At 41.7% G+C, this 72,089-nt stretch overlaps 1 protein-coding gene across 2 annotated transcripts; it reads left to right on the top strand.

The window, feature by feature from the left end:
- The first annotated feature begins 14,249 nt into the window (after positions 1 to 14,249).
- Positions 14,250 to 50,671, top strand: SNX10 (sorting nexin 10). Of its 2 annotated transcripts, none has more exons than XM_063410186.1 (7): positions 14,250 to 14,316; positions 30,283 to 30,339; positions 35,689 to 35,775; positions 38,172 to 38,272; positions 38,858 to 38,956; positions 46,665 to 46,880; positions 47,323 to 50,671. In XM_063410186.1, exons 2-7 carry the CDS (start codon positions 30,316 to 30,318, stop codon positions 47,399 to 47,401), a joined length of 606 nt encoding a protein of 201 aa, XP_063266256.1. In that variant the 5' UTR covers positions 14,250 to 14,316; positions 30,283 to 30,315; the 3' UTR covers positions 47,402 to 50,671. The 2 variants fall into 2 exon arrangements, with proteins under 2 accessions (XP_063266256.1, XP_063266246.1); XM_063410176.1 differs by lacking the exon at positions 14,250 to 14,316 and adding an exon at positions 20,027 to 20,365.
- Positions 50,672 to 72,089: the final 21,418 nt, after the last annotated feature.

The following is a 72,089-nucleotide window of genomic DNA, read 5'->3' as shown; positions in this document are numbered from 1 at the left end:
TGGTCGATGTTCTAGTAAATGCATTTCTCTGAATTCAGGATTTTATATTTGGCAACTGCCACATTTCTCTCACTGCAGTGTAAAATCTGACAAAGAAATAGGTCAGTGCAACTCTCTGGATGCAGAAATTTAAGGCAAGAGATACTACAAATATATATCTGAGATGTATGTAAAGGTGAATAAAAACTACCTGCTTTCTTAACAAATTAGGAATTAGAAATTTTGATTTTCACTATAATTCTCAGTGATGTTGGCCCTAATAGGCTGAGTTGCAAATTTTCAAGTATTCTGTAAATGATGTTAGAAAGTCAGATTTTCTTTTCCATTAATGACAGGATAAAGCTAGTTTAAACTAGATAACTACAAATAAAACAGGAAAATACTGAGAAATACATAAAAGCAGTTTTCAGCTACAGAGAACAATAACTTACTCCTACAATATTGATTTGTATTGTCTCTGCTGTCCCATAGGCAATAACAATTTCTCCTTAGCGTGCACATGCTATGGTCAGCAAGCTAAAAATATCTCTCATTTTTGCGGACAATCTGTTTCAAAAGAAGCCAAGAGAATGTCACCAGTCAAGATAAATACAGTTATGGAGGCTATTATACAGGAGCCAATATGTTCACACAAGATGGACAGCAGAAGGCTGCTAAATGCATTTTATTCTTCCACTGTCTGCAATTCAAAGGCTGCTTGAACTCCTTTACTCCACATTTTAAATCACCGATCAAAAAGCAGGCAATGAATTGTGACTTTGGCTTTCCCAGAACCACCAAATGTTCTTTGTACTAAATGTATTGGGAAGGTGAAGAACTGAAAACCTATTTACTCCTTCAATCATCAAGCACCACAAGAAGCCTGGACAGGACACAACATTTCTGTGGAACAAAAGGCAGGTGAAACAGCGTGCAGGCAGCACGTTTCCAGTCAGCTGAAAAATGCTTGTGTCCTGACAGTGTTTATAACCATTGTATTAACGATCCAGTGGAAGCGCTTAAAACTTTTGCTTTTACAGAATAACAGTCTTTCTTCTGTTAGTTCTTAGATAAATAGCAGAATTCATGTACTTCCCACTGAAATTCTGCTGTTTCTCTAAACTGTCACTGATGTACAAGTGGCATGTCTCAGTATTCTGCACGTCACTGCTTAGGAAACGTATGCTATCCCCTCAATTTAGAAAAGAACCTAGTTAAATCTATCTTTTTTTTTGAATGGGTTGTTGACTTACAGCTGATTTTACTCCTTCAGGGACAATGGAGAACATAATTATTAAGTCTAAGCATTTAAACGTGTGGTTAGATATAAGACATAATTTAAATTTCTCAGGTGTGGCTGTTCATATTTCAGTTTCCGCGGCTAAATCAGCGGATTGCCATGGGCAGCAGCGGTGGTGATTCAGCAGGTGGCACTCCAGCCTGGAGTCCCGTTGTCGCCTGCACCCAGCCCTGCCGGTCCCCAGCAGGCGGAGCGACCGTGCCCGCACTGCCCAGGGATGGGGAGCCCCGGGGCGCCTCGGAAAACACCCGGCTGTGCACGGTGCCAACGGCGTCGGGTTGTGCAGGGAGTCAGCCATCCTTGTGCCGCCCTGCTGTTGACTCTCCCACGAGTTTCATGGCTAAAGGGACCCTAAGCTGTTGTGCTTTAACAGCAGATTGCTGCAGTCTCTTCCTCCCCTTTCAGAAAGGTGCTGCTGCAGGGGTGATGTTTGGGTTTCCCCGCATAACTGCAAAGAATTCGTAGCCTGTGTGCTATTCTGCAATGAAATACCTTTTGTCTGCCATATGCAATGTGTTTTACAACCTATCAGAATACTAAGGATTGGGGTCAAACAATGTACCCATTTTTCCATGTTCAGTGCTCCAGGGTAAATTTGCTGCTAACATTCTGGGTGCCATATTCAAAATAATGTGCACCATTTTTCAGACAAATACTGAACTGTTCTTCAGCCGTTTTGGCCCTTGTCTTGGTGGATGACTTTGTGATAAACGCCAATCACTCGCTTTTTGAAATTTATGAAAATTTAATAAAGAATAAAATTGGTTACAAAAAAATTAATACAATAATAAAAGTTTAAAAAGTTTTCAGAGACAGGACAAATAATGAGGCAAATAAGAGCAAAGTAGGTAGCCCGGGTCTACCGTCCCCCCTCCCTCCCAGACAAAGGCTGAGAAGGAGAAGGGCCCTCTTTGGGAGGAATGCCCCCTTTTTGAAGACCAAAATTTCACGATTGTGCAATCTTTATCTTAAGACAGACCCGTTTGCCCAGAGTCCCTCTTCTAATCTTTGGCGTCCAGGTGTCTGGCTCGATCAGGTGGCCCTTGTGGATTCAGTCTGGTTTGACCAGGTGGCTTCTGTGGATGCAGGGAGATATGCCTCTTGTCTTCTGAAAGTCCTAAGGGGGGGGTTCTCTTCTTCTTGTTGTAACTGTTATCTCTGTTGAGAAACACCTCTGGGCCTCTCCCTTTTTTTTTTTCCTTCTTGAGCTAAAGAAAATATCTTACACACAATTCTTTTATTACTAAAACTTAATGCTAAAAATTACATTTACTATATTATTCAAATGTCAATACAGCATAACTTTTCTACCTAGCATTACTGTATATAGTAAATATCTGCATAGAGCCACACACACAACAAGCCTTTTTCACAACTTCAAAGAGTTGGAAGATGGGGCTTTGAGCAATGTGGTCTAATGGAAAGTGTCCCTGCCCACGGCAGGGAGGGTGAATTAGGTGATCCTTGAGGTCCCTTCCAGACCAAACCATTCTGTGATTCTGTGATTCCATGCCACTGTGACATAACATGTGTGGAAGGGGGACCATGAAAGCAGCTGTTTCTGTATGGCCATCTCCTTGTGGACGTCCACTCAGGATGTGCTCGTTCCAAGAATGGAATGGCAAGCAGTGGCCAAAGAATTTCAGAGTGAATGGTGACTTCCCTCGAGATGGCTCCAGATACTGACATCTCGTCCAGGAACCTAATTATGCTCATTGCTTTCTAGTGAGTGATCTATTTGCTGCCAGGAGATCCGCAGTCAGAGCTCCTGTCATGAAGATTAGTGCCTCCATTAAGAGGATGTTGTGATCATTTAGAGGGAAGTAAGTGAACCAGGGGAATAAAGAGAGTAATGTAAATCTTCGATATTAACTGCTTAAGTATGGGTCAAGGCTTGAACAATGAGATTTTGATTTTCTTTATCTCATGACAGATACGCAAGATCCATGCTGAAGTTTGTAAATGCATTTTTAGGATGAATGTCAACTACATATTAAACTTAAATTTAATATATATGAAGATCTAATCCATTAAGACATGGATTAGAACATTAAAATCCCTTACAAAAGACATTGTAAAGGACTATTTTAAACTACCAACAATTCTGATGAAAAAGAACAGCTTCTCAAGTTCATTTTGGGGGAGTCGTGGTTCCCTTCCTGCTAGTGATTTCATTGCTGTATGTCATACTGGTGGTGGTGTGATGTCCTAAATATACAACTTACTATTTGCCATTTGCTTCTGGCTTACAGATGGCCTTATTGAACATTTGGGCAGGAGGCAGAAATTGTTTAACTTCATCCAGGACAGGTGTGGAGTGGCAGGAGAGAGCAGATACAGAGGAATGCAGACCAGCTGTACATAGAGATGTGCAGTTTGCCTGCTGTGCATATGTGCAAGAGCAACAGAAGGACCAGAGCAAATGGTGATAAACAGAGAGTTGGGAAACTTCTCAACAGTTGGAAGTGTTCCCTCTGCAAAGTGGAGATATTTCAAATTGGTTAAAAGATTATGCATGGGTAAATCACTATCTTTCCAAGAAAGCTGTAGTGCTAGCCCTTGAAGCAGCACCTTCAAACATTCCTGTTCCTTTTGCACGCTCACACCCTAGAATGTGTAAATGCTGGACTAGGCTCACAGAGCTGGCCTGCCAGTGCAAGGCTGAGGATGCAGCAAAGCACCTGAAGAAGAACATTGAAAACAAATGAAAGCACTTTACCCATATAGATAGAATGATTGAGTATACACTGAGGATGTTATGTGAAAACAAGAGATGTGGAGCTTTTTTTTTACACAATTGCAAGAAACCTGTAACGCTAATGCTATCACAGGTTTGATTCCTAGTTCTTCACTCTTTCCCATGACTAATATACACTTTTCTCAAAATAAGTAATGCTGTATTTTTTAAAAAGCAGCAAATTTATTTGAGAGTGCTTTAAAAAAGCAAAATTGAAGTTTAAGGCAATACTGAAACTTTAATTAGCAGAAGACGATGTATGTACCTAAAGACATCAGCACTGAAGTAGATTTTGAAGGCAGTTACAATCTTAAGAGATACTCTCTCTTAGTGGAGAAATGAGGTTCAAACATTTGAACCAAAACTGAGGTTCAAACATCTTTCTCTTGCTTATCACCCCTCATATTCCTTGCTATCTGAAGCTGCTCAAATAGAATGGCTACAGACAGTCCACTGCTTGTGTCTATTTTGAATAAGCACAAAATCAGATCCAATTTCATCTTTTTTGTGTCTGACCCAGCCACATGTCATTCTTACGACAATTTGGCAGGGCCTCACTTGGAATTTGCATGCCTCTTTCCTATACTTAGTGAGAAATTAATTCTGTAGTTGCTAAGGCTGGTCTGAGTAGTCATCACTATATCAAGGCCTGGACACTGCAGATATGAATGAATACATGCTCTGCAAAGGCTTCAGGTAGAGAAGAGTTGCTTATGTAGTCCCTTGAAATCTCAGTTCTCCCTGTTCCCCAGATATGTTTCTGTAATCAGAGGATAATCACTGCAATGGCAACAGCAAGCCCAACTACCATGCTAACCACTCACACAGGCAAAATGCTTCTTTATGATTTTGTTTTGGTTTGGCTTATTAATACAAAAATTTTCTGGGAAAAGAAAGAAATAATTGCAAAAATGCTTCTGGTTTCCTGCTTAACTGTGCTAATGAAGTGAGAGAATGCAGCACAGTACAGCATGGAAATATTTACTTGAAATTACAGCAACTGTGTAGTAGAGTCCCACGCCCCAAACTGAGATGAGACAGGAGGCATTACAAACCTCCCTAGGAATATTGCAATGTCAACAAATCTGAAGGTTTCTGACTTCAGATTTTGAATTTTGTAAAAATTTACTGAGAAATTCTTGCCACTCTTTCCACATTGTTATTATCGAACACTGGTAATTTACAAGGTAGTTAAAAAACAAACCCAAGTGTTTTGAGATTTGGAATCAGAAAGAGGAAATCAAGCCACAGGTGGAAAGCAGAGTCAATCAAACGCCTAAAGCCATGTCTAATTAAGTAACACATTTCAGATAGATCTTGGCATTAGCTTTTTTTTGGCCATGTAATATAATTTAAAAAACTCACACGAGGACATTAAGGGCAAACAAAGCAATGATCTACATCACAGGACTTGTCTACACAGGAAAGAGCTAAGAATAACCACTGCAGAGTATCTGTTCTGCAACAGCTTTCCATGGGGACATTTTTTTCCACTAAGTATGCATTTGTGTGGTTTAGCTGACCATGAGAAGTGAGGTGTGTTAAAAGCAAACAAAAGCATCCATCACGGAAAATAAGAACATCTTTAGGAACTGGTACATGACAGCTTCTGGGCTCTCAGTTTTACACTTCAGATTGTTTCCCAGTAACCACTTTACATGGATCAATCCAAAGTGCACTACTCCTTCACTGTAAATGTAAAAAATGAGGGAAATGGAACAATAGACCACATGGATTCATGATGAGGTAATAGTCAGAAGCTGCTTGTGGTGCTGAGCTACTGCTGCAAATCACACGTTGTCTCACAAAGCCCAGGCTGCCAACAGCAAAGAACCAACAGCACTACTCACACCCTACGACATGTTTCTTTGGCTGTAAACGGCATTACAGATGTTTCTCAGACAATCGAGAAGCTGTTTCAAATATACTAGTGCATACAGTATAATTCATATTGTAAGTTCAAATATTACACAGATGTGACTGTCTATTCCATGTAGATTTTAGACTGAGTATGAAAAAAGGAGCAGGTTTTCTTCACTGTAATAACTTTAAGACAACGGACACAGTCTTCTGAAAGGAAGGGAATACATGGGATACAGGGAGGTCAAAACCTGTCTGATGTGCCAGGCACCAGGAGGCATCTGATGCATCTGAAGCATCTGACTTACTATTAAAAGAATTAAGCAAAACATCCTAAAATACAAGAGGTGATTCTGAACAACTGGTAGTTTTGCTTGCCCATGTCCTTTGATGAACAAACCAGTTGGTTCAGTAGATTTCAATCACATGTGCTTGTAAAATTTATTCACAGCAATGAGGTATTGATAGAACTAAAATGAACCAATAGGTAGATAGAATAGATAGAACCAATGACAGCCATGGACATGTTAAATGCTGTAGGTACAGGTTGCCTATGGGAATCTTATCACCACACGAGAGTAGTCTCAGTCTAATTACGCAGGTTTGCCTAAAAAAAATAAAGCCTTTAAGAAGAGTTTACTAAATTGGCATTCGGAGGGTATATGCTTATGCCTGGGCTGAGGCAGAGACTAAGTTACACTGGGGTAATGTAGCTTTAAATCAACTTAATACATTAATACTAGGAATTGTACCAGTGTATTTATTCTGGTGGAAAAAATCCCACCCATAATGGCTCCTACACCAGCACAAACCCTGCATGTAACCAGGCTACGCGGCCAAGGCTGGGTAATGGCAGGAGGAGTCCACCACAGGAGCAAGCTCCCATCTCTCCTCAGCCTGGTGGGATCTATCCACAGGCAGCATCTCAGAGCACTGGGAGAGCAAGGTGACAGCCTTTGCCTTAAATTTCTCTTGTTTCCTGCTAAATGAGATTGGACAATGTGGCACTTACAGGACCCAAGAGCAGAGTCATTGAAACTCAGCTGGTGCACAGTAACTCATTCGGCTGCCACATCTTCAGCAGAGGTGTAAGCCCTGAGATGACAGGAGAGGCTTGTTCTGGGTTTGACTGGGATGTTAGGATATCTTTGGATGTCAGGAAAAGGGGTCTGTTCCCAGTACCCTAACCACTGTCAGTAATGCCAGGCCCTGTAAACCTTCTTGTTTCCAAGCCTGCTTCTCCTAATTGCATCTCTGCTCCATTGGTAGCCACCTGGCTGCAGCTTGTCTTAAAATATTCACCATTAACTTGACCCCTCCCATTCATGCTCATCTCAGACAAAAACTGTCAGTCTAAATACCTTCGAAAATTACTAATTCCTTCCAGCCTCTTTATTGTAACACCTGGTTCCCATTGCTGGTACTCCAACTTCCTTCTGCCTAAGGGGAACAAAAAGTTACCTTACCAAGCCATTGCACAGACACTGTCTAGAAGTCAACTGCAGAAGTCTCACTCACCTCACCAGTCAAGACCCACTTGCCCCTCAGGTTTGGGGTCCCATCAGCAGAGGAAGCAAGTTTCCAAGGATTCAGGAGTGTGGTGAGAATTGTGGGGTAATCTGCAAAAGAAAATAGATGCTCATTTGGTAATACATATGTGCAACCTCCTAAAAGCAGAGCTCCATCTAAAGTTTATGAAGAATGGCTAATTTTTTAAGTTGTATTTCATTTTTTTCAGATGTGGAATAAATGGCACATGACAGTTTATTACTGGTTTCTTCTTGTCAAAAGAAAAACCAGAAAGATTTGTATCAACTGAGAGTATTTGATCTGAAAATAGCACAGGCCTCTTCTCATTCTACCTCTTTTTATGACTGTATCAGGACAACAGTACACAGTAATCCACACAGGCACTGCCTTTCATATGACATGCACATTTTCTGTGCTAACCAAATGGCAGCTCCAGCCAAGCCTCTGGAAACTCAAAGAAAAAGCTACCATTTTACAGCCAGCCTGACCCAGACATCTCTCACTTGAGATACAGAATTGCCATTGGCTGCCGCTCTGGGCCTGGGGACACAGGTGTTTTTGGAGGACCAGTTAAATCCTGGGCAATCTGAATTGTCTGAACGAGATGTTTGTGTCTGCCTTGACAACAAACATCTAAGTATGCTATATAAGCAGGGAAAATAGGGCAGCCAGCTGCTTGGCTTTTGTGCCTTGCATCCCAGTAGAAAGGGACACAAATAGAAAGGTGTCTTGGATTGCAATATGTAATCAAAAATGTGTATTCTATTTGCCATCTGTTGAAACCAGTTGTGGAGGGGTTTTTTTCTTTCTCTCTCATATGACCCATTCCTCATAACTCCAGGGGGGAGGGGATGGGTGCCTTCTGATAATGGGCCAGCTGTTAAAACCAGGTGGGGCAGTGTTGCTTATCTCTTTCATCAACTTTGTCCACCTTTTGAGGGATATCTTCTGTTAATGGGCCATTAAGGCTCACCACATGACTGATACAATTACATCATCCCATTGTGAGATGCTCCACCCAGTGGGAGGAGCCAAGCCTTCCTACCTGGATAAAAGCTGAGATTCAGAACAGCAGAGCAGCCTGTTTTCCACTGGATTACCAGAGGAAGACCAGATCCATCTCACCACCACTGGACCCTTTCTACAGGATCCTCTCTACTCCCACAGAACCATGGCTGTCACTCCAGAAGGACTTATTTGGACTGCTTCCAACACCCTGACCACCAGGGTGTCAGCTCATATTCTGACTCTGTCAGTGTTTCTAGGATATTTTGTTTGTTTTTTGTGCTACTACATTTGTATTTTTAATATTCCTAATAAAGAACCGTTATTCCTAGTCCCATATCTCTGAAAGCCCTTAATTTCAAAATTATAACAATTTGGAGGGACAGGGTTTACATTGTTCATTCCAAGGGTAACTTCAGCTTTCCCTGACAGACACCTATCTTTCTAAACCAAGACAAAAGGGAAGATGGGAAAGATGGAAAAAAACCACTTATCTGGAGTGTCCTTCAAGAACAAGATTGTTCTGGTTTCACATTGTGCAAGAAACCAGCACGCAGCCAATAAGAAACTGCAGGTTGAAAACCAGTGTATGAGGCTCTTCCAGTCAACCACTGCTTTACACTATTACAACCTTCTCTGAAATAGTCATAAATATCAAGCCAAATTTTAGGGCTGTGTCTTTTGTTACTTTTGCATTTACCCTAGATGTTGATTTTAATTGGTCAGTTTGGTGTATTCATGCAAATAAACAGTGGCTCTATGCTATTTTATTAAACTTGATTTTGAGAAACAAAACTCAGCAGAAATAAATTGCCTAAAAAGAAAGGAAGGAAACAATAAAAACCTCGTGTAAGAAGCAAATGTAGGAGAGAAAAAGGAAAAGAAAGTCTGTATTAATTTGCTTCAATCAAGCATGTAAAAGAGAAGTCCCTTAAAAAATATTCATGTTTCTTTAATCCTTGTTTATTTTCTTCTTGCAGAGTATCGTGCAAGTCCAGCAGGTTGACTAGACAACGCTATGCAAAATCAAGTTTGTTGCAACGAACCACAGCTCTTTCTGATGGTTTTCAGTTTTTAATAAGGCTCTTGGCTTCAGCTCAAGTTGAAAAGATGGCAAAGGAATTTCACTAATAATCCTTTTCTTGTCAGTTGATAATTTTCTTCTTCACACTAAAAACATCAAGGCCTTCCATTTGGCCTTGTCTTCAGATCAGATATAATATGGAAAATTGGAATTACTTATTGGTAAAATAAGCAAAACAAAATAAGCAGTCCTTTTTCATATTACATGCAAATCCAAATAATCCTCTCCCTCCCACAGTCTGACCCAATTTTGCTTGGGCAGACTTTGTGCTTGTAAACCCAGCACTTTTGAGACTGCAATTTAGCAGATACTGCTGAATGTGACAGCACAGCACTTGCAAAACCAAGTCTAAAGCTACTGCACTCATTGTACTAAAATGTCCAGGGTCCTGGCAACTTGCTTGTTCTAACCAAAAGTCCTCCCTTAGCCATGGTCACCTAAATGGACAATTTAAAGCCAAGAGTTTTGTTCCTTCAGCAGTTTTAGATAGAACATTTGCCCAAGCTGCATGAGGGAATATCCTATTTTTTAGGTGGGAGTATTTAAATATGTTCATCTGCTTATTGCCATACATAGTTGGAAAATGGATACAAATTAGTAGTAAGACACTGGAAAATGTGTTGATTTCATGCTTCATTCCAAATAAGCTACAAAGAAATTCCTCCTTGCCAAACATGACACCATAGTGGAGGGACAATTGTTGTTTCCCACCACAGAACACAAACACAAGTAAGGGGAAACATTTGCAGAGTTCCTTCTTTTGTTCATCTCACTCTTTTCTTAATCCTTACACCTTCCACAAAATGAAAACACTGAGCATCTTTACCAAGCATTTTTCAGAATTGCAATCATTGACACAATACCTCTCATTTTTTATTAATGCTTTCTAAGAGTAATGCCTAAGAAACCCAGTGGAGCCTAAACCTGCATGATTTCCTCCTCTTTAGCTGTGAAAATTATGGGAAAATCTTAAAAATAATGTTTTAATTTGTGCTCATAATAACCCAGATTTCTTTGTTCTTTAGTTATTCAGTTCAAAACAGTGTCTTTTGCAAATTTAAGAATCTTCCTTTTTTACCTGGAATTTTTCATTATATGATCAAGCAGTCAGGATCCAGTTCTGTAACATTCTCTAGATGCAAACATTTATTCAACTCGAATGAAATAATCGAGGGATTATAAACATGGGGTAACAAAACCAGCATTGTAATCACTCTGTGACTTCGGCTAGGTCTATGTTAGCAAGTAGCAGGATTCCTACAGGAAAAGCTCTGCAGTGCAAACCTGCTTATGGGGAGGATGTAACCTTCTCCCTCTGTGTGATCTGGAAGATTTGTTCCAGAGTAGCTCCATCAGTGGTTGGAATGCAGCTTTTTTTATATTTCAGGTGGAACATTTCTTATTGTGTCTTTTGGAGCTGCTCCACAAAATGAACCAAAGAGCAGAAAGGGAGGACAACCAGAGATTTGCTTCAAAAAACACATACCTCACCTAAAACAAAATGTCAGTGTAGATGAATGCACACTTAAGTGTACCCTTATGAATAAATGGATGGTCATATCTGTGGCAGATTTAATCTGAAATAAATCAAACTGGTGGAAAGATAGCAGAATAATTTTTTTTCTGTAGTAATTTTAAGGAAGATCTGTTGTGGAATAAAGTTCCCTCTTATTTTTGTTGTTGAAACATGGAAAAAATACTTTACATAGATTCGACAACTCCCAGAAGCGCAATTAGTTTATCATAACATTGAGAGGCAAGTTCTTGGCGTAGGGAAGGGAGTCCCCTGAGACCAGCAGGTCAGCCAACGCCAGCAGCAGGCCCCATCACCCATTCCAGCACTGCAGCTGCACCCTGAGAAACACTGGGACATCTTGTCAGGACACAATGCCACTGGCAGAAGAAAACTGGACAAAAATATCATGAGGACTTCACAGAAATTTCCTTGACACAAATTTTCATCTGTCAACAGAACTAAATTGGAAACAGCAGTTTTCTAAAAGTCCCCCTTGCCCTGATTTCTCTCTCTTTCCTCAGGAAATGAATCTCCTTTTTACAGTCCTTTCGTCTTTTTCTCCTTCATCTTTCCTGTTTTTTTCCTAGGACGTTATACTTTTAATTTATTTATCAGCTGTAATAATCTTTAAGTTTGCTGTTGAGCTGAAAGCTGTTTCCACTTCAGTAGGTCTGGTGGTAGATGCTCTGAGCAGTAAACAACTGGTCCCCCTGAATCTTTTACCAGACAGCTTTATACAGATCAAGGCAAACGGAGAGCCTGTTTTTTGACAAAAGCAAGAAGGAAAAGCAGTTGGAGTATACAGCCCTCATCATCCATGAATAAATGGAGAGAAGAACATAAGAAAGATCATGAAAGCGACTTAGATCAGGAAAATTTTGTCAATGCTAACAAAAAACTGGGTACATTGACCAAACTAGGTTACAGAAAGAGAAGCCCATCCTTGTGAGGAAATCCATCAAGAAGGGCTTGCACAGATCCTCCACTTCAGAACTAGAAAATGTGAATATTATGATGATTGGAATCTGATCCTCCTGCTGCAAGCTTTCCCATAAAAATAGGAAGGAAGAAAAATTCTGTAGGGGCATCATTCACGTCTTCATTCTGCTGCTTGTCACAGTCATCTACAAGTGAAAGTAAGGTCTTTCATTTTCCTTTCTTTCTTGGAATGTATCTGCACACCATAGCCTTATGAAAGGTGATTATTCAGTACAGCACTGAAGTGGAACAGAACAAAAAAAAGTCTGGAAAATGGATGAAGGATTGAAATCCTACAGATAAGCAGTTTGGAAGTTTGAATAGGCCTTCTCCAAAAGAAAAAACTGTTCCCTGTCCTAATTGTTCTTTATTCCATTAAGAACACTTGAATGTACAGACCCTTTTTGCTAAACTTACCTATAACTAATTATGATTTTTTTTTGGCAGCAAAATTGTGTGGCTTACGGGTTGCACTATTTTACATTTATGCAGAGATAACCAAGATTTATAAATCTCACTGATATTAATTTTTGAATACTAGAATATAAGAAAAATTGATTTCTGAGATTAAGTTTATCCTGGCAATCCCACAGAGAACTATTTAATTATGTTAGTCTCATTCTTGCCTTTCATTTCAGCCTTTTCCTATTCTTGCCATCCTTTGTGAATCCCTTCTTGGACAGGGTGGTTGCTCAGAGCGACCACTCAGCACAACATCTGACAGCAATAGCAAAAAGGGTGATGTTCAGCCTTTAGATGCTTTCATCATCCTACCACAAAATTTGCCACTATAGGAAAAGTGGCACTTGGAGCCCTGTCTACACCCACGTGGGGTCTCCACTGCCAGCTGTTCACCATCGCCAGGTATTTTGTGGAAAAGACTGATGCAGAGAGTTCATGTAACATCCCACAATTCTCTGTACGCTGTTACTCTGTTCCAGTAGCTGTTCATCTTGATTTCTACCTGTCTCTGCAGTGTTTTGTTTAAGAGCTCTTACGGGATAAAAGTTTTGGAGTACTCAAGGCAAATTAATAATTATTTTCTTTGAGAATTTTTATCCTAGAACTTTCTTCATATTTTGATGTGTTACAGGAAAAATTAGTCCACAGTTTACAGAAAAAAAAAAGCTAAGAAAAGATTATAGCCTTTTCCGTATTTAGAAATTAAGTAAATATGTATAATGGTATTAAATTAATTCTCTTTTTCAAAATAGGAGAAGTTGCTCAGATCGGCTGAGGATTCTTATCAGTACTGAGATAAGCAAAGATCATTCAAGCTTTTCAGAAGCAGAAACCCTTACCCCTTCTTATCACAACAGAAAATTAACTCTTTTCCTTCCACTCTCATCACTGGATGTTTTCCAAGGCACTTCCATTTATTACTCTTAAACAGATTTCAGAACAAAAGAAAAGCCTCAACAGCAAGAGACAAGCACTGTCACAGATTTCCTTCAGCTCGCCCAGTTCTTTTTCAGAGGACAGATTCCAAAATCCAGGAATCCAAGGTTTTGAGAATTGTGGCACAAACACTATTACGAAAAAAATCTCCAAGTGATGGCACACATTAATCATGTATTTCAAATCCCTCTTGGAATTTTAACACCTAGCTAGTGAGGAAACAAAATTACTAGAACAATGATTTCCTGAGAAACCGAGTAAAGCCGAAAATAAACCTTCACGAGGTATTTTTTGACCTTTGGAAAACTAGTTAATTGGATTTATCAATCACAGAACAACAGAATCATTTAGGTTGGAAAATACCACCAAGATAATCAAATTCAACCTTTGACCTATCACCACCTTGTCAACTACACCATAGCATTAACTGCTGCGTCCAGTCATTTCTTGTAAAACTTCAGGAATAATTTTAATTTTTTTTTCCCCCTTCTCAACTAAAAGGCTTCTACGGAACTCCCAGTAAACCTGTACTTTTCAGTCCGAGCAAGGTGCGTACTTAGGGTGCAATCTCATAAAGCACATGGGGCGCCTACAACTGAGGTGTTACAAGCTGTAAACGTCAAAGAGCCCAGCTGAGCCAAGGTGACTCGATCACGGCGCGCAGATTCGATTAGGATGCACATCTGATGAGGATGCAGGTCACAGGACACCTCCTTCCCCGCTCTGCTCCACGGGCGCGGCGCCAGCACTCAGCCTCCTCCCCGTCCCAAGCGGCCGGGACGGGCGAACCCCCGCTGTTGGCGGAAAGCCACCCTCTGCCCCTCCGGGTGTGCGGGGCCGGGCGGGGCGGGCAGCGCGGCCCCGCCCGCTCTCGGTGACGCGCCGGCTTCTCCCGGCACTGGGCGGTGGCGGGAGCGGCGGCGGTTCGGGTGAGCCGTGCGGGAGCGGGAGCGGGAGCGGGAGCGGGAGCGGGAGCGGGGGGTGTCACACCATCCGGACAGCTGGGGGCCGGCGGGGCTGCGTGTGTGGGGCGAGGGGTGCGGGCCAGCCCCGGGCTCGGTGACACTGCCGGGCTCGGTGACACTGCCGGGCTCGGTGGCACTGCCGGCCTCCATGGCACTGCCGGGCTCGGTGACACTGCCGGGCTCCCTGGCACTGCCGGGCTCCCTGGCACTGCCGGGCTCCGTGGCACTGCCGGGCTCGGTGACACTGCCGGGCTCGGTGACACTGCCGGGCTCGGTGGCACTGCCGGGCTCCGTGGCACTGCCGGGCTCGGTGACACTGCCGGGCTCGGTGACACTGCCGGGCTCCCTGGCACTGCCGGGCTCCCTGGCACTGCCGGGCTCCCTGGCACTGCCGGGCTCGGTGGCACTGCCGGGCTCCGTGGCACTGCCGGGCTCGGTGGCACTGCCGGGCTCGGTGGCACTGCCGGGCTCCCTGGCACTGCCGGGCTCGGTGGCACTGCCGGGCTCCGTGGCACTGCCGGGCTCGGTGGCACTGCCGGGCTCGGTGGCACTGCCGGGCTCCGTGGCACTGCCGGGCTCGGTGGCACTGCCGGGCTCGGTGGCACTGCCGGGCCCGGCGGCAGCGGCCGCGCTCCGCGGGCGGCCCGGGGAGCCCCGGCCCAGCAGCCGGGGTGCCCCGGCGGCGGCGCTCGGCTGCTCCCGGCCCTCTGGAGTGTTTTTCCCGCTGATCTTTGACAGAGGGCTCCGCCGCGGTTTACGGCGCGGTAAATGACTGCCCTTAGCAATGATTAACGCCGGGCAGGGAGAAGATTTACTACTAATCTTGTTTTGGTTCGCTCCTCTTTGTTTTGCTGTAGCAAATCCATCGCCTTTGGCAACTGTGATCTACAGATCACAGGGATGTGCAAAAGCTCTGTATGTATATATATACACATATTGTTATTGTTGTGTATATGCATTATATAACGCGAAATATACATATGTTATACAAACATATAATGTGTATCATAGCATGCTTTTGTATTAGATGCATCATATTGGAAGTACTATTCTGTTAGTCAGGAGAATGCCTTATGTTATTTTTAAATTCTGTGTTACCTAAGTTAAGCAGCATGAGAAATTTTTCGGTACGTATGATGACAGCCTATGAAAACACAGTATAGAGTTAAAACTGAATGATTTATAAAGCAAAGGAAGTTCCAGTGACTGAGGGTTGCTGGATTTGCCTTGGGTCTTATTCTGGAGTTGGGCACAAAGGCACGGGGGCAGCTGCCAGTGCTGTTCCTTGAGGCGCCAGTGCTTGCTGCCCATCTCACACTTGCTGGGGTCACACCCCTGGAGACTGGGACAACTGCCTGGGTGTTTTCACAGCCCTTCAGGGATGTGGCAGTTCTAAGTCAATACTGCCTAATTCTGCTAGCAGTGTCCAGGGATAGAGGCAGATGGAAATGTGGAGCCAAGCTCTTGAGGACGGGGTCTGGCTCACTCGGGCGTGTTTGAGGCACCCACATCACCCGTGACCCAGGGGAAACTGCAGCTGGAGTTTTCATTGCCCACTCCGCTTCTCACATTGACAGAAATAGCTCAAGTGAAGGGAAAAGTTTTCCTGTTTGTGCTAGGGACAACTGAAACTGAAAGTAATGCAAGGCAGGGCTTTCCTGAATGACACAATACTGGACTTCCTTGAGAAAAGTGGAAATACCAATGTTTTCTTTGTGTAGAGGATGCAAATAATAATTATATCTGACTCAGGCTAGGGTGTCATTTATGATGCTTGACTTGAAATCCAGAAATCTCTTGTTTCTAATGTATATTTTATGTTGAATTGAAGGAGTGTGTTTGCCTTTTAATGAATTTAAAGATCTTGCATTGGCACACCATGGTTGTATTCATAGAAATACTTATACCTTTATTATAGATGATGATGATTTTAAATTTTACTAGGAAAATAATTATACTTAATTTTTTTTAAAAAAGGAGGGAAATATTTTGAAAATATTACTACTAAGGATTTGTGCTCTCCTACCATTGCAAAACACCTGTGCTTTTCCACCTTAACTTGTGAAGAGCAGCTGTTCTGGAGGTTAGCCAGCCCTGGTGTAGCTGCTTGAGCTCATTCTGTGATCTCGGCATGCCCACAGTGATGAGATGCTTTTAGCATAGGTGCAGTGTACAGGTGAGTGGCACCCTGCTGTGCTGAGGCTCCAAGTGTCCTGAGATTTCCCTTCCCAAGCACTATACCATGCTGAGCAATAACTACTGAGGATTTGGGTCAAACTGAGTAATTCTCAGGTGTAAGAACAAGTGGAGCATTGAATCAAACCATCAGTTGGCAGATGTGAAGTGACCTCTTGGTGGACTGTCACCATTGAGCCAGGACTGGTGACGTGACCCATGCAAGGCAGTTCAGTGCTACACTGAACAGATGAGGAACAGGACATCATGAGGATGAAGGCTCTGTTCACAGACATTTTAGATCCCTTGTGCTGCTACCTGTGCATCGCTTATAGAACAGCTTTTTTCACCCAGACACAGACCATGGCAGTCATCAGTTTGAACGTACCTAGCTAAGCAATCCTAGAGCATCTTTCCTTGATGCTTCCCTCCTTCCTTCCCCTGGCAGCTTATTGATGTCCTTGCCACAGAGCAGCGTTGCCTTTGGCCTGCTGGGCTGAGCCTGCAGATCAGGCACTTGCTTCAGTGTGGTGTTCCCCTCTGCCCACCCTTCTCCTGGGGATGGAGAGATACTGTCAAGGGAACCAGTGCAGAAGTTGGGGCCTTTCTGACCATAAAGGGCTGAGTCAATCTTGTGGCCTCATTTTAGTCAATTTTTACTTAATGTGTTTCCTAATTGCCATCCTTTTAGGCAACTGCAACCTTCTCTGCTTTTATCATGCAGTTTTGTAACTTCTCCATGTGAAAGAAGGAAGTAGTCCTCTGGAAGGCTGATCAAAAAAGAAAATCCGAACAAAAACAAAAAACCCCAAAAGAACAAAACCCACACTATGATAAATCACAAAGCAAAAGAAGTTGTGAACATTTACAGCAGCATGGACTGCTCGGGCTGTTTCTTGCTTCCTGGGGGTAGGTAGGTAGTATAAGACAGGTGACAACTTTGGTGTGTCATATCTCTGCAGTGTGTCACACCGATCTTATTTCCATGCATGTGGTGTTTAGTACGCATAAAGTTTTGCCTTTTGTAAACAGAGAAGTAAAAGAGATCTCAATAATTTAGGATATTGTGGGGTTTTTTTCTTCTCATTAAACATCTTGTGTATTTTTATTATCTTAAAAAAAAAAAACAAACCAAAAACCTTCAGCAACTTTTTTGTTCTTTCGATAAAAATACAAAAGCACAGCTATGTGTCCTACAGGAATTTCCCAACTTCTTGGCAAAATAAGTCTTGGAAAAGTGAAGCAAATCATGTGTCATGTCTACAGGGAGCTACATGCACAAGTTTGCTGCGTAGTGTTTGGCTCTGGATCTTTGTATCATCGCTTGCTAAATCTCTACACAGAACTTGAGAATAGAAACATCTTTTGTAAGCATTCTTCTTCCCCAGCTTGGAGGGAAATAAAGAAACCCAGAAGAATCCTTGATTAGTATGTTTACAAAACATTCATGTTTGGTATATAGACATTGAAAGACAGGAAGGCAAAAATAAAAAGCTTGTCATGCCACTGCATTGGTGGCTGCAGGTGTGACCTCTCCACCCACAGAAAGCAGACTGCCATCATGATTTCCTTGTTGGCAGAAGCTCCAACTGAATCACACGCTTGGTCAACAGCTCTCTGTGCTGTTAAAATCAGGCATCTGTGGGAGGGAAAGAAGAAACAGAGAGACTGCAAAGATGGCTTGGAGCTGAAACCACTTGCAGTAGTCCTGGCACAGATAAACCCTCATGGTGGGAGATGTTGCAGGAGGAGCAGGGTCTCCTGAGGAATCTGCAGTGCACATAGCACCAAAGTGCTGCCTGTGCAGCATCCAGCAGTTTGGGCACGGATCTGATGTATGTGACTGGTGCCTTTCAAGGCGACTGTCTAGAGAGATCCAAAACACTTGTCATGCTGGCACATGACCTACAGTTCATCCACGCTCTTCTTGAGCAGCAGCTGAAGAGTGAGTAGGACACCTTGTGAGCATTCACAAAGACACCCAGCTTCTAAGTTTAGCTGTTTGAATCTTACTTGTCCAGGTTTCTGTAGACCAGGCGGAACAGTGGGAGTTTTAATAGAACATAATCCAATGATAAAATCACAAATGGTTCTGCAATTTGCATAGTGTTCCTCCAGGGATCCTCTTTCCACTTGGAGAAATTCAAACCAGTATTTTCTTCTCAAGGCCTATTTAGTGAAATGTCTTCACAGAACTCGTAAATGTCCTCAGAGCTCCTGGTTTCAGTTTCGTTTCTGATTTTGTTGGGCCTGTTCTCCACAGAGAAAGGAGCCCACATTGTCTGCCAGCCTTTGTGCTGGCCCTTGACTTGCTCCCTGGTGAGCTTACTCCTTCAATATTTAGGGGACAGACACAACATACATACTATGTTCTTGCTTGTTTTCTTCTGCTCTGTTGGAAGTCTGCAGTTAAACAGGGTTTATCTTTGGATTGATGCTGTGCAGGTGTTGCTCTAGGTGTCCACAGCATACCAGCTCTGCACATTGTCTCACTGGCACCTCAGCATGACTTTTGTCAAACTGTCTCCCAGTATGGCAGGTGAATTTATCAATAGATACGAACCTTGAAAAAACTATTACAAAAAGCATCACCCTGTGGGCCCGACCTGAAAGGAAGTACTTGATTGGATTGAAGGGAGTTTCTCTTTGCTCCAGTATCTTCATGTGCCTGGTGTTATAGATTGTCATAGAGCTGAGGGGCAGGATGCACACCAGCCAGTTCCATTTGTTTGAGAACAGGTAAACCAGCCATAATTTCATTATGGATCTTCTCTCTTGTGCATAAAAAGAGGAAGCAATTTACCCTCCATGCCTGCTTTTTTGTGGTGTGAATGAATTCTTGTTTCCTGATATTGAAAGGATTTGTGGCTTAAGAAAATTACTTCTTCCTTTCCCTTTCTTCTCTACCAGAGATGTCCAGGAAGATGCACTTGCTTATAGCTAAAACTACGTTTCAAAGCCAAACGTTCTACTCCTGCAATAAAACATCTATTTTACTGTAGAATTGACAGTGAGTAATTGACCCTGACCTCTGTTTGTGTGCTGCCCACGCATCCTTGAAGCCCTTGCTCCTCCTTTCCCTCAGGGAGGCCCTAGCTGCTCACCTACCTTGCTTCTTGTGTACAGCAGCAGTCACCAGGTTGTCAGTTTTGCCTTCTAATAGTCTCATTGTTTTAATTGTGTAATGGTGATGTGTGGTTTTAAATTAGTCATAACTTTAGCTTCTTTTTTAATGAGGTCTTCAGTTGTCTTCCCAGAGGGGAAGGCTTTGTATTCTCAAGAGCAGTGTGTCTTTCCCCAGAAGAAATTAATTTCTGCTAATGACATATGAAAAGGTGAGGTGGCAGTGGAGGTGTTGGGGAGTGATTATGGGGAGAAGGGACATATCTGCAAGTCTCAGGCACTGAAGAACATCTTGATAATGCCAGAGCCTCTGACGTGCCAGGCACTCGTGTATAAATAGTCACGTTGGCACGTAGTGTCATAGCAGTCATGCCTTGAGAACAGCTGAGTCTAACAGCCTTGTCTCTCATGCACAGCCCAAAGACACCCTCACATGTCTTCAGACATGTGAAATAATAACACTGATGTTTAATGACTGAGACACGAGTTGTTGTGCTCCCCAAGGATTTAGGACTGCGTGGCATTTGTTAGATCTGTCTTGGCCACTGGTTGCAGGTATTGACTGTTTGGAGTTGGAGAGGCAGGAAGGCAAATCACTCATTCCAGATGAGAGAAAGCCCTTGTCTCCACCTCTCTGGGTGGATGAAGATGAGCCACAGAATATGCTGAGTTGGAAGATATGTTTGACTTGTTGGCTGGGAAAAAGATGGCAACAGTAGGTATGTAATCCAGTGCTAAACCTTAGAGTTGAAATGCAAGATCCTCTCCCAGCTGAGGTCGTTTTTTGTGAGCTTTCTATAGCTGAATCGCAGGGGTTTAATGTAAACCATGGTAGGCTGGTGTTAATAGTCCAGGTCAGCTTGCAAAGAAAGCATCTTGATTTTCTCAGGAAAACTATCCATCAATATTTGCAACAAACCTTGTAACTAATGCAAAATAACCATAAAGATAATTTCAAGTATTGTGGACTAACTTTAACAAAACATAAGGCAATCTTTAGGCTTCAGTCAGACTTGGAAAATAATATCCTGTACTATGGCATAAGCAATGATTTTTTTTCAAAAAACAATTCTTTCATTTTTCTCCGGGGTTTCCAGAGTCACAGATCCTTTGGACCAAGGCAAGTTGTACGCATTAAATATCTTTTCTTAGAGTAATTGATTTGCTTGAAAAAAATAAGGCTTTGGGGCTTACAGCATCAGAACAACACTGTGTAAACACTAGTTGACACTCCAGAATAATTTTGACCACCTGAGGATCACTAGAGCTTCTGTCATTCTAACCTTGGATGGTAATTGACTTGTCTGAAATAGAAGTTTGTTAGCAGTGTGGAAAAATTGTAAGTGGGTTTATGTCTTTCATTGGATTTCTAGCAAAGTTAAATTCTAAGGAGTGCTGTCTTTTCTCCATAAGCTTGACTAAGCTGGATAACTTTCCAACCTTGAATATCTTTATTCTCTCTTTAATGTAGATGAAATTCTGGATTTCAGGGTTCAGTTAATAACTAGCTTTTACAATTGCAATTGTTTTTAGTCTAGATGACAGAAACGTCTAACAATTCTTCTTCCTGTTCTCCTGCTAGAACAATGATATACAGGCCCTGTCAAGGACAGTGCTATCTTTACAGAGTGCTTTCCAAGGATGTAGAATACTTGCTGTGCATAATGTGGTGCAGGATTTGAAGCTCGCCTATAAAGAGGAAAGGCATCCTCAGTAATGGTTGTTTACATCTGCGGTGGCGCTAAGTCACCTAATTGTGTCAGTCCTGCAGAAAAGTGACAGGCAGTGAGGAGTGGGCTGGATACCTGCAGTGGGGCTTTCCCCCGTGGGCTTCCAGCTGCAGGGACGTGTGGTCACTGGTTCCTTCTGTTGGTTTCGCTGAGGGGCCGTGATTGTGGTTCTGTTCTGAGATCTGAGCCTAGCCCTGGGCCGAAAGGCCATTGTCCCTGCAGCATCACTGTGTTTCTACAAACCAGGAGAGCTGGAGAGGACCTCTTGGTGGATATCAGATCCTGCCAGCCACGTGGTAGACATTTACTGTGGATTTAACTGTAGGACCACAAAGTAGTACTTCTAGTACGTCCATACATAACGTGTATGTTTCCACTGATTTAGTTAAAGGTGTGGTTGTGTGAACTGACACTTGTTCTAAGACTGGATTGTGTGTTTTTGGCCTGAAATAAATATATTTAAGTGAACTTGGAATAAGCTGTATTTAACACAAACCAGTTTTCTCTCGATCAACTATTTTCCCATAGGCTTGCCATAGAGATCAGTGCATTCTGTTCATTTTGGCAGCACCTTCTCTGTGAGTGTGAAATCTTTCTCCTACTGAAGGCAGAAGTTGTTATTCAGACCACTTAGTGATCTGTTTGAATTCATTGTTGGAAAAATATGACATGGGTTTGGGCACTGTGAAAGCAAGCTGTGAGCCATACTTGTCCTGCAAGCACTGTTTTCTCCTTTGCTTCTCTTATCACTTTATCTTGAAAAGTGTTTGTTCCAGGCTGATCAGCAACTTCTTTGACTTGGCTGTGATGGCACAGCAGTCAAACCCAAGTGCTGCTTTTCTTCTCTCCCTCCCTTTTTTGCGTATTTGCTATGCCTCCTGCTGTTCTCTCACAACTTGGTAAAGAAGTTTACCACATCACAGATGAGCCTCCTGTGCCAGGAGCTGAGCAAAAGCTGATATCACTCTTATAGAGTCAGGGTGCAGCAGTGGGGTGAAAGCAACCAAAATCACATCTTAATGTTCAGTAGGCACAAAATAAATGAGAAGTAGAAAATCCAGGTATACGGATGAATCGCTGATTTTTGGCTTTTCTTGCTGGTCAGTCTCATTCATGAAAAGTTTCTTCTGCCAAATGCTGTTTGTTTCTCAGAACTGCCTGCTTTAGTAATAAGTAACAGTATTTAGAAGCTATTTGCTTCCAAAATACTGTTTTCGTGCCACTGGCACAGTCTAGCATCTATCTAGAAAGCCTGTTGAACAAGAGAACTGCCCAGTCCGATTCACTGTTAATACATTCTTGAATGGTTAATTTGATGGTTGATAGACCCAGCTCACAAACTAGTGCAATGTGTGGATGCAGCTACGCAAATGTGACAGCACGAAGATTTTGTGTAAGTGATGAGTCATCTGATGCATTCTTCAGGGGAAGAGAGCCCAAAGAGTGAATTGCCACAGTCTGATCAAGCTGGATGTCTGATCCAGCTGTGCTGTTGTCATGATCCATCATGGGCTTGTTCAACTTAAAAGACACAAGGGATGCAACAGTTTGAAGAAAGTTGATCAAAATGCTTTGTGGGCACACTGTATTGACTGCAATATTTCCTCTCTTACCCACTGTTTTGAGCTGCAGTTATACAGACTGCTAAGGATCAATCTGTCTCAGGATGTTACTGCTTAGCTGTTCATTTTATTTTTTACTATATCCGTGCTGGGCCTTTCCCAGCCACCTCCCCAGACACATGTCATGAGACTGGGACTTCTAATTCTGTGGTTGCGGCCAAAACTTTAACTTTTGCTTTACTTTCCTCTCTGGGCACAAGATCAAACACTAACATTTCCTGGACTGCAGCAGGTAGCACATAACAAAAATAGATGTATTGGTAGCGTAAGGAAATCCGCAGCAGGAAAAAAGCCAAGTTAAAACATGTAGTGCTAAGTGACAGCAGTTCAAGCAGCAGACAAAAATTATGTCATAATTAAAAGATTTTGAAATAAGCAAAAAATGAGAAATTTCTGACACATGAGACTCAAAGTGTTCCAGAATGTGAGTCAGGAGGGGAAGGGTCACGTGATGGCAGCCTCTGCATCCAAGAAGGAAAGAAGAGATAAGAAAAGGAAATGCAGAGATAAGACTGCATCGTATTTGCTGACTTTTGCTCTGCTTACTCAGCAGCAAAGATACAGCTTCCATCAGCCCTTCTTTTCCTGCGATAAGTAAAAATTATTACAGAGATACCTTGCAAAAGATACTATTTTTAAGGCAACTTAATTTGATTTAATGAAATTAAATACTTAATTCATGAGAAAAACCATGGATTTTTGAGGGAAAGACATACATTCTCTAAACCTTCCTTCAGAAGCAGCATCTAATATCTTTTTTTAGGAATTTATTCTGTGTTCTGAAATGTTGAGACATCAGTCTCTCTTTACAACCCCCACCGTGTTAGTTTCTAAAAGTAGCAGCTGTCTGATGTGTTGTTTGTAACTTGCATCATGTTAAAAATACCTAGGGGTGTTTTATCTGTCTGTGCTGGTGTACCTGCTAAGATCTGTGTGTGATTTATGAGTGGACAGTGTGTACGTCCTCACTCAGCACTTCTGCAACTGAACGGAACTGTCACTTGCAAAGTACACAGTGCTATTCAGCAGTGGTGTAGCCTGGAAATTACTTGCTTCTTTCCCTTCTCAGAGGTAGTTTCAGTGCCAGTGCTGTGCCTGTTCTGTGTATCAGTAAGAAGCCTAGAGCCTGTCCAATGTTTTCCATGTTGAGCACAGCTGAAAAGATGGTTGAATTTGCCAGCTTGCCACGGTTGCTATTTCTTCTGAAAGTGATTTGTCCTAACTCAAGGGATCTGAAAAGCTCTCTGGAGGAAACACGTTTCCTGAAACTTTACCTTGAAGGGCACCAATGCTTCCTTCAAAGACTGCCTTATCTCTTTGTCAGCCTTCTGAAAACGTCCTAGCAACAAAACCTGTGATTATGTATGCCACAAAATCATTTTGCGTAGTTTAACCTACTCCTTATGCACCATAAGAATTGGAAAGAGTAGCAAAGGCAGGCTCACTTAGCAAAGCATCCTGACAGGCTGCCTGGAAAACACAGGAGCTGGAGCTGCAGGAAAGTTTTGAGTGGTCCCCTGGTTGTCTGCAGAAGCAGTGGCAAGTATTAGTGCTGAATAATAAATTATTACCATGATCTGGCATTTACTGTTCCTTCATGACTTGACCCAGAACTACTGTTCTGTAGTTGTTGCCTAAAATTCCAAGATGCCAGCGTTAGCCTTACCAGTAGTTTCTATTATGAGAAACCAAAGTAATAATTGCTCTGAGATCAGCAATCCATGGAAACATGAGAATATCCATGAATTCCTCTGGTTGTGTGTATATCTGCAATTTGAGCCTGAAAAACAAAAACAAAACCCCCTTCCCCCCAAAACCAACCCAACCACAACAACGAAAAGAGGAATCATCTGATGCTCTCTCCTACTCTGAGATTTCTTAGTACTTCTTCCTTGTTTATCTTTAGGCTTTTAGAGGTTTCAGAAAGACTTGGCACATAAGTCATGCTGCTGTCCAGCAATATGGTATTAACTTGAAGTAGTTCAAAGGGTGCTATGATACCACTATAATTGAAAATCTGTGACCCACACCTGACACTGTAATCTTTGTGATGTATTTATTTTGGAAGGTAGAGGGAAATTAGTATTTTTCCTTAACTCTTTAATTCTCAAGTTCCTCTGAAACAAATGAAAATTTCATATATATTGTCTTTTTGGGTTTTTGGGGTTTTTTTAAATTATCCAGATTTGTTCTTCTGTTAAAATACATATTAATAGCCAGGAAGACTGCAGGACAAGGGAATGGCTGACTGGGGAGACATGCTAATGTAATGGTTAAGGGAAAGCTGTCTTATATCTCATGGCCCTAAACAAGTGTCTAGAAACCAAATGGAGTGAAATTCCATAGGAAGGAGTAGTTAACGAAGCATCTTGGCTACAGTGCCTGGGAATTTCAAGTGCAGCCACAAAGGCATGATATTTGGCAGTGCTTTTCTACTTTGCATTGTGATGGAAGGGAAGGTGTGTGAATTCTGTCAGTGGTTTGGAAAGCTCTTGTTCTTTTAAAAGCAGCTTAGGCAGCGTGCTTGTTTTTCCTCAGCAGTGAAGTGATTCTGCTCCTACTGTGACGGAACACTGATGAAACAGGCACCTTGACCCTGGGAAGTGAGAAGGATTTGCTCTAGGGGTACTTCATTAAGTTGATTTCACTGTGGACTCCCGACTGTTGTGTAGAGTTTAGATGAAAATGCTCATGTCTTTCATACTCTTTTCACTTCTGACCAACAGATCCTTATAGTAATTTATAACCCTTATAGGAGGGAGGGTGAGGCAAATAACCATCATGACAGATGAAAAGAGGAATATGCTCTGTGACCTGTACAGTCTGGAGTTTCAGTCCTCACCATCTGGTCCATGGACAGTGAGGAACAAAAATGAACTCATGACTCTGATCAGTACAGTTGGGTTGGCCTCAGGTGTGAAGGTGGTACAGATGAAGTAGAAGACATTACCTTACACTGCATATGGGTTGTTCTGGATTGACTGAAAGTCCCTGCTTGAGGAACAGCATTTGAATAAGACTTTTCCCATCAACAAGAGCGTGGTTCTGTGATAGCCATGTACCCGATTGCTGTAAATGCCAAGCTGTGTTTGGATGTGTTCAATTTGGCAACACAGAATGGTGTGTCTTTATAGGTTTAGGGTTTTTTTTGAACTCTCCAGAGTTTCTCTTATTTGTTCTTCCCATCCCCCCCTTCCCCTGCCACGTGTATTTTCCTTACAAATCCACATAGATCACTTGCCCTTCAGGAACATAGTATAGCCAGGTGCATATGGGGCATTCTTTGACAAAGAACTCCATATATGGATGCAGCTGAACTTTCTACAGGCTGTAAATGAAAATTATTATGACTTTGTTTGAGTCTTAAGGTCAGGAAAACATAAAATGCAGGAAAGACTTGTAAGCATTTAGAGATTCAATTTCTCTCTCGGTCATATTGAAGCCTTGAATGAAAGTTTCATTTGATACTGATGCTGGGAGCAACCTTGAAAGCACAGCTGAGGACTTTGCTTATGACTGGATAGTACTTTCAATCATCACCAAGGTCTAAAACTACATCACACTTCCTCATTAAAGCCTGAAGGTGGTCGTTTAGTTATATGATTAGAAATAACCCAAGGTGGATGGATGGATGGATGAGCTGACTACCAGCATTTATCTTTGAGAGGAAACACTGACCACAAGGAATGCTCTCAGAGCAGGTAAGGATATTGCCTAGGCCACTGCCCAGTAGAGAGTGATATCATTACATTTCAGTGCAGCTAAGTACAGCTACTGGTGAGGCAGGCAGGAAGGCTTGCATTTGTTCATGCTGTACTTAGAGCAGGTTGACATGGTTTTTGTCTGTGCTGCTGCTTGAGTTTTCATCTTTCAGTCTGGGAACGCTGGGGAGAAATCACTTCCTCCTTTATGAGCAGTCCAACTACATGATAAAAGGGTATTTCCCTAGTAATGTTAGATTATCTATTTTAATTTAGATTTGAAAAGAGAAACTAATCTCTGAAATATGAAATAAAATATAATACTTGATATTATTTATCTATTACCCTTGAGAAGAGCACTGCAGTTTATCTGTTTTCCCTATGAAAAGCACTGCAGTACTTGTGTTTTTTCCTCCCTCCTCTTCCTGATTCTTTTTTAGGCACAGAAAGATTGGCAATTCTTCCTACGTAATCTTTTTGCTTTTGAGTGGTTGTTAGCAGTTGTGGAGCTGTTCCCTGGCAGTTTTGTTGGTTGTGCAATTAAGTACCATAAAAAATATGTACTGCAAGAAGCAGTTGATATAGTAAGTATATGAAACTAATGTAAGAAAAAGGAAGTCTTCAGACTGATAATGGATCAGAAGCAGAACAAAAACATAGTCAAAGTGTGTGTGGGGGTTTCCCAGTCTCAACAGAAAGTGTTTTATCAGTACTACAGGTCAACCACTGGCTTTTTTGATTCTGTTTCCCAGCACTTGTTCATTTCCCTGTCAGAACACATTTTGGTTAGAGTAAAAAGACCAAAAGCCTTCTGTTTGTGTTCTGATGGCTGTTTTTCTCCATCACTGGTATTTTGGGTAGTTTTTTCTCAAGATAAAAAGATGATAACTTCTTAAGCAGAAGTTTCACTGGCTTCACTGTGCGTTCTGCTTCACTGGCTTTTCTATGTGTTACAGAAGTCCCTAAATATATGTATCTTGCTACCAGACAGAATATGGCATTCAGTATATTTGCAAGTGGCTGCAGCATGACTGGGCAATCTCACTGAAATCAGTGAAAAAGGGTAGCTTGGCGGGGGCTTGTGTTTCCATTATGGATTTTTTTCCCAAATTACTTGATGAAAATCTTACGTATTTTAAATATTTTAGGAAGCTTTTTGGTGTTGAAATATTAATATTTTGCCGTTAAATATTTAAAGTGTGGTGGCTGTTTGGAGTTTAAGCTGTTCTTGCTAACCTGCACCAACACGTAACTTGGTCATTAGAAAAAAAGATGACAAAACGAAACATGCGCTATTTCAGCCTTGTCATTTGCCAGCAGTGTTAGGAATGAGGTATTTTGGGTGTGCTTAGTTTCTCATTTAAATCAGCTTAGAGACAGGAGAGAAACACACTGCAGAATTTGATGGAATTAAGATATATAACTGGAAAAAAATTAAATTGCCGTTTTGAAAACAGCTACAACACATTCAACTAGATCAGAAAAGGGGGGATAATAACATCAAACTATATAGGTTTACAAGTATACTCAGTGGGCAGAGATAGCAGAAGGAATCTTCATCAGGCAGCCTGAGCCAAACACAGTGGATTTTTTGCCTGTTTTTTTCCTCACTTTTGAGGCTGCACCTCAAGTCCTGTGTCCAGTTCTGGGCCCCTCACTTGAAGGACATTGAGGTGCTGGAGTGAGTGCAGAGAAGGACAGCGGAGCTGGGGCAGGTACCTACAAGGGTCTGGAGAGTGAGTCCTGTGAGGAGCCACTGAGGGAGCTGGGGGTGTTCAGCCTGGAGAGGAGGAAGCTCAGGGGAGACCTTATTGCTCTCTACAACTGCTGGAAGGAGGCTGCAGCTGGGTAGGGATCAGCCTGTTCTCCAGTAAACCAGTGACAAGAGGACATGGCCTCAAGCAGTGCCAGGGGAGGTTCAGGCTGGACCTCAGGAAGAATTTCTGCACAGAAAGGCCTGTTAAGCATTGGAATGGACTGCCCAGGGTGGTGGTGGAGTCACCATGGGCGTGTTCAGGAAACAGCTTAGTTAAAATGGGCCTTAGTGCCATGGTCTAGTGGACAAGGTGGTGGTCAGTCAAAGGTTGGACTTGATGGTCTTGCAGACAACCTAAATGATTATGCAATTCCATGAAAGGTCTGTAATGCGTGCTTGTGCTCTCCTGTAAAAGGTAAAAGCCGTTTATCTCCCCAAAAGGAAAGTTCCTAATATACTTTTGATTAACAGCAGTTAGCACTGGTGAGCTAGATTTTTACCTGTGTCATGCAGTGGTGCTTGACACTGTTGAGCCTGTGCAGCAAGAAGTGTTTGAGTGCTTTTCTATAACTTCAGCTTGGAATATACATGCTAGTTAAGCATACATAAATGGAGTTTAAAAAAAAAAGGAAATTTGAGTGTGTTCTTGATATGCCTATTTTATCAGTACCATTCTAGCTACAGAAGTGAAATGATGGCCTTATCTTTATGGGGATGGGAACTATACAATTGCACCCTTTAGGATGAAGTCTTATGTATGGTCATTTTTATTTGGAAACAGAGTATCCTGTTTTGATATGACTGACCCTATAGAAACTTGACCACAAAGTGTTTGTTTCAGAATAATTTCCTGGTCAAAGAAGTGTATGTGTGCTTATCTTTGTTCCCTGTTTTATTAAAATGGGTAGAGTTTGTAATTTGAAAGTGTTTGTAAGAGGCATTTGGCAGGGCTGGAGTGTTCAGCACTCCTTGGCTGGGCTTGACCTAAATATGTAGTATAATTTGTATAATAACAAGAGCAGCTTCAAGCTCTTTATCACTAAACAAGAGGTCGTATGTATATAAACTGGCAAGTAAATAAAGCTGTCCTGTTCTTCCCATGTAGGTACCTGTCCTGAGCAAAGTGTCCAGTTTATTGGTCTGCAGAAGCAGTTAAAATGTTGAGATTTTCAGTGAAAGAGTAGGTTTAAAATGTAAGTTAATGACAGGGTGTTTCGATTTGGTCGAATTAAATGCTTCCCTATGGAGGTTGGAAAACACGGATGCTGTGAAATTTAGCCTGAGTTTTAGCTCTTCTGCAGGATCCAAGCAGTTTGTGTCTCGAGTTCTCTGAGTTTCAGGAAAAGGGTTGAGACTGGCATTTGATTCTTTTAACTCAGGTGTTTTAGAGTCTCTGGACCCCATCTGCAGTCACACAGACCTGTGCTTGGGCACCTGGGAGCGAGGTGCAGGCAGCACTGCCTGGGCTGTGTTTGTGCACTGGGAATGCTGGCTGAGCAGAGCTGTTGGGAGGTGGGCACAAGGATGAGCCCTGAGATGGCTCTCGTAACAGAGAAGAAAAACACTGACTTCCAGGGATGAACAAGCATCACTGGACTGTCAAGTATAACAAATATATAGAGAAGGGCACTAGCCCAGTGCTTCTAAAAATGGATTATTTTTAAAATTAATAAATTCTGAGATGCAGGTAATGCAGACGTTTTCTGCTATATATGGCACTAAGCCCGACTTTTTCCACTGCCTACTAATAAAGAGCAAAAGTAATAATGATCTTTAAATAACTACTAAATACCTATCTGATGTCTATTCTGGTTTTTTTTCAGGTTGATTTTTTTTCTTACTACAAACCAGTGGAGATGACACCAAAACATGAAAAACAGGTAAGTTGTATCTAAGCTTTAATAAAAAAGGATTCAAATTTGGCAGTTGTGGAGTGAATTTCATTAAGGGTCTCATGGATCAGGGAAGATTGCTTGTATTCTTCATACTTTCGGTTGCCAGGATACAGAATATTCTGGAATGATGCAGTGCCAGTTCCTTCTGTTAAAGTCTGATAGAGGAATCAGATATTCATTCAGAGTAAGTAATTGTGCATAATGGGCTCAGACACTGAGACAGGAGAGAAGGATTTGGATGGAGTCTTCTTTTATCAATTTTAGATATTTTATAGGATTCATGGTTGGATCTGGCCCTGAACTCTGCTTACCAGCTGTAGGGACCACAAGAATCCCACTTGTACATTCTCTTCTGCTCAGTCCACTAAACATTAAAAGTTTCAACAAATTATTTTGTCTCAGCTCTTAGTCTCATATTAGCCTTACTACACAGCATGTGTGGAGTGAAGATGCCAACACCCACAGCATGAAAAGTCCCATGTCCTTTGTGGTGATCCTTTTACTAACAGGCAACCTGATGGGATATGATATTTTTCTTGGAAGCTTTGTGGAAAATTACTCTTCAGGGGTTATTGACTAATTAGATGTGTAATAGGAGCACAAGCTCATCACCTGATACAGTCCTGAGCACAGACATTTGAATTAAAATGCAGCTGAAATGATTAATACAAATAATCAACCAATGTGAGATTGTTTTTATTCCTCCTTCGTGTGGTAGATTTTCCCCTCATATTAAAAATAGATATTTCCATGTCAGACTGGCTATTTTCCTAGTAGGAAAATGTTAGAGACTTCTGAGAAAGACAGATTTTTTGTGATCTATACAGTAATACAAATTCTATACAGTAAGGCTTATGCCTTGCCCTTTTCTCTGAGGAATCCATTGCATTATACAGAAATATATCCAACAAAAGAAGCGAGAAGGGGAAGAAAAAATAAAGAAAAATTAAAAGAGACAGATTTCTTGTGTTTGCTTCAGCTGCCTTTATGGGTTGTTTTTCCTTTTGAGGCAGATTGAAATAGAACATTTTGTTTTTCCATGCTTGTGTCCATGTGACCTCAGTGCTGTCCTTTTAGTCTGCTGTCAACACTCATGTTCTTTGCTTAGATCTGCAACCATGAGGGAATAGGTGTAATCCAGGTTTGGGTGTCACTTTGGCCGTTTTGTCATTTATGTGTGACTCTGTCTACTTGGACTGTTCCTGGCCTGGAGGACAGGGTAGCAAAATACCACCAGTGCCATGCTTGAACTGGCTGGTTTAGCCAGGAATTAAAGGGCACATGCAGCAAGAGAAACTGCTCTGCAATTCCTACTTGATAAGTAGTTGTGACTACTTTTGGGGCAGATTTGAAGATTCTGAATATTCATGAGGCTGTTGAGGCTTGGGATCCATACCCAAGTTATAGCCTTAGGAGTTTGGATAGAAAATGGTTCGGCTCTGAATTTAACAGTTTCCAGAGAGAAGGAATAAATGGAGATGCCATATCTTTCAGTAGCTTTCTCTTGACTATACACTGTTCCCAGTGCAGAAGGCCTCCTTGCCCAAGCCTGGACACTTTTAACTGTCAGCAGCGAATTTTGGTTTTGAGAGAATTGTTGCTCTGAAGCGTTACACATATTCTTGAATGCATTGATATAAAGGCATGTGTTTTGCCCCTCAATTAATAAAACCTCAACAACATAACCAAGAAAAGCAAAACAACTCCAAAACAACCCCCAAAACACCAAACAAACAAACACCCACCAAAACTGAAAATATATGTAATGTGACATAATAGCTGGATCTGCAGTTCTGGGAAAACCAAGCAGCACTGGGCAGGGGAGGAAGACACCTTAGACAGGATTGCAGCTAGCAAAAGTAAAAAGTCCCTGAAACCTTGGCTATCTTTGTACTGAGTCTCCCACATTGCACAGCTGGACTGCAATACAGTTTTGTGACAAATGATTAAGTTAGTCTTCAAGTGGTCTGTGGGAGGGAGAGGTCAGCGTCACCTCCCCCAGGTGGACAGTGCATTGCTTGAGAATAGACATGTCTATTGAAAGTATCCTCATTTTTATAGCAAAATGGGGAGGGAGTGGAATACATACAAAAGAAAAAGGCAGTTATTACCCAGTATTGCTGTAATCTCCTGATTTTTTGTGACCAGTGAATGCAGGATGGACTGAGCATATAGCAGCAACCTCGCAGAGGAGTATTCTGCCACCTAACTCTGCTTGGACTGTAACATAGCCTGTGTGTGAATATTGGCTTTTACTCTAGGGAGGCAAAAACATAGGCACCTTTCCTGGCAGTGGATCATCACTTATACTGGGCGGTTAGGTCTGCTTTGATTAAAGCAATGCTGCTTTACTAGTGGGATCTGGCATTCTGGAGAAGACTTAAAGGTCAGAAGAGAAGGAACAGTCTACATGTGCAATGCCATTGTTTCAGAGCAGCAAAATCTGTAATGGGAATAACACTTCCTGGATTCAAGAGATGAATAGGGGAAGTAACCCTAAATCTTGAGAAAGGCTGTATATTTTTATTTTTCATTTCTAGTTGCTTACTGTTTATCTTGCTTCACTCTAAACTCAGGATTGTCATTTTTCGGTAAATAAGGGGGGGAAAAAAAGGAACACCCAGACTTCTGTCGAAATCCTAGTGTTTCAAATCAAAGCTGACTGTGACTGTATGTGAGGGCTGCATTTTGCTGAGGTGCTCTGCTGTTCTGCAGATCATTTTTTCCTCTTGGCTCAGTTCTTTACTGCTTAGACACTGCCTGCCACAGCATATACAGCAGGTCTCATTTCTTTGGTAGGTAGAATGAAGGGTTTTAATTTTAAGGGTTTAATTTTAACTTCCTCCATGTTGAAACTCAGTGACTAGTTGATTGCAAGTTAAAAGTGTACAGAAGTTTTCCAGTGTAAATCTTGTGGTCTGGAATGATTTGCAAGGTAAGCCATAGCTAACCAACAGCATATCCAATAGCAACTTTTGGTCACAACACTTTGGTATCATAAAGGTTTGAAAGAAATATTTTACTTTGAAGACTGTTTTGATCCTGTACAAAGGAGAGGGTTATGGAAGGTTATTTGGAAATGGGGTAATGTGGGGAACCTGGGCAGAAGGAAGGTCAACAAGAAGCTGATACAGCAGTAGATGAGAAGGAGGAGACAGGTCAGGTTAGAAGCGAATTGCCTGAGGTTGTGACTCCTGTGCCACAGCAGTTGAAGGGGAGTGTCCTGTGTCCTGTGTCCTGTTCAAAGCTTCTTGGCATAATTTCCCTTCTTCCACTTGCAGGACTGATGCATTCAGTGCTCAGCAAAGTAAAGAAAGTATGTTCAGAAGTGGTTGCAGCTTTGGAGAAGGTTGGGACTCAGGGAAATAAGAATTTGGGGAAGACAAAAACTTGTGACATAGAAAGATGGTACAGTGGGCCTGAAAGTGTGCTTGATCCACCTACCTACCTACCTACCTACCTACCTACCTACCTACCTACCTACCTACCTACCTACCTACTTACCTACCTACCTACCTACCTACCTACCTACCTATGTATGGTAAAAATTATAGACAGTGAGGCAGGTGGAGAAAAACAGCAAAAAAAAAAAAAAAATTGTGTCCTCTCCTATGTTCAGCACGTTGCTGAATATCTTCTCTGGAGCAGAAATAACTTCCTCATATGTCCCACTAGTGTTTTTGTAAAAGTAAAGGCATGACCCTCAGCTGGTAGAAATGATTAAAGCTCTGTTCATTTGTTCCTCTTGTGTCATGCTGCCATGGAGTTAAGAAGCTGCAGGGGAGAATTGGCCCTCTGGTGCTCTTCAGCGAGGAATGAAGCAGCAGAGGTGGCAGGAGCCTTTCAAATGTGCTTTCTTTGGCAAGGTGTTCATGGTGGTCACCAGAAGGGTAACCACCAATTATACAGAAAACACCCCTGGGACCAGGAGCTGGGCTAAGTGACATAAAACCAAAAGCTGTGTCCAGCCATCAGGCCACAGGCTCCCCACCTCTGAAGCAGTAAAACCTGGAAATCAGGGAGGAAAATGATTTAATCCAGACCTTGAATGTCTCCCTGCTATGTACAGAGTGCAGTGGCTGTTCAGGAAAAAGTGAATCTTTGCCTTTCAAGTTGTTATTGTTCTCCTGTCAGTCCACTGAAGGTCTGCAGTGCTGGTACACGCAAGTGTGTGTTAGGGGAGAAGACTTGGCTGAAGAGTGAAGCTTTTATTTCTCATGTCTTTGGTTTGGGCATAGGAAGAGACATTTCAAGAGCTTTCTAGTTCAAGATTTCTTGATTTATGTAAATATATACTAAAAAAAGCATGTTTTTTACCAGCGACACTGTCATTCCTCCCACCATTGATTCCTGTACCTGGAGATCTTGCGCAGTGCCTTCCTCTCAGGGGGAATATATCTACAGCTTAAAGTGATACACTTTTCTTAAAGTCTTTGCCAAGTGGTTGGCTTAGCTTTTGGGGTGAACAGCTTATTTAAGCAACTGGAGCAGGTCAGCCTGTACATGTGCTCCAGAAGTAGCAGGTATTTAAGCACACTTTTGACCTTTGTATTTTAAAGGAATATTTTCCATCCTAGCATGAATATACAGATTTATCAGGATTTTGGGGTTTGGTTTTGTTTTTTCCACAACAGAATTTTGATCACTAGCTGAGAGTATTGGAAACATTTAATTCTTCAGTCTCTTCCAATACCCATTAATGATTCCCAGTTACATTACAGTAACATCCACAGGCCCTCTCTCTCTTTTGGGATCCCTCTAAATTATTATCTAAATGTAGAAATTACAAAGAAGTAAGCTAGATATAACAGCTTCTACAGCAAATACTCTGATTGTCCCCTCAAAATTCTGCTCTGCAGTGTAGCTGTGTTGCTTCCTTGGGCAGGTTGATGGGCAGATAGGAACAGAAACACCCCAGTGCTGCATCTTCAGCTGTACTCTTTGTCAGTGTTGAATACAAATGTGGGAAGAGCCTAAAATACCTGCCTCATTCTCCTTTACATGTGTGGCTTTGAATGTTAGGTTTTTAGTTTGTCGCTACCAAGATCTCATCTCCCATGCATGAAACACGTATGACTTTTCACAGTGTTGCTTAATCTGAAATACTCCTCTTCAGCTAGCAGTTTGGCAGGGACTTTCCCAGACATGTGGTGTAGCTCAGATGATTCATTGCTTTATGCTTCTCCATTTATAGGGTTGCAAAATTCAATAAAACAGCAGTTCAGCTTTTAATCTGACTCAGTAGTTTGTGGAACAGCAGAACAATCAAGAGACTCTTTAAGGCTGCCTTTGTCTTCTGAAATTAATTGCTTGATTTTTATTATGCACTTACAGGAATTTGTAACTGTCCTGGTGCGAGACCCCAGGATACAGAAAGAAGACTCATGGCATTCTTACATAGACTATGAGATATTTATTCATGTAAGTATACAAAAGATGAGAACAGATTCTCTGGGCTCTTAGTGCTGTTTCTGTCCAAGCCAGGGTTGTCTTTGGGATATAAATGGAATTTCTGCTTCTGGGATGCTGGAGGCTGTTATTCTCTTTTTAACAGCCGGGATGCAGTGGAACAGGTAAGGTGGGTTTGCCAATGGCCATGTTGTAGGTCTGGCAGAGCTGGGGTTGAACCTGATGTGTTCACATGTGCATTCCACAATGTCTTGCAACAGACAATTCTTAGCTTTACTTATCAGCTGGGAGGCTGTTACAGTCAGTGATATCTTACCATTGTAAAAGAATGTTGATGTTCAGGTATTCATGGGAAAACAACTTGCTTTTCAAGTAATTATCTGGTTATTTGTACTTGATGCTTTTGTGCCTTAAATCTGTCCTATACATAATTTTGTTTTCTTGATTGTTCTTTGGTCAATGACATATGGAAGGTGTTGTCCTAATTTGCCAAATCTAGATCCAAGGATTTTAATTGCAGTGTAAAATAGAGGTATTTGAGAGCACCAAGTTACATGGTTAATGCTTGGCACAAAACCAAAAGCATTTCCTTCCTGTATGGAAGAGATAAGTAGTTGGTGTACGAGAGCGAGCAGTCAAATGATGACTTATTAAATGTCTGTGTGACAAGTACTTCTCTGTGTGGCAATCAGAGTTGTGAAACTTTTAAATTTGCAGTGTGCTTCAGGTACTGCTTCCAAAGCAATTACATTTTTCATTTCTGGTAAATGGAAATTCTGTAGATTTGGCAGGGTGGGTGCTGTGTTAGTGTTTCACACCCATCTGCCTCTGAATAAAAGTGTGTTAAGGCTTTCTCAGTGACTGCTGAGTTGGGGAGGTGTTGTTTAGACCCAGTGAGTCTTCATTCAGCTCCAGACAGCAACTTAGCACCTCACAGCTGCTTGCTCACATCCCCTCTGCCCCACGAGCAGGGTGGAGAGAATTGGGGGAGTGAAAGAAAACTCGTGGGTTAAGAACAGTTTAATAATTGAGATGTAGTAATAACATTAATAATAATACTAAGTAATAATAACACTAAATAGTAAGAATAACAACACTAATAAAGAAAATGAAAAAAGAAAAATAGATAAAAATCTAGAAAGACAAGTGATACAAATGAAAACATGCTCAGCACCAAGTAACCAGTGCCCAGCCAGTCCCTCAGTGGCAGTCCCCAGCCAACCTCCACCCTAGTTTATTGCTGAGCATGATGCCATGTGGTCTGGAATATCCCTTTGGCCAGTTGGGATCAGCTGTCCCAGCTGTGCTTCCTCCCAGTTTCCTATGCACCCCCAGCCTGCTGACTGGTGGGGTGGGGAGCAGAGAAGGCCTTGGCTCTGTGCAAGCACTGCTCAGCAGTAACTAAAACATCCCTGTGTTACCAGTACTGTTTTCAGCACAGATCCAAAACACAGCCCCAGCTGCTGTGAAGAAAATTAACTCTCCCTGAGCCAAACCCAACATACAGGGATATATGATCCATTACTGGGCATCTCTGAAGCTATCATCAACTCAGGTTCCTGCCACCACAATGCCAGGGAGACCAAATCCCTACATTAGTCCTACCATCCAGACTTCTCAGTGGATTCAAAGTATTGTGTCTGCCTGGCTTTTAGGCCAGCTGGGTTCCCCTTCTACCCAGCTCTTAGAGCATTTATCTTCCTAAACTCTGCAGTACCCTGGGTGTGCTCCCCTGTTGCAGAAGGCTGGCATCTTTGTGCTCTCTGCAGGCTGCATTTTGTGGCTGGCTGGAGTTATGGCTCCTTGCAGGCAGGGAGGGTGGGCTGGACTGCAGGCAGTTTTCTAATGGAGTGCTGTCTGTATGTGGGATTTCATCTAAATGTATGCTTCATGGGAAAATTTGCCAAAAATATTTAATTTCCACAGATTGTTTCTCTTTTGATGAATTGGCGTTTTCCTTGTGAACTAATAGTGTTCTGTGGGAATATTTCCAAATGCTGCCACTTGCAGAGAGCAGTCACATTGATTTCTTTAAGTGGGACTGCACACCAGAAAAACTGTGTAGCTGTTTGCAGGATTGTAACTAGAATAGCTAAAGATCTTTTTCCCCTGCAAAGATTGACATTATGTACTGAAGCCTTTTTCTGAGGTCTGTTTTTCCTGTTACTGTAATCCAAATCTCTTGCTTTTAAAAAGAAAGCAATGAAAAGTATTTCGCTGAGAAGCAGTAGAAACTGTCACCAGTCCTGCCTGAGGTAAAGCACAGTCCTCAATATAAACTGAATTAATGTCAAGCCTTCCATTGGTGTCTTGGGCATTAGTATAACATCTTGGATGTGTTGTTAATACCATGCCTGCACTTTAGCTTAAGCTGATTTGCAAAGTAAATGTTTTTTATTTCCCAACAGACAAACAGTATGTGCTTTACAAGGAAAACATCCTGTGTTAGACGACGCTATCGAGAATTTGTTTGGCTCCGGCAGAGGCTTCAGAGCAATGCAGTGCTTATGTGAGCAACCTTATAGATGGCTATTTAATAATCTGTCAGTCATGGAGGGAAGGATTGTTTCATCTTAACTCACAGAACTGCAGAAATCAGATCTGGAAAGTATCCTGTGTTTCTTACTAGCACGCGTTTATTCTGTAGAATGCATTTTATGTGCTCTAAACCCAGAAGAATATGGTTTGTACTTACAGCCTTTTTTTTTGGTGAGCCCACCTCTAATTTGTAAGGAGACTTGATCTGTATTTTCTTCTGCTATGCACAGGTAGCAGAAATAACAATCTAATGTAGGTTTACCTCCTCTTTGTTCTTCTTCGATGTGCTTATGTCTTGCAAGCACCATAAGAGACCCAGCCAGACATGGATGCAGGCTTAACAACTGGACCGGAAAAATCAAAATTATTTATTTTCCCCTTTGAGATGTGTAAAACGCCCTTGAGTTTCTCAACCTTATGTTCCCAAATTGATTTCAAGAGCTTCTGGAACATAACCCATGATTTTCACATGCTTGGGGTTGGCATTTGCTTACTGCATTTTTTTCTGCTGTTTCACATTTGGTTTTAACTGTGTATTTTTTTCCTATTTATAAAGACAGCTACCTGAACTGCCATCCAAAACACCCTTTTTCAATATGAACAATCCTAATCATGTGGACCATCGCCGTCAGGGTCTGCAAGAATTCCTGGAAAAGTGAGTACAGCCTATCCAGAGGTTTTGGAATTTTTATGAAGTCATCAGTTTCTGGTTTAAAATAGCTGATCTCTGGTACTTGAGAGCCACCGTGTGGTCATCTGTACATGCTACACGTTTAGTTATATTTTTTTACTTGCACTGTCATAATTCATACACGTGACTTCAGCTCTATTGCTTATAAGGAGACTTCAGCTGGGGCTTTTCCATTGTGCTTCATTGCACTGATTATAGATAATAGGCTTAGATTTAAATCACTTTGCAATTGCATACTAAGTTTAGGAGATCTTTCACTGTGATGTCTATTTCTAGCTTTCAATAAGCAGCTGGATATTTTTGTACAAAGAAGAAAGGCCCTCCCCTCCTCCCCCATTTATGTTCGTGGAAAATCAGTATCTTTGTGGGCTAAACCCCCTGTGAGAATTCTCTTGTGAGATCTCCTAACACAGAGCTTTCCTATAATGCAAATTACTTTGTTTACCAGTCGCACTAACATAAGCAAGCTCTAGCAGCTGTGGCCATTTTCAGTGTAGCTGCAATCTGTATAAAATCATTTGGCAGGTGTAGCTAGACCCTGACCTGCATTACAGGGGAGCAGCGTGTGAGTTTCAGTGCTGCATCCCTCAGTCCCACTGCTGTGACCACTCCATCTTCTTCAGTGGCTGAGCCCCTGTTCATGCAATTTTCTTTTTCTCTGCCGTTCTTGTCGTGCCGTGGCACTGCTGGTGTGAGAGCAGGCTGCTCACAGCTGCTGGGGCAGGAGCTGTGTGTCCCTCTGCCAGCTGCCTTTAGCTGCTGCTGCTGTAAGGGCATGGTGGAATGCTGCAAGTAGAGACTATTCATCTTCTTTCCAGTCAGTGTATTATAAGCCTCCATAACAGACAACAAATCATTGGGCCCGGGGTGTATTTATTAGGCTTAGCAGCTGAAGGCAGGGACAGCTAACTGCTGCAGGAATAATATTCTGCATGCAGTTATATAGGATCTGTGGCCAAAAGGTCAGCCAATAAATACTGGCTGAAGGCATGTGAGACAGGGAAGAGAAAGCAGAAAAGGATTAGAGGGTACTTTCACACCTCAGGAAAGAAAAGCAGTGAAATGGAAGGGCTGTGCTCCTAGAAGCATGTCAGTGATAATAGGAAGAGTGTGGTAGCTCAGGTTCCTGGGTCTGAGCAGTTCTGTCTTATCTGTGCTGCCCCATGGAGTAGTGCATTTCAAAATACACTCTAATATTAAAATGGCAAAGAGGCCAGTCTCATAACAAGGTATATCAGCATCAGAAATGTTTACAGCTGCTGCCTGCACTTCAAAAGGCAAAACAGAGAGGTAGATTATCTTAAAAGACATCCTCATGCTCCAATTTTGTGGATGACTGTAGCTTAAATGAGTACTGATAGCAGAAAATGACAGCATGTGGAGCATTTCATCATGCTGCTGTTAGTCCAGGAGTGGGAAAAGAGGCAGCTCAATTGTAAGGTATTGATTTAAAGGTTTGAACTTGAGTGCAAAAAGAGTGTCAACTTTCTCTCAGCCCCGGGGAGCAGTTGGAAGGAATTTTCAGGGGTTGTGTTGAGATGCACTCCTGGCACCTTATTGTACCGTTGCCCTCTGCTGGCTGGCCCTGCTGTGCTGCTGCTGCTGCTGCTGCTCACAGAAGGCATCTTCCTATTGGCTCAGCAACGCTGCCATGATGCTTTTCCCCCTCCCTCCCCCCCATTTTATGACTCTGAACCAAAGGTTATGATTCTTTTTCTGAAATGGAATTTGTGCAGCTCCCTAACGACAGTTAGTATAAAAAATAGATATACACCTATGTATAATACACAGGTATGATATACACATGTATGTAAAATATACACATATATTCTGTATATATGTGTGCTCTACATGTGCAATATGCATATATGTACAGTATACATCTGGTACACAGATATTGTATATAATGCACACACTTGACTTTGCTGAAGCTCTGGGTCTGGCTGCTGCACATTCTGTGGGGTGGCAATGCCAGGTGAAGCAGGACCTTTCTGATACATTAGAAGGGAGGTTCCCTAACCCAAAACTGCTGAGCTGAGAGCTCCATTCACCCCAGCAATGACAGCAGTCACTGTGCACTGCTGTCACTGTGCACAAGCTCACAATCCTACCGGTGTTTCTTTGTGGCAATGGGAAGAAATGGGATTCGAGCCTGTGTGGGCCTGTTTCGGGAGAGGTTCACAGGTAACATTTTTAAAATGTCTGCCTGTGATGCAGGAATCCCAGGTGTTATCAGGATCCAAGACATCTCTGAAAAGACGTTTAGATCTCTCAAAGTCTTAATTTGTGCCCTGTGCCATATGACAAGAATCCTGTAGTGCCTGCCTGTGCAGGTGCCACGTGCCTGAGGAGCAAGGACTGAGCAGCTGGAGGCTCTCTAGTGCTCAGCCTCTTGCCCTGGGAACACTTCCATATTGCCTGTACGTGCAGTATGGATTGCTGCATGGCTACAGAGTTCTGTTGTCCCTCCTCACTCCCCACTCCAGGGTGAGTTAGCACAGGGCACAGTGTGTACTTAGAGCCTTTGTGAAGCCTCTCCGTGCTGAGCACAGTAGCGTAAGAATTAGGCCAACAGCTGGGAAGTTAAGCACTAGACTTTGGTGAAATCTGGGAACAGGTGTCCCATTTTGATTTGGTTTTACTGCACAAATGCAGGGTAAGATCTACTTATCTTACAGGTTATTATCTCTGAGTGATGAAGAGCTGTAAAGCTCACTTCTTGTCTGGGCATAATTTAATATTTCAAGAGGCCATTTGCATTAACGGAAGTCAGCTAGCCCCTTTTCAATTATGAATTACTTTGTAAGAATAAGGAAAATTATGTGTTTTTCCTGCTAATTATCCTCGTCCTTTGAAAATGGCTGTAAATTCACAGGAAAAGTTGATTCTTAAACTAGAGGCCAAAATTAAAACACTACCTTAAAATTTTAGCTTCTGTAAGATCCTCTTTGTAGCTGTGCAGGTCTAACTTTGGGATTTAGATTACCCTCATAGAAGATCAATTGGGTGTGCTCATGAGAAAACTAATTAACAAAGGCATTTTGAATGAAGTTGAGTTCAATTGATGACTTTTTTTTTATTGAATATAGTCGGATTCCCAAAAATTATGTGATTTAGGGAGAAGGATTACTCTTCAATTACTTTTCAGACATCCAGCTGAGAGTTTTGAGAAATGAAATGATTGGATCCATAGGGAACAGAGGGCATCCACAGGGTTCCTGCTGCAGAGGGCCATGCATTGGGCTTGCTGGGTGCTGGAGTGAGGAAGCCACCCAAAATTCATCTGCCTAAGGCAGGTATTTCCTATCTGGTGAGGGAATGATGTGCATCAGGCACATGTGGCTCAATCTTCTCCTAACTGCACGCATTATCACATACCCAACAGTTGCTCCACAGTTGCTTGATATCAGTAACATTTCCTCCCTTATAAAAAGTGAAGGAGGAAACACAGCCAGCTTTTTAAAAGAGGAAACTGTGGCTTTGTTTGGTGTGGGCTGGGGCTGAGGGGCTGGATGCTCAATAGAGGGCACCACAGCACAGGCTGTCATCCGCCGTCTCTCAGCTCCTTGGGTTTTTCTCTTGCTCGCCGTGATCTGATGTAAATGGGCAGACTAAATTTGTCGAAAACAAAATCGGAGTGTTAACCTTCCACACACATTCAAGTGTGCATCTGTCATTGTATTAGGTTACAGTAGATACAGGAAATCTTTAGTTAGGATTAAGTTGTACTGTTCAGCCATATGTTGTTTTTCTCCAGCAGAACAGTGTATAATATACCTAATAAAATCATGTTGAAGAAAACCAGATTTTGGACCTTGTCCAAATAAGAAAAAACACGTTTTTTCTTTTGTAAATATTTTTGCCATAACACAGGAAAAGAGAAATATTCCTCATATAGTATCCAGCATTTCCTCAAAAATGACATTATTTCTTCTGCTTGTGATGTTTTTCAGTCTTGCGTCTTTAAAGGGGTAGAGATCACGAGCATTTACTGAAAGCTTACATACAAAGATTCACAATGCTGTGAATAAAAAATTATTTTATTATCTCTAATTCTAATGTAGAGCCTTGTCCTGCAGCCCCCTTAATCACATAAGCAGTCATTATGCATGTGAGCAATCTGGCCAAGAGGAGTGAAATCTCTGACAAGTAATGACTGCTGATGGGATCAAGACTTGCAGGGTCTAGCCTTTCGCTCTTCTTGCAGGCGTGCATAGAAGGTCTGTTGTTCCCTTAACCGCGCTCCGTCAGTTTATAGGAATTATCACGGTGAGCCGTGACTCTTCCAGTGGCTCAGCAACAGCGAGTGCTGATTTACATCACCGTAGGCACAGCCCTGCCCGGCGCTGGCTGCAGGGAAAGCGTTGAAGGAGCACTGGGAGCGCTACCACGTGCGTCGAGACTGCGCACGCGTCCAGCCTCCCTGGAGACACACGAATATTAATGTTGTGACACTCCTCCCATCCTCTTGCCTTTTTAATTTGTTAGGTGGTGGTTTGTAATTTCCATTTTTTAAGTCCCGGAAGCCAAGTCTACTTTTTAAATGTACAGCCCTTCACACAGTGAGCCCCCAGGACAGCAAAAGGCCCAGACAGCAACTGCTATACCAGCACTCAACACTACCAGTACCATCTGGTGACAAATGTAGGGGTATTCCCTGGAAGAAAGAATATTTTGAACAGGAAAGCATAATACTTATGGGCAGTGCAGAATTTATTGTTCATTTTGATTGCTTGAAGCATACAATTAAAAAGCAGTCTAACCTGTTGGTTCAGAGGGGGTGGGAAAAGCAGCAGCTATTTTTTAATTAAGAGGAAACAGAAATTCTTCAAGGGTACGACCAGGTAAAAGGTGTTTGTGTATTTGCTTTCAGAATGGTTTTAAATAGCTTGCAAAATGCATTGAGTTTTTGGTCTCAATGTGAACACATAGTGAACATACACATATGTACATATATTAGTATATGAGTGTGGGTGTGATTAGCTTCATGAACATCTTTCCATTGCTGTGCCTGGGTTTCTCTTCACTCCCTTCACCTCCAGATGGCACTGTGAAGCAGAAAAGAAAATTACTGTGAAATAATGAGTCCAATGTAAAGTAAAATTGGAAATTGAATTATAGCTGCAGAAAAAGGACAGTAGCCTTGAGGTCCTGATCAGTCTGTACTCTTATCACTTTTGTTTGCTGTTCCATGTGTTAGGTTACTGCCGAGTTAATAACAGTGCTTTAGCAGTTCAAGGCTTACCAGAATTGTACTGGACATGAAATAAAGCTAAAATGAATTTGTGTCCAATATCATTGACATTAGTGCTCATTACTTCTCTGGTGTAATGCCTCAAACCATCTAAAATCAATTTTAAAGATTACCCGTTATTCTATAAAGAAAATAAAATACATTTCAAACAGCAACAGAGCTGTAAGTGTAGTGTAATCTCATGAACAGTTAGTTACTCTTGTTTTCACTGGTTGGCAGGAAACTTTTGATGGTACAGCAAGAGGAAAATCTGTGAAACTAAATGCTGTTCACAGAATTTAATGACTTGGCTTTTTGCTGTGTTACTTGGCATTAGACACGCAAATGTCAGAATTGCAGAAATGTGCATCCCCTCACTGTGCCTGGGAAAATCAGTAACTGTAGTTACACTGCAGGAAACTCCAGCACATTATTTTTCTTTTGTTTTTTCTTTTTAAGAGAAGTAGAAGGAGAATATTTACTCTTCCGATTGCATAAACGATAAAAGTGGATTTATTGTCTGGAATGATACCTCTACTTTTTGTTGCAATGTTTGTCTTTGTTTGGAATGTGGGTTTATCAAGAGTCAAGGCTGAAATCCTCTTTTAGTGGCTGCTGAATGATGGGTTTTCAAACTGTAATCATGAAGCTGTTGCTGTCAAGGTGCGTGGAACTGTAAATTCTGTTTTGAATCTTTTTTTACACAGCCTTTGCTGTATTTTAGACTACATAGAAGTTTTTCTGTCTATTCATACATTACTCATGTTGATTTTACAGATGTCTATTTGCTATTAAAATTGCAAGAATTCAGATTGGTTTAAAAAAGCTTTCTCTGTGTATCAAAGTGTGCTTATTTTGAACTTCAACAAAATCTGGTCTTTCTGAGACTCAATTTCACCTGCACCTGGTAGATCATTAGGGTTATTGGAGACATTTCCTCTTTGGAAGGTGTCAGAATTGTTGTTTGGTTGAGTTTGTGTGTTCACCTAGGCAAGTGAAATGTGCATACACACAAGTATCTTGTGGTTTCATGCAGATATCTCTTACTACTTATTTTAATTTGACAGATTTTTATGGGCTTGAATGAAGCCAGAAATCCTTTCGTGTGTTTATTAGATGTTATTGTAGTGCTGGCTGCTTTAGAGAACAGTTTTCAGAACATATTTGTGTTTAAAACGTTACAGTCCAAACACACCATTAATCTTATTCAAGAGAAGGAACTAATCAGTTACACTTTTCATTTTAGTCAGAGTACCTTTAAAATGCAATATTTCTTTCTGCTCTTACTAGTTCTTACATTAATGTCATCTCTTGTTTCCTGTTGCACAGCAATGACTTTTTTTGGTAAAAACTGTAGCCTAAATGGGTATAAATAGGTAAATATTGACTCTGAGTAGTTTTGAGTTGTTTAAAGATACTTTAATAATTTTCCGTGGAGCGTTCTTTGGCATGGTGATAGCCTCTGATGTCTTTATTACGTGACTAAAATGACACACACAAATTGAAGAAGTTTCTTGTTAATCATTCTAGGATTTGTATGGTAAAGAATTCCTTCTTTAAAGAGATGTTGACGAAAAGTTGTGTACCTTTTCTTTAAAAATAGTGATGATGATCCTCAGTTCTAAGGCCTTGAAACAGTCTTTCTACAACTTTCTGTGTTACTGGAATGTGTTACTGTATTTTGTTTACTGTCGTGTTTTAAGTAAATACTCTGTGCTAAATTTATTTGGAGACTTAATTAAAAATATATATTAACCAAATTTTAAAACCGATTTTTGAAAATAATAGCTGGAAATAAATAAAATTTAAGACTCCCTGAAAAATACCTGCAAGTAAATTAAAACCAGCATTCGGTATTAGCATTTTCATTCTAGCTTAAATATACACATATTTGTAACAGTGTAAATAATTTTGGCTAGTGTTGGCTCAGTTGTTGAGAGGTATTCCAGAGTCCTGATGTTGCACGTGTATGAAATCTGTTCTACCTATGCACCCTCTCTCTACACACTTCTTTACTCCACCAAAAATATTGGTGACTTGTAATTTTTGTAAAAGTTTAGCCATTAAAAAGAAACACAGAGACCAAATTTTTGTAAGAGTATATGCCTCCTACTGCCTAAAAATCATTAATTGATCCATGTGCTAATAGCAGATGGTTAAATGGAAGAAATGTCCTTGAAGTTATTCTAATAGCAGATGTGCCTAACTATTAGCTTCATGTTTTGACTCACCTAAAATTCCAAATAATGTAATAAGAAAGTAACACGCACCTAATCATTTTAATATGTTCATTGCCTTCTGTTACTGATTTAGGATTCATCTGAAAACTTTAAAAGCAGGATATCATTTAGAATTTATTCTGGGAAAACACTTTAGAATATATATGTGTGTGTGTGCAGGTTATGTATAAACATTTGCCTTTTTTTTTGCTTTTTCCAGGATCCTACAAGATGCATTACTGCTCTCAGATAGTAGGCTTCACCTCTTCTTACAGACTCAGCTAAGCCCAGAGGATATGGAGGCCTGTGTGTCTGGACAGACCAAATACTCTGTTGCTGATGCGATTCACAGTTTCGCCTCTCTGAACAGACGTTTTCCTATAGAAGATGAAGAGAGGAAAAAAGGAAAAAACGACGCAGACTCCGATTCAGAGAGGTGATTTGTGTATATCCTTACTTTCTGAGATTATATATCCATACATACACACACACATGCTTCACTTTTTTGTTGATGTAATACTAAGATAATGAAAAAATTAATTGACTGAGATTTTATTGAGCTGTGACAGCTCATCATAGAAGTCTTCACACACACCTCCACACTGAATTAATGAATGCAGTAGAAATTCAATTATCTGCATTCTGATTATGTGAATTTCATTTAGTCAGACTTGAATTATTCGCGTTTAAATTATCTTGCTAAAAAAATATCCAACTGCACTCCAAATGGCTAATTAAAAGTCCAAATTTCCTGTCTCTCTTTGTGACTGGAGATAATTAAAGTTCTCCTCTGTTACTCAGGCTTTGAGTGTGTTGTGAAAACCAATTTCCTCCTTTTATTTTTTTTTTTCTCCTCCCCCCCCTCCCCTTTTCTGCAGTTCATCCTCCGGGCTTGGACCTAGTGATGACAGCATTTCATGTGGATGTAAAGCAAGCCCAGCTTCTGAAGAATCATGAAAAATCATTCCTGTATTGCTACCTTAAGGACAATACAGAGCAGTTTCTGCTTTGTTTACTGGTTATGTGTACCACACAAACAGGGCTGTCTGGTAACGTGTACCTGAAAGACCCATCATTAATGCAACCATATGCCCTTAGAAAATACTCAAAACAGACCTTGATACCATCTTTTTGGTGATTTTTTTTAATGTATCTCGGTGCAGGTCTACATGCTACCTATTTATGTTTTTGTGACTATTAAATTTCAGTATTGGGTAAGTTGTGGTATGTGGTATATATGGTAGTTAAAATAATTCCCTCAGTGAGTGCGTGTCTCAGATTTGAAAAATAAAGATAACTTAATTCCTTGTCTTAAAAGTTGGTATATCATATCAAACATATTCAAAGCATCTTGTAGTCATTTGCATCAGAGAAGTTTCATCTTTAGAAGTCATTTGACATTGGTGATGAAATTACACACCCACCAAGGTACTCACTTTTTAAAGTAGCTCAGCAACATCAGCAAAACAACATTTGTACAAACTATATGCTGCTGACAATTTGAGATATAAATACATCTTCCTCTGGTCCTTCTGTAATGTTTATGGAAAGACTGGTTTTATCATGCGTAAGTACTGAAGGCAAAAATTCTTGAGCATGGTTGCTTAGAAGTTTGGAAATAAAAATAAAAATTACATCATTTCTAGGCTTGCTGGAGATTCTCAGCTCCCAGGGAATTATGGATACTCATTCCCAGCGAAAATCCTGGATGAGGTCCATCGAAACCAATGGCTGAATTTTACATTGACCTCGCTAGGGCCAGAATTTCACCCGTGTTTAACTTTAGGCATCTATATTTGAAGTGCTGGTAGAGGTGTTTCAGTTCAGCAGCTGAAATGGGGAGAATCTCCCTCTGTGAGATGGTGATAATCACACGGCTCTAACACCCTGCATGGATGTGGCCCTCTCCACTCTCCGTGAGTAACAGGAGCTGCTGATTTCATTGTGGCTGTAGTTTCCACGCTGGAATATTGACTTTCTCACAAACAAAAGGCAGGCTTGAACACAACCTCTTAACCACCAACACTTATTTTGATTAAATGTCAGTTTTGCTCTTTATTGTTCACAGCAGCTGCGTAGTGTCTTGTCCCAGATTCTGTCAAAGGAATATGTTTCACTGTGGTGTTGTATTTATATTTGACATTTAACTGCTATTAAAAAGAGCTAGGGGGTCTGGTCACCCCAGCAAAGCTCCCATTAACTTCAGTGCGGTAGTTACCGGTCTAGAAATGGATATAAATACATGCCTTTTTTTTTTTTCCCCCTTTCAAAGAAATCTGAGGTTACTTTCAAAGGAGCATTTTAAACCTGTGAATTACAGAAACAATAGATTATTAAACAGACAGCTAGTGAGGGGTAGCATAAACATGTGTGGGCATGCTTTTTAAAAGTATCCAGCTGGGAATCTGTGTAATTTTAGAAACAGGTTTTAATAGCCTGAGAATAACATCTCTTAGGTAACTACTTTCATCCACTGTATTTTGTTGATGGTAGCACTCTGTAAGATAAATACCAGTGTTTCTTTTTGCTGGGTCTTACTGAATTGCACAAATATATCTATTCACTGTCTCAGCTTGTATGTGAGTTAGCAGCAATGCTATTTTTAATGTAAACGTGATAATGTTTAATTAAAGCAACAAGTTATCACTAAAAGTAGCTTAAAAATAGCTGTTGCTGCCAGTCAGAGATTTTGATTACTTGATTTGTTTCTATATTTTTTAAGATGGCACATTACAAAAAAAATTCTTCAGCAAATTTATTTAAAAGGTGGGATGGATTTAAAGACAGAAACTGGAATAATGTGGAGAAAAATATTACATTGTTATTTAAAACGGTATAGGGTATTCTTTTGTTTTAAAAGACTGAGCTAAACTCTTGAAGCACTTTAAAGTTCTGGCTTACTAACACATCCTCAGTACCTGACAAAAATTACAGAAACACAAGGTTTGGAGAGCCTTTGTGGCTGATTTTATTTTTTAATTCTACAAGCTTATCAGTATGCCAGTGAGTATTTTCACGATGAAGATGTCTCTGAAATAAATATTTGTTTTGTAATAGCTCTGTTGTTATTCTCTTACTTTCTTCATCGTTCAGTTAAAAAAATCTAAGACTACTATAACTTTCTTCTCAGCTTTGACAGAATTTTGTTCAAATATTTATCTTTGGAATGTTGTTTGTGTAGGTAATGTTACTGGAATTTTTCTTAGTAATGGGGGAGGGAAAGTACTCCATGCTCTCTAGTATGTCTCCTTCATGTATCAGTTGTATATAATCACATATAAAGGCTTTATGGCATTTTGTTTCATTGGAACATTAAATGTAACTTTTACAAATGTAAATGTTAAACAAAAAATTTTAATGTCTTTTATTACTTTAATTATTAGGTAATTTTTCAACACTGTGACATACAGTTTGATCAGTCGATCACTGGTATTCTGATTCTCATTTTTTAGTTTTGAATAATGTTGACATTTCCTGCTAGCTTTTTTTTTTTAAGCAGGATAATACCTAATTTATAAATTAAAGTAGTAATCAGATTACATTATATCTAATTGCAATAATTCTGCATTCAAAAGCTTTTCTTCATCTTTTGCTTATGGCTTTAAATCCTCATTTTTTACAATGATTTCTTAAAAGCTTTTAATTAAATAAAGCAAGTTACTACTTTCTAGCTTATGTTTAAACCTGACAGTGAGGTTTCCTTTATTTCGATATCAGCATCCTAATCATTTTATGACTTACCATGTGTAATTTATTCTTCTGTTATTTTTGTAATATGTGTATATATATATAATTTTGTAATACGTGTATATGTATACATAGATACAGTGTGTATCTATATATGTGTTGCTATATATACACACACTGTGTATGTACACACACTCCGTTGTGTTTGGGTTTTCACTTTACATTTTCTACAAAAAGAACAGCAAAGGAACTCCACAGAGATGGTGTATTTGGGGTGAAAAATTGTTGTTCACATTGCAGTGTATTTCTGTAAGCACTGAAGGAAATTTATACTCTAAATCCCACACTGTAGAACAGTGCAAACTTCGGTGTCCACCTCTTTTTTTAACAGGTGACGTACTGACTGTGTTTTCCAGATGAATATTTAAATTTTACATAATTACTATGAATTATTAAAAAAATGTTTGTGACTTGCTCTGTATGGACACGGTATGGATAAGAAGAATAAACCTTGTATGGCCCTGTGTCTTTTCCCTTTAATTGCAGGACTAGGCTCAGGGCTAAGGACCGGGGGCTTTACTTTTCCTCCCTAGCTTTTACAAGGTGGCAAAAATTTCTTTTCACGAAAGGCCTAAACGCTTTAGGAAATTATCACACAATTATTCTCCTCTTCGTTGATAAAAATGCGCCATAACGGGTTAAGTCGCTGCTTCGCCTTCTGAACAAAACCTCCTCAGAAACTGATTGAAGTGGCCCTGTAGAACAGAAATCGAGCTGTGCCCTCCGGGCTCGCTTTTGGCTTGCGGGGCGCCCGTGGGTGCTCGGCAGCCGCGCCTGTGGTGCTGTGCGCCCTCCGGAGCGCCCCGGCCGCCCGCGGGGCGGGAGGACTCAAAAAACGGGAGAGGGCTACAAAGGACGAGACAACCAACGGGGGGAAAAGGCCGGCGGCATCCCAGACCGCGCTCCCGCTGCGCCCCGCGCCCTGCCCTGCCTTGCCCCGGGGCCGCGGAGCGGAGCGCGGCGAGAGCCTTACCTGGGGCCGCCGCGCTCTCCGCCCCGCTCCGCCCCGGCCCGGCGGCGGCTCCGCTCCGCCCCGCGCCCGCTGCCCCGGGAGCGGCCCGCCCAGCCTTCATCCGGTAACTCGTGGCAACCGCAGCCCGTGGCAACGGCGGAGGGGGAGCCCGGGCGGGGGCGGCCGCCCGCGCTGCCGCAGCGCTCCCTCCCTCCTCCTCCCCCTCCTTCCCTCCCTCCTCCTCTCCCTCCTCTCCCTCCTCCTCTCCCTCCTCTCCCTCCTTCCCTCCCTCCCTGCCCCGCCGCGGGAGGAGGAGCCGCGGCCGCCGCGCTCCGTGCCCCCGCGGGCGCCAGGGGGCGCTGTGCGCCAGCGGGAGGAGGCGCCGCTGGCCGGGGCGGGCCCGGGGCGGGGCGGGCGCGGCCCCGCGCCGGGAGCGCGCTCCGCGTGTGCGGCTCTCCGCGGGCGCGGCGGAGCGGTTTTGGGGTGTTTCTGCGTTTTTCTGCTGCCCACCGGCTCCCCTCATCCTTGAGCCCCTCCCGCAGCCGCGCAGCTCCGCAGCGGGGCGAAACAGGGAGGCGCCCGCCGCGCTGGGGATGGGCGCAGGCGGCGCGGCGGGGGCTGCACCTGCCGCCCCACAGGAAAGCCCCCCGCGCACCGACCCCCACGGCTCCGCCGTATTTTGAAAGCACATGTAACTATTTATGAATGAATTTATTTCTGTTTTTATGCAAAGGCAATTAGGGCCCAGCGCAGAGCCCAGGCATGACATCTGCCGGCCTCGGTGGCAGGAAGGCTGCTCTGAAATGGAGGCCTTTCTGCGGAACAGCAAGAGCCAAAAGGCCTTGTGTCACCCAGTTATGTAAGACACAATCTCGCCTGAAAATGCACAATGAATCGGGAAGGATTTATGTAATTAATTGACCAGTCTTAACCTGTTATCGTGATGTAAGGAATTTGGAACTCATTAATTTGGGCCCTGACAGATTTCATATTAGAGCTGGCAAATATGGATTGAGCCTCTTATTCTTGTAGCAGCTGGAATTTCCATGACAGTGAGGATTAGTGAAGAAGACCTATTGCTCAAGTCAAACTGCCTCTTTTGTAATCAGCAGCCCTGCTCTGCATTAAAGGGGTAATGGAAAAGAGAAAAAAAAAAAAAAAAAAACAGAAAAAAAAGAAGGAGAAATGTATTCATGTATGGAGGAGAGCAGGGGAGGGAGAAGAGGGATGTATCCTGGGCAGCAAAGGCACCAGAGTGGAGTCTTCCCAGCTTGATGGCAATGAAAATGCCACAAAGGCAGCCCTGGGGTGATGGAAGGTGACAGTGCCTGGAGGACAGGTCTGTGCCATCACCGTGGCCCTTGCTGCCTCTGGGGCCGACCTTCAGATGGACCCTCCCAGGAGCCACTGAGCACTTGGGGCCGCAGTGTCAGAAGTTCTGGGAACAGGGGCTGGGCTGCCAAGAGCTGGAGGGGCTCAGGAAAAGACAGGTTTGGGTCGTGATCCTGGCGAAGGCAGGACTGGGAGGTACCTGTCTTTCAGCCAGGACTGTGACACCCTCCCTCATGGGGAAAAGGATGCTCGGGGTGGGTAAGAGCTAGATCCAAGGTCAAGGACAGGCCTCCAGGCAGCCATGGCAAGGGTGACTGCACATGATATGCCTCAACTTCCCCAGTACAAAGACAAGAAAGAGTGAGAAAAGTCCCTTTGTCTGTCTGCTACTTTGTGACAACTTCTCAGTTCAGTTTTTCATGGTGCCTGGCTGGAAGTGCCTTCATCCCATTATCATTTGTTGGCATTGATGTGGTAGTAATAACATTGAGTGCAGTCTGTGAGGAAACAGTCTGGGAGCTTATATTTTCTCTCCTGGCAACCTGTTAATGACTGCCCTGGTAGTGACTACAGTTGTTAGCAATGACATTAAAAGGTTTTCATGAGGCCTCGTCATATTTCTACATGCTAAGTGTTTACCTACTCGTGATAAATGCCATGCAGAAATGGAGGAGTGTTTTTCCTTTTCTCATCTTTTCCTTGCTTTATGCCATTTGGCAGTTGAACATTTCCCCTTCACAGTTGCTTAGATCCACCATTTGCTGCTGTGAGGAGAAGGGAAAAGTCGTAAAACAGGGGTATGGACAGTAAAACCACAATTGTTTGCAAAGACTGTAAAGTGAAATGCAGATTAAAAATAAAACACAGCTAATAAGGCGTACATGGCTCTTATCCTCTGGACATCTTTGACCATATACATCTTGGCCTTGATGTCTGTCATTGTGTAGGGATAATGAAACCTGGCACTAAAATGTATTGAGTCCTAAATTTGGACCAATGATCTGGATCATAGCTTTGATCTTCTTGATGTAAAAAAAAAAAAATTTAAAAATCAGACCAATAGCTTGCAATTGGATTGTTCTCCTTCAAAGAATGTATTTTGTCTTACTGACTCCTGATACATTATAAAATCTTCACACATGTCAGCTATCTCATATTTCCCCAAAGGTAGGAATAATTTATCGTTTATGACAGTACACCCAACTCAACCATTGTCTCACTCAGTTTATCTTTGCTTTTCTGGTGATCAGGAGCAGCAAACCACACAGGCACTGCTGCAGCTATAGGTTTTGTCCACATGTTGCTCTTGTTAAAATGTTGATCAGGCACATCTAATTTACATGTTCAATGTGCCAGCATATGTCTGAGTTTAGAATTATTTCAAAAAGCAATAAAAAACATTTTAAAGTTTAAATGGATACTGTAATTACAAGTACTTGCACTGTCTCTGATTTCTTCCCATGGTTATATTTAAAATATGTGTGAGTGCTAGAACTTTCTTGTGGTACCCATGATTTTGTGTGCTTGCAAAATTACTTCTAGTGTCTGCTTTTTTTTTCTGGCTTGTAGATAAGAAAACAGTAATCAGATGAGATGAATATTTTGTCAGATTATAACACTATTTTTATTCTTTGATGGTTAATCAGAAAGCAAGGAAAAAAATGATACAAAAAAGCCCCACAATTAAGTCTTCTGAAGAAAAATATATTTGCTTCAGATATTTTCTTACTTAGAACAATACTGCTTTAGATTTTGTGCAAATACTAAATGCAAATTACACAGTAAAAGTGGTTGAGATGTATCAAGCACTGATTCAGTTGAAGTCAATGGTAAAAATTTTGTGCTGCTTGTGTGGGGGTTAAAAAATTCTGTTTTCTGAATGATGCTGAGATTAAAAATTACATTCTTGTTGGAACCAATAGGTGGCCTTCTTGAATGTGCAGTAGTAAATTTTTCTCTGAAAACAGAAAAATGTTTGCTTTGAAATAGAGAACACATTAAAACAGTCATTTTCAAATACAGTGATTTTTTGTTTGTTTGTTTCTGAAGGACAATATAGAGATGAACTTCTGGATTTATTTCCTATTTTTGGTTTACTTGTGTTAAGTCATGGGTCTTCATAAACTCATAGAATGGGTTGGGTTGGAAAGGACATCAAAGTTCCAAACCCCCTGCAGTGGGTAGGTTCACCTCCCACTAGACCAGGACTCAAAGCTCCTTCCTACCTGGCCTTGAAAACTCCCACAGATGGGTTGTCAACAACTTCTCTGGGCAACCTGTTCCAGTGTTTCACCAACCTCACAGTAAATAATGTCTTCCTAATTTCTAATCTTAACACACCCTCTTTCAGTTTAAAGCCATTTCCTTTGTCCTACGGGATCAATAGTAGTGATGATAAAGTGGACTACAAAGTCTATCCTTTCCTTTTTCATGTTCATGCTTTCAAAATGTCATGTATTTCCAGTGTCTAAGACCTCTCATAAGTTCTTATTTCCTGTTATTTCACAGTTAATGAAAACGGTTTCAAAAGAACAGTATCTCCTTGTGCTTCAGAAAGAGAGTACCTGTGATTTTTCTGAAGTCACTCCTCTGAGCCAAGTGTCAGAAATCTTGATTCTGTTTTATTTCCCATATAGCTAATACATTCTTAAAAGGTTTCTGCAAGGAAAAGGCAGTCAGCAGCTATAGGTGTCCAAGCCTCTTAAAAGCCTGGGTCAGATGAGGGTGTTAAAAACCTGAAAACGCAGCCCTGAGTTATTCACAACACTCCTGACTTATACCTGAATGAGGTATGTTAGCAGCTCATTCTTTGACCTATGCATTTCTGAACACATGATTATTTTTTGTAGTTGGTTGGGTTTTGATAAATTTTGGTCTTGTGTTTTTATTCCTGTGTGTGGATAAGAACAGCTAGTGTAGGGCTGAGAGCTGGGCAGGTCTCCTAGGAGAGAGGCACCACCCTATTCCTGGCTTACCCCTGCAGTCTACTTTCAGCATTTACTGGCAGCCCCTATCCAAGAACAGATTCAGAGTTCCAGGACCTGCTGGTTTGACCCAGTTCTTTTCTTGAAGGCAATGGCTGTCAGGCAGTAACCTAGAGCTTGGTCTGGACCCAGCACTCATCCCATGAACCTGGGCTTTAATTAGAGTCTTCAGTGTGGGACAGGAGTCCACCTGCAATGTTCAGGGTTCCTGTGTTCCCATTTGTGTCTGCACAACTTTTTATTTTTGATGGTCAGTTAAGGGCTTTATGTGTTGAATTATGAGACTGAGGCACTAAAATTGCAGGGAGAGCTTTTCTTAGACGCTAGTACTGACCTAGGTAGTTTGATTTCTGAACAAATTTAGTTTCTCTGACTCACTCCCTGAAGAAGCCCATCACTCCCCTGATGTGCAAGAGCCTTGGGAGACCTTATCCTAGGACAGAAAAGTAACTATATGAATGTCCACTTTAGGACATTCTTGTAGCCCCAAGAAATAACTTTCTTGGAAGAGTAACCTCTTTATATAAGATAGCTTCTCAATTTTTGGCAAGAAATGCCAAGTGCTGTTTATAAGAATCTTCTATTTTATAACTATTTCCTGTTCTCTAAAAGGCTCAAGACTCTTGTTGCTTCTAATGATCTAAGGCATGGGGAGAGGAGGTGGGATATGAGTGTCTGTCCATAAAAATGCTGCCAATTGGGTCACACACAAAAAGAAGTCTGAAAGCAAGTTTGGCTCCTGGATGGTTTGAGTTTTGCTGGGAAATCAACATCCCCCTTGGCACCAGAGTCCGTACATCATGGGCTGGATATAGGAAGTTAATAATTTGTCTGTGTTTATGATAGAGTTTTCCTGTCCAGAGTCTCAAAGTCTTCTGTGATGAGGAATTAATTCAGCCTTACAATAAACAGGATCTACTCTTTTACAGCTGAGGAAACTGAGGAACAGTAAGGTGACCACAATGATGTACAGGGCATCTCTCTCAGATGAGGGAGGAATGGTGTTCCTCCTGCTGCAGGGCTCCACTGCATTACCTGCTGGGAGGGACAAAGTGCCATGCTCCTTGTGAAAATCTCACCCCAGCTGTCAGCACAAAACACTCCAGAGAGATAGCAGAGGAGTCCCAGTTTTTGATGTTTGACTTGAAGCACCTGAAAGGGATGTACTTTTTGCTTCCCAGCACTGTGCACTCTGGAACTTAGAAACCAAACTCCCTCTGGCATCTATTGCATTTGTAAATTTTGGGCTAATTATCTTTTGGGTTGCAGCATTCATAACAGAGATTTATGTCTATGTTGGAAAAAGAGAGTTACTCACTCTTCTCACTAATTAAAAAAACAGGAAGTGAGAAGAGAGAGGTAATTAGGGTACCTTGTTTAGTCTGGTTAAATAGGCAGGACTGACAGGATTTTCTCTGAGGGACACTTGCAAAGGTGCTGCCATCTTTTTGATGTTAGATGGTGTTATCATTGGATCTGAGTGAAGGAAGCAAAGCTGATGTTGACTAAAAAGTATATGAAGGATTGATTTTGGCCAGATCATTCAGTCTGTACTCATCCATCCATGACACTAGTTATTAAAACTATTTGGGACTTCTAGCATGGGTAAAGACCACTGGTGTAAGTGAGCACTGCAAACTTCCTTTTCCAAAGTTCTGTTGCCTGTTCAGCTGATTTCAGCAGACCTCTTCTCCATGTGAGTTTATTTTGCTGGTGGGATGTATGACCTGGCCTTTCATAAGTAAAAAAAATTCTCAAAAATTGGCATAAAATGCAAGCACTATAGGTAAATATAATTCTCTAGATTACAGCAACCCCTTTAATTAAATTCAAGCTGAATCTTTTAAGGTTCATATTTTGCTTTCAGACTGGATTTTTTTTTCTTGAGATAGTGACAGAGGCACTTCACCAGAAGGCTGTGCAAGCTTATCCTTAAGTCTGTATTGTTTGTAGAAAGTGATGATGACTTCTGAGCAGGAGATGAAGATTGTGCCAAGGACAGGGCATTGTGCTGTTCCTGGAGCTTGACTGGCTCTTCCTTCCCACTTTGTTCCGTACTAATCACTATGGCTTCCTACAACACATTTATCAGGGCAGGCCACTGCCTGTAAATAAGAAAGTTTTTGTCCTTTGGAAGAGCCAAAAGTACAATGTTATCTTTCCTCTTTCCCACAGAAGAGAGCCATTAGGAAGTTCCTTGGTTTAGATTGTCCCTCCTTGTTCCTGGATGATGTTGGAGCCATTGTAAAAAGATGAGGCTTATGTTTCCTTCTGAAGATGGCCAACTCATTGATGCTTTGGATTGATGAACTGAATGTTCTCTGATGCATTGCATCCTGTAAGAAGAGTATTCTGGGCTACTTCAGGGCTTAGGCGTCCAAAAGGAATTTTGCTGGTCTGAGAACTGAATACTTGGTATTTTTCTGGGTGCAACACAAGGAAGCAGAGATCTGAATGTTAAATTTAGTGAAATATAATTTGGAGAGATGGAGCATGGCAGTGGTGGTGATGTGTAAGCATTCATAACCATCAGCCTCAGCCCTCCCTGAAATTTCTTAGAAGACAGGACCCAAATTCCTCTGTAGGAATAACTCAAGAATGAGACCTCAAAGATTTGCCTTTGTAAAGTGAATTGCTGTTCCTACAGAAGGTTCCTCTGGCAATTCTCAGCTTCTCTGTCTGCCATAGCAAGGAGGATGTGAAGGGGCCTCTGGCTAAAGCTCTCCTGACCCAACAAGGGCTGTGGATAGTGTCAGGTATGTCAGCAGCAGGAGAGTCACCTCTCTTGCTCATTCCCTGTTTTTTTATGTGGTTTTGGCCTGCCTAAATCTCCCCTCAGAAAATGATGCTTTGGAGCCTGCTGAGTAATGTATGCTGAACTCTGCCACTGGAATGCATGACGGTTTGCAGCTCCTCTGATAGATCTGAGAAGTTCAAGCTTCCCTCTCAGTTATGCAGGTATTAATACTGAGCACATGCCGAAACTCTACAGACAGATAAAAGATTTTACTTCTCACGAGTCACAGATTAAAAACCAAACCATCCTCACTTACAGAAGTCATCCCCTGGGGTCAGAAGAACCATTTGTGTTAGCAAGAGAGGTGAGACCTCCCAAGATGTGCCAAAATCATCCTGAGATGAAATTGCTCCACTCTTCCCGGGAGGGCCCGCAGCATCTCGCAGGGTCAGCTCCATAAATTGTATGTTCTTCAGGGCAAGGACCTTGCCCTCCGATTTGTCTGCGAAGAATGTGTTCGGAGTGCCATACCACAAATAATAAATAACTGCTTTGGCTGCTGGCTGGGTTTGGGATTATGAGTCACTTCTCCCTCCTGATTCATTTCTTGTTCTGAGATACCAGCAATGCAATTTTACTGGAGTGTGTCAGTGTTGGTGTTAGTCTGCTCTTCCCTTGCTCACGTTAGGCGACTGTCATCTCCTGTCTGCAGCATACTTCACAGCACTGAGGAAGAATATTAATAAGATTTCCAAAAGGCCTGCTGCCACTTTGGGTGGAAAGGTTTCCTGCAAAGAATGTGCAGCAAAACTCCCAGGAGACAGACAGAGAAAACCCTCCCACCAAGAAGAGCTGGTGTCATCCAATTTCATTGTCTCTATGTCACTGCAACACCCCTGTGACTCTGACACAGTGCTCTGTGCTGCCCTAGCTTGTGCAGTTCAATGTAATTTCCTTGGCTGAACATCTTTATTTTGAAATTGTAACAAGGTATTAACTAGTTTCCCTATGCCTAACTGTTGGCTGTTTGCTGTTTAAAGATGTTGCTGTCTCTTTCTTGTTAGGGTCAACTAGCTTTTTGCTTTTACCATTTGATTTTGCATCACATTAAAAGAAAAAAACAAAACAAACAAACAAAAAACCCCTTTATGTGTCATGTTTCCATGCAGGTTAAGGGTCCAGTATCTCAAGAGTTCATGTGACAAGGAAACCAGAAATACCCCTCATCAGAGAGTAACAAAGACATGTAGCCCAGCAGTCAAGAAAAGGACATAGACATAGGGAAGCCAAATATTATCTGAGGAGGCCTGAGGTTTACTAGAAGTGTTTCTTCTGGGGGAGCTGGCAGAAGTCAGTGTTACTGTGAAATGTCCAGGAGTGTCCTCTGAAAAGCAGTGGGCAGCCCTGTTGTGGTTTCTTAGGTGTGTCTCCCTTGCTACCATTGCACCCAAGCTGGTGCTGGGAGGTCCTGAGTGTGGCTGCCCCTGCCCTGCCCCGGCGGGACACTCTGTGGTCCCACTGCCCCTTGGCCCTTACCCTCCTCTCCATGAGCAGCTCCAGCAGGGTGCAGCTCCACCAGAGGCACCTTGTCAGGGTGTGCCTGCTATCAGCAGTCAGGGCACAGGCTGCCTTTTCCTGGTCTGCTGCTGAGGACACCCCCTTAAATGCAATCTGGGCATCCTCAGTAAGTCTGTGGACACAAGTAGGGCTGCCTTCCAAATTAAGGGATAAAGCGCAAAGAAAAGAAGGCTTTTAATGTAGGAAACCCCATGATGTTAGTTTTTGAAGAGCTCCCATTAGATGCTGGCAACCTCAAGCCAATCCAGCAGCTGCATTTGCAAGTCTTGACCTTTGTTATTTTTGTCTTCTTTGGATTCAAGGAGACAACTCTTAAATGGAATTAGGAATCTGTGAGCTAGCTCTGTATTTTTAAGCAGATGTTCACTGGCTTGACCAACAGATTGCCATACTTTGTATTGCTCATTTATGCATCATGTAGATATATTTATATAGTTGAACAAGTGTAATACTTTAGAAAGTTCAATTAATATATTGGTTGCATCATCCATACATAAATTTTAACATGGAGCAGTGATATTGCTTTGTGTATTCGGGTAACATATCCCTAACTACTGCGTAAGGCACGCTGAGGTTTTGTTTCATTTTGTTTTCAGATTGAAACCAGAAGGCTAATGTACATGAGTTGGCCTGTTCTGAATCTTTGTCATCTTAGACAGCCCTGCTTATTGCCAGCTCATTTCACAGAGATCTATTTCAAATCAACTCATAAATTATTAATAGTACATGTGTAGGTCAGAGAGACGCTAACCCTGACAATCACACCCTAATATTCTCTCTTTAGCATCAGAAATAAGAAAGGAGATGTGCATAATCAATATTCAACAACTAAGGCACATCTCATACAGATATGGTATATGCACTTAGAAAAAAAAACCCCACATCTTTGCAAAACCTGTCAGGCTGGCATTAATCTTGCATGATGAATAATGTGGCAATCTATGAATTTTTAACACCTTTAAAATGATAAAATTGTGGAATGTGATATCCAAAAGTAAATTTGTTCAAATTGGAGAATATTTTTGATCAAATGGAGATATTGAATAATGTGTAGAGAAATATTTAAGCATCAATTTAAATTGCACAGCAGGCAAGACAGTTTGTACGGGTTTGTGACTGGGAGCAGCTTTCCGTCACAAATAATTCGCCTGCAGATTTAATTATAACTCAGAGCTTAAGCAGGAATGCTTCTGAGAAGAACCCTAGCTCTGGAGGCCCTGAGCAGTTCTTGGGGCTGTCTGGCAGCACAGGAAAGGCCACACAGTTCCTTGCCTTGCCTGGTTCCTGCTGTGCAATGCCCTCTACAGAAAACCCCACCAAACCCAGAGTAGGATGCCTCCAGAGAGGATGTAACACAGCAGCAGAAAGGGGCAGGAGCAGAATTTCACCTGTTATTTGCAGCAGGGCTCCCCAGTGAGCAAGATCAGGCCCTTGTTCAGCTGATTGTGCTTGGGGGGAGAAGGCAAGCTTGGGTTTTCAGTCTGGAAAAATGGGATGGATGCTGTCCTGCTTGAAGTTCAGTACAAATTTATTGTTGACATTCATGGGGACAGGATCAGACTTTACATTTGAAGTCACCTCCCTCTGACAAACTGCCTGACAAACACTAAACCAAAATGCTTCATTTAGAAACTGTCAAAAGGGAATTACTAACCTTTTATACTTATTAAAATTGCTATATGTGTTCCTGTAAAGGGACTAGAGAGCAGCTGGACATTTTAATTTTCACTCTACGCAAAATAAAAATGACACTCGAGAACTTTCCCTATTTTTAATTTAATCTTTCTAATGAAAGCATTTTATTTTATTCCATTTTTATTGAACAGAAAATAGGTGTTTGTTTCCCCAGATTTGAGGAGAATTAACATGTATCTGATTGTTAATATTTGATCCTTCTTTAATTATTTATGGTATCAAGGAATGAATCTGTCAAGTAAATAATGAAATGCGTACATGCAGCATATGTAATTAGGTTAGGTGCATAAATCCAAAGTGTTCACTTTGTAGTTGTCAGTGCAAAATTTATTAATAATGAGAAATGCTAAGTGAAGAAAATTCCTAACAGTCTACTCATTAGTGTAGGTTAGAGCAGTTGGTGAAAAGGGAAGTTATCATTCCTCTCCTACTGTATTTCATCATTTCAGAATGTTAGTAAATTGTTATATATTTTCCTCATCTCTGTTGTAAATGCATAATAAGAGCAGTCTTTAAGTTGTGCTGTGAAGGTGCACTTTGTCGTCTCTCTGCAAACAGACAGCTATCGAAGTAGAGGGGTTTTGCAGCTTTGTGTAGTTCAAAGCCAATGGTATATCCCACTCTTGCTTTCCTTAGGACACAGGAGCTCCCAAGTGTTTAAAAGGGATGGACTGCACTGTATTTATCCCCTGGCATTTTAGGGCTGAAGGTGATGAATGAATGCTTATGCAGAAGCACAAATATGACCGTACACTGTCAGGGGGCACCAAATGGTGGATGATGCAGTCTGTGTTTGCTGGTGTTGTGTGTAATGTCCTGCCTTAGCAGAAGTCACACAGACACATTCTTCACACAATGCATGTCTGTCTAGGGCATGCATGTATTAGAAAAGCTCAGCTTTTAGAGGTCTGAGTTTATAGCCAGGTCTAACGACCACAAGACATCTATTTTTGATGGTGGAGTGAGTGCTTCTTGGGCCCTGGGTGAGTTGGTTCACACCAACACAAACCTTAATGTACTGCCAAGGGGAGTGACCTGAGTGAGGAGTTGTGAAGCTGTGCCTGGGCCCAGGAGCATGTGATCCAGACTAATAGGCTTTAAAAGTGGAGCTATGTCCCATGTTACCCTTACCCCTCCTTCACCTTAGCTTGCTATCAAGTTGTTTCTGCTTTTTGCAAATTAAGGGGAAAATGGTGCTAGTTAATAAAAAACAAACCAAAATTACTCTGTGAGTTTACGCCTTCTGGGGTCTGAGAAGAATGTGTGGGAGAGATGAAACACCTGTTTGAGACAGAGAAGTGTTGTTGTGGGACCACAAAAAATCTTTCTCAATCCCAAAAGGTATTTTTCAAAGCTCCCTCTCTGAAAGAAGATTTGATTGCTAAAAGCATATTTAAAACAATATTTCAATATCATTTTGAAGCTTATCATTATCACAAGCACTTCATGGGCTAATTCTCTATATCCAAGGATAGGCATTCACCCCAGCTCACTTTTCCTGTGGAAAATTAGATATCTAGTCTGAATTAGTCATCTGGGTTCCATTTGCAGTCATTGAGATTCATCCCAGCCTGAAACTGGTGCTCGAGGCTAAGCCTAAGTTACAGGAGGTGAATCACTCTCTGGAGATGCTGGCTCTCTTCTTGGGATGCAGAAAGCTGATACTGGAAGCCTAACTTTTAGTCTGCTAAATGGAATGAGCTGAATCCCACACTTTGCATCTGGATCTGACTTCTACTGATGATCTTTAAGGGAAGGTCATCAAATGATGACCCTAAGGTAGCTGAAGCTCTGGGAGACTGACCACACAACCATAGCAAAGTGCTTATGCTAGCTGTGCCTTATTTTTCCAAAACATTAAAATAAGGAGGGCTGGATCTGCTGATCAGCAGAGGCTGACCTAAGCCTGGGCTGTCACTGAGAGCCCCTAACCTGAGGCTGCATAGTTCTATCCATATCCCTCACTTCTGCTGGCCTCAGCATCCACACAGCACAGCAGGCAGCTGCTTTGAGAGCTGATTTGGCTGAGCACAAGTCTTTGGGGGGTGTCACAGTGTAAGCTTTCATTTTCAGAGATCTAGCTGACCATGCAGCCCCACAGTCACTAGTGCTGGCACAAGGGAGAAAGATGGGAAGGCAGTGATTGCCGATTTTGTGAGGTGGCAGGGTTGCTGCTGCTGGTGGCAGTGCAAAATTAAACAGATTGTGAAACTGAACCTGGAGCAAAAGGATGCTGACTCCCATTCATTAAACTTTGAATCCTGCTGTTAGATTTTAATCACAACATTTTGGATCAGAATCACAAATCCTCTTATTTGCCGTAAGAACTTCTTTCAAGCTTAACATTTTTATGCTCCATGTAGGATGCAACAATATTCATCTCTGCTAGCCAAGCTTAGAAATGCATTAAACTGTCCAACCAGAAAATCAGGAACAGGCATTTAGTGATGCAAAATGGTCATTCTGCAACCTAATGCCTAAGGGACAGATCAGTCATCACAGACTCCCACTTCTGCCTGAAAAGACCAATTAGGTGACTCTGTCTGTTCAACTATCAATACGGGATTGTTCCCAACAGTATATTCCCCTGTGCTTTACCCACTCTAATTTTAAATTACTCAAGTGCCAAGACTTCTATCACTTCCCTGGGGTGACCATTGCACAATTGAAAGCCTCACTGTGAGGAAATGTTTCCTGATATTCTGCCACAATTTTCCTATGCTTAGACTCATGCCTTTTTACATAGTTACATGTTCTTGAACAGCTCTACCTTCTTTTGTAGCCACATCATTGCAAAACATAATGACAGTTACCACCTCCCCTCACTTTTTTTTTCTTTTTTGAGGGGGGAGTATAATGATTCCTAGCCAGTAAACACATAAAGGAAAAGTCAATTATTTCAGCCACTGGTTATCATTATTGGTGGTGTGTCAGTGCTGATGTGCCGTAATCCTTTTGCATTGAACAAAGTTGCTCCAAGAGGAAAAGTTTTCTGTGCACATCCTTTGAGGAAGGATGATAAAGGCTGAACAAAAGAAAATCTAGAAAAAAAAAACCAAACACCAACTTTTCAGGTATTTTGTATTACTGTGGATAGAGGAGTTTGCTGCTCACATATGAGAGTCCCCTAACAACAAATAATTAGGATAAAGCTCCTTACAAGAAGAGCTTAAAGCTTACCCTGTATTTCCAGGTTTTGGTAGGTAGGTAAATACTACAGCCCAGTGGGTCATGACTGGTTCAGGCAAGAGGCAACAGAACTGTGCTGCAACCCAGTGCTTTCAGGCACTCTCAGGCACCCTTGCTTCAGGAAATAAGGCTTGGCTGCATCTTGTACAGCAGGAGAAGTCTTATCTCCAAATATCTTGGGCAAGTGAATGGCAGACCTCCTCCTAAATAGTCTCTTCTTGCTCAATAAAGGGGCAATAATATTATGTTCCTGCTCCTTTCATTTGAACCAACGCCACTGAATGAGCATTCAGAATAAGCTTTCCCAAAGTCATTGCAGGACCTTTTAGCCTACTTTAGGTTTCTTTTTGATTTTTTTTCTCCCACACCGTGAGTGTTGTAGTCAAACCGTCCATCTGTTTTATCAGACAAGCAGAACTGGGAGTCTGATATCTTTTAAAAAAAGATACAGCTCTCTGATTAACTGAAGAGTAATAGCACGAAATTCTAGTCTCCAATAAGTAACATATTGATGCTTATGTCTAATTTAATCAGCATCAGGGGGGACAGGGGTGCCCATTCCTTCGCCATCAGTTATACAGCAGTTCAAGGTGATAAATCCTATCTGCAGAATGATATTCCGTCGACATTTCTATAATATTAATTAGATCACCGTGTCAGGCTGTAGGAAATTTGCTTAACATTCATTAGAAATTTCTTATAGATAGATAGGCATCCCTCCCTTCTTCTCCCCTCGGTTTCTTTCTTCTGTGATTGACAGATGAGGTCAAGCCGGAGACAGCCCCCCTCCTCTCCCCGTGCCTGAAGAGCCAGGTCACCGGACTCGATAATGCATGGGGAGTGGGAGGGGAGGATTATGCCTTGAAGAGATATCCTATTAAATTGGACAAAAGCTCGTCTGCCTCCAGGCTCCATTGCCAGGTCTTTTCAGCCTGCAGCCAGCACGCAGAACGCAGGCGAGTGCACAACGCAAAAGCCATTTGCATTACCCTGCAGTCATTTTTATATGTGGAGGTAATGAAGTTGTCAGCGGAGCCTCGAGTGTGGCAGAGCCTGATATTCAAATAGACCTGCCAGCTCTCCCCTCTCCTCACCACCGCCCTCCGCTCCCCGCTCTCCCCCATCCCCACAGCTGATCGACTGACTCCCTGCGTTACTGCTTCGCTGCTTCCCCGGCTCCGGCTGTGCTTGCACCCTTGCCCCTGTCAAGCGCTTTTGTTTTCCCGTCAGGGAGCGGGCAGCCTCAGCGTGGCTGCACACCGCTGCCCGCCTCCCACAGCGCCCACACCCACGCACGGGGTATGCCCTGGGCTCACTGCAGTGCCTGGACACTCACGCCATGACCCTGCCTGCAGCGAGCCTGCGGGGTTGTCCCCTGACAAGACCGCAGGGGAAACTCCCAAGACACCACATTAATCCCAGGCTGAACGTCTGGGGCGCTTTGTTGTGGTCAGACAGGAGGGAAGGGTTTCACATTTCTGTCGATTTTCGAGGTGAGGTGGCATGTTCGTGCTCGGTGTGCCCACCATGCCCTTTTGCTGTGGAGCAGCAGAACGTGCTGCAAATTGTGCCTGCAGCTGGGACAGAGGCAGCAACCAAGGGTACCCAGGACTCGTGTTCACCAGTATCCAGGGGATGCTGGAGATGGGCACTGCAGAAATACTTTGTCCTCATGAAAGGAACCAAAGGATCATAAATAAGAAAGCAGTCAGAACTGGCCTTTGGTAAATCTTACATCCATTTTAGGAGGAAAAGAATTTAAAAATTCCCTGTGGCAAAGCTGCCTGGTAAGCAAAAGGTCTGAATCAACCCCATTAGCCTTGGAAACTGGCTTTTACTAAATATGGGGCAAGGCTGTCAGCTGGTGTTAATTGGTGCAAACCTACTGAAGTCAATGGAATGACAGTGATTTATACCAGGATGAAAACTTGGGGGATGGATGCTTAACAGGAGGGCTGTCTTTTCTCTGTTTTCAGTAACTGGACCCACTTGTGGTCACAAATCATAGCTTCTAGGCTTGATGGGCAGATGTCAGGAGGTAGATAGGCATCTGGAGGTTGTCAAATACACACTGCGAAACGGAAAACCATTAAAAAAAATTCATCACCCTGGTAAATATTTAGCTGCCTCAATAGTCTCATTTTTGGATCAGCAACTCATTCATTATTTGCAGAAAAGGATACTTTCGGTGCTTTTATGAAAATGATCAATGATCCTTTAGCACAGAAGGCCCCTGGGATTAATTTATTTTGTAAGCAGTGTGCTAAAAAGACTGGTTCAAGCATTTTTTAAAAACTTACAGGAGGGTCAAAACCACAAAGGTTTCAGCAGCAGCATTTTTTGGCCTTTGTTCTTACACTGAGATTTTGAAAGATTCCCTAGAACCCCAGCAAGCTACAGATTTTCATGGCATGATGCATCATTGTGCCCCTGGAATTCATATGCCTTCAGGAGCTCCTTTTGGAGAACCCAAAATTTATTTAAGAAAGTGAACTTTATGTTTACAGTACAACAGTTAACCTACAAGAATTTCCAGTATACGGGGTTACTCTAAATGCACCAACCTGCAGATTAAAGGCTCCCTGAGTATAAATTGGCATGATGCACTGTAAATGATTCACAAATGGAGGAGTCCCTAGGTGTGCATTGACTCGCTACACCATAACGTCTCCTACAGAGATTTTACAGCATCGTATGCCAATGATCCATGGATTAAGGGCTCCCTAAGTGCACATTGACACGATAGACTGGAGCTCTTTTGGTCTATCGTGTCAATGATCCGGTGATAATGACAGTGTCTTGTGCAGATCCACTGAGACCAGAGGTGCGGTTCCTAACAGAAAAGCTAAAATTGTCCCACTTAGGTCATATTGACTATTCTGGGTGCTACAGGAACATGGACAATGTTTTCACAATGTTCTCCTCCTTCATATCAATTGAGGAATGTTCATTGGTGCAGTTCTGTAGTCTTGGTGGCTTCTGATTGTGTATATACATGCATATGCAGGTTCATATAAAAAAATGTGGACAAGTGCACTTTTATACATTTTACATGCATAAATCTTTCTTCATAGGGAGACAGACTGTCACACTAGAATTCTGTCACTGTCATTGAATGTACCAAGACCTAAACTGAGGGAGACTCGTTCTAGATACAGATTGACTTCCTATGCAAAAGAGCATAGTTCTCCCTACTATAGAGCAGGATAGGGAGGGGAAATGAGAACCCAAACCATAATAATGCCTACTTACTCTGTTTACTTGCATCTCAGAAAATGCCTCTCCAACAGTTGTAAACCTCCCCTTGCACAAATGGAAATATTGGTAAGTAACAAGCTTAATGTGGTAAACCTGTGACTACAGTACAACTATGACCAAAATACAGCCTTTTCTAATGTGTCTCAAACTGAGCAGCAAGGGTTTAACACGTTGAAAATAATCATGTCTAGTACTTGTGCTGTTTCTGTGGAGACAGGAGAGAAGTCAGAAAGACAGAGACAGGTAAGAAGAGAGTGTTAGCAAGTGTTTGTCATCCAGAAATTGTCTGACATTTGCAGCATCCTGGATCAGCATTTTCACCTTCAGCTACTCAAGCTTTAGAATTGCTATAGTGGAGGAAAAATAAGATGTCAGAAAAACAGGTTGCAAATGAAACAGCAGGAGAGGCAGAGTCAAAAACATTAAAAACCTCAATTTTGGGGGATTGAAACAAAAATACAAAATTTTAAACATACAATTAAGCAGGAGTTCCATCAACCTCCACAGACTTATCTCAGAAGAAACTCATAATACTCTGAATACATTTAATAGAAAAAGGGAGAAAGTCTTTGACTGTGATTACAATACAAACAAATACATTCTACATTGACAATTGGATCCTTTGATGAAATGCTACTTATAGATGCATTATATTGGCTTTTAAGGTCCACTGACATTCATTATAAAAATTTCTGTTATAATAGACCATCTTCTGAAATGTTTAAATTTCTTGATTCCTGACAGTCAGGAGAAAAGGTACATATTAAGAATTTTAAGAGTATTTCCATCTTCTGCATAATTTTACCTTCACAGAAAGTGAAGTCTGACCTCCATTTTTTCATCAGACAAAATATGTGCTACTGAGACAACAGAGAAAAACCACCGTAAGAAAACAGAGAAAAGTCCAGGGATCAACACTGATGTTTGGTAGCTTAAATTCCAAATAGCTTTCACTCTTTATATTCCTGACATTTCAAATTTCATTAACTTTACCATTTATTGGAAGATATCACTTTATTTGTAGTATACATACAACTACTTTAATCATGTTTAAGAGGATGAATTGCTTTATTTAATTTTCATGTATGAGGTAAAAGCTTACCTTCCTAGGATATTACTAGGGGATTTTCAGCAGTAAACTACTCCAGTCTCCCCATTCCTAGAAGTACCCCTTCCATAAAGGACTGACAATTTTTGATGACAGGTGTGGAGATTTTGAGAAACAGAAATTATCACAAACATTCAGCTTGCTAATGGTTCATTTCAAGAAATACAAACCAGAAAAGGTTATAAGCAATTGTTCAACCAACCTCTCTCTCTGCCATAGAAAATCAACTGGTAGATATTATTTAGTGCTCAGGTAGTGACAACTGGGACCCCAGCTTGGACAGCAAAGTAAAGATACAGTTGGAAATCAGGGTATTGGGTGATCTGTTGTGGACATTCTGTATTCTGAATACAGAAGATTCATGTAGTCCTCAAAAATGGAAATACATCTTTGGAAGTGCTCTTCATAACACGTGTCTTGGACTTCTTCACAATCTCCCTCCACACAGAGGCTTAAGAAGCCCATCTCAGCTGACAGTTGATGATTATGTTGATGTTCAGGGATGCCAGATATTGGAGTGATGCCTTGTTGTATTCAAGGAGAAACCATAGGACTTGATTCCAGGTGAGACAAACCATGACTATTACTAGCAAACATCCCTAGCACATATGTATGTATATATACTGTGGATTCACCCATTTAGATAATTATAAAGACTTTTTCTTCTCAAGAACATTATTTCCATAAATCTTACTCCATTTTTAGCCAATCTTCCTCTATACTCCTTTGCTTGTAAATATGTGCATGGTGAAATTGCAGTATCAAAAAGAAAAAAATATATACCGACCACAGTATTTACTACTTAAAAAGTAATTATATAGTTGTTTTGATAAGCTAACCAGAGTGAGCCTTTTGCATATCCTGCTCTGAGACACTTTTGCCAGTGCCTGGTGTATATAGAAATGAACTAAAATTTTCACCCAAACTGACTAAACTAAAAGGCATCGTTATAGTTTAGTGGGGCTGGGGTAAAGCACAACAAATGGTACCTGTTTCTGTTAAGAAAGATGAAGAGTGAAAGCAGAAGGAAGACATATGGCATCCCTAGTACCTGCTTGCTTTCCACACTGATCTGCCATGGCCCTAACCTTCTGCCATAGTCCAGAGAGTTTATTCCCAGTAAGACATCTATGAATGCACACACACACAATTTTACAGCAAATTCCTATTTTTCTGAAAATGTTCCATGCAGAGATGCTTGGTATGCTTTCAGCAGCACCATATAATGTCTGAACAGAGCTGAATCTGTCCTCATCAGTAGCAGCAGGATACCCTCGGGACAGCCACTATCTATCTCCTGCTGAGGTTGCTCCTAGATATACTGCACACTTCAGCCAATTTGAGAGAGAGTACTGCTTTTCTTTGCAATATTAATGGGAAATGATGCAGAAGTGTAAAACCTAACATGGATCTGATGCATTCAGAAGTTGAAAGGCTGGAATAATAATTATATTATCTCTTCTTGAGAAACCTAACCAATGCCGGTTACTACTGTGCTCAAAATCATGCTGCAAAGTAGATCCCCAGCTCTCAAGTTGTTAAAGAATAAAAGAATATGGCCACAGTCCTGATATATGTAGAGGAATGGAAAGTCCAAGTCAGAAATAAACAGAGAAATGAAGAGAAAAAGAAAAGTTTGTGGTTGATTTCAGCTTGGCGATCAGGATATAAGTGGATTTGAGAGAGTCAGGTCAGGGAAAGATCTGAGGCTCATTTTTCCACAGAAGTGAGGAAGAAGAAAGGGAAGAGATTGGCCACTAAGGAAAGAATGCAAGAAATCCATCTGTGTCTCAGAGGTGCTTTTGTTTTTGTTTTTGTTTTGTTTTGTTTTGTTTTGTTTTGTTTTGTTTTGTTTTGTTTCACAGATGGTAAGACCCACTTCTCAGTGGGTTTCTGGAAAGAAGAGCTCCCTGGGATCTGGGGATAGCTTCTGATGCACTCTGGGATAAAGGATGGAAGAGGTTGTGTGAAGATGGATGGGGTGAAACTCAGTTATCCATACATGGTTGTCTCCTCCCTTTGGAGATGTCCTGAGCTGCTTCAGGGGACTGTTCAGGCTGGATGGGGTGACACAGGATCTGTGGGAGACCTGTGCCCATCTGTAAGTGGCAGCTGAAGCCTTTTCCAGGTGTCCAAGGGCATCTCAGGTGACATCAGCCCCCTTGTCTAGGTAACAGATTCAGTCCCATAAAAAATGCAGATCTTATTGCAAAACCGGTGCTTTGCATGTGCAATTTATAGCTGTCCTAAGAACCTTTAAGTCCTGTGCACATGCCTGAGATAAATATACCCTGCAAAATACCCTTTTTTTTTTTTAACTTCCAGATTTTGACATTTGTACCCTTAGTATCTAATTCTGAGATGAAAGGAACCCGGCTTCTTTATACAGATGAAAAGTATACTTAACTTTTCCTTTATGAAAGGTCTTTCAAACATTAGCTGAATAATATTTGCCCATTTGACCATCTGAGTAATTACTTTAGAATGTCCTCTCCTGTACTGCTTTGCTAGCAGTCAGACTTCTGTAATAAAATATGTTCAAAATATATTTTAGAAGAAAGGTATATAATCCTATTAATGGATTTCTTTAAATTCTCTATATGTGTTTTGCAATGAAATAAGCATATCTGTAGCAATATCTAAAGTTCTGCTTCAGGATTTATGCACTCTTAATGGATGGAGATTATTTCTTTGGATAATATAAATATCCCAAAGATTTAATGAAGCCATAAAGACATTCATTAGACTTCTGTAATTAGAATTATAGCTACAAAGGCTTCAGAGTGCTAAATATACATGCAGTATTTACTTGTTTCAAGCTTTCAGTAAACAGCTTTCATCCAGGGAAATAACTGAGAGCTGTGGAGGAGGACTCCACCTCCAAACTGGTGAGAGGGCTCTGAGTGTCAAACTGGGTAAATAACCCATGAAACTACATTTTTGGAGACCAGCTCCTCTAGACTCCCTGCAACCTTCCAAGGTCCTCTCTTTGGGGGCTTGCTGTGGAGCATGCCGCAACTAAATGTCACCTCCAGCTTGCAACAAAGGCTCAGATAGATCCCTCA

Source organism: Prinia subflava, chromosome 1, assembly GCF_021018805.1.
Source record: "Prinia subflava isolate CZ2003 ecotype Zambia chromosome 1, Cam_Psub_1.2, whole genome shotgun sequence".
In the NCBI taxonomy this organism is placed as follows: Eukaryota; Metazoa; Chordata; class Aves; order Passeriformes; family Cisticolidae; genus Prinia; species Prinia subflava.
The sequence above is the reverse complement of the archived record's forward strand: the minus strand, read 5'-3'. Positions and strand labels throughout refer to the sequence as shown.

Excerpts from the sequence above, each read along its gene's own strand:
- SNX10 (XM_063410176.1), top strand. The coding sequence starts at position 20,330 with ATGTTTGACTTGTTGGCTGGGAAAAAGATGGCAACA. Across the intron at positions 30,340-35,688 it reads CACCAAAACATGAAAAACAG|GAATTTGTAACTGTCCTGGT; the intron begins GTAAGTTGTATC and ends ATGCACTTACAG. Across the intron at positions 38,957-46,664 it reads CTGCAAGAATTCCTGGAAAA|GATCCTACAAGATGCATTAC; the intron begins GTGAGTACAGCC and ends TGCTTTTTCCAG.